This window comes from Glycine soja, chromosome 6 (assembly GCF_004193775.1).
Source record: "Glycine soja cultivar W05 chromosome 6, ASM419377v2, whole genome shotgun sequence".
Taxonomy (NCBI): Eukaryota; Viridiplantae; Streptophyta; class Magnoliopsida; order Fabales; family Fabaceae; genus Glycine; species Glycine soja.
Window position 1 is genome coordinate 35,441,759 of NC_041007.1, and position 72,089 is coordinate 35,513,847.

The window sequence follows — 72,089 nt, forward strand, 5'->3', positions numbered from 1 at the left end:
CAATTATGGATTCAAGCCCAAGTCCAATTCTAGATTCAAGCCCAATGCTTCATTAATTCCTGAAATTAGATTAAAAACATCAAATTAGTTGAATGGGCCCAAATAATAAAACTGCCTCATAAATTTGACAATTAAGACTAATCAGTATTTAAAATGGTGCAAAAAGGGTTAAAAAATAGGAGAAAATAATGGTACATCACTTACCCCAAACAATATCAAACCTTTGTTCTCCAACAACATCAAATTAAACCCCTCGATGGGAATGCTCTACCACTACTATCACTTGTTAGAGATAGGAGAGCAACATGAAGATTAAGCCTTTGAGTTTGAAGAAGTTTTGTCTTTTTACATACCCAACTCTTTGAGTGACATTTGTATTGATTGTTGCATCTTAGTCTCTATCTTTCCATATGAACATCATGCATCATCATGTAGAGGTAGGAAGATTGTTTCTAAAGTTAGAAACTTCTTCAGTGCATAAAACTATGTTTTAATCGATTACCAAGCTATTTTGATTCTTGAAAGTGTTCCAAGAAGTGATCAAGAACACTTTAATCAATTACATCAAGAATCTAATTGATTACATTGTTCTTGAAAGCTTTCCAAGTGTTAGGAAGAACACTTTAATGATTAAAATGATAATATAATCGATTACTTCTTCAAAATAATCGATTGTATTGACGATTTAATCGATTACAGACAATTATAACTGTTTTCTCTATAAATAACCACTTTGTGTTCTCACTTTTAATAGAGAATAAAAAGTGCTTAGAATAAGTTTGTGTGACTCACACCTTTTAGAGTTCATTTTCTAAAGTATTCATGGTAAAAGTGAGTTGTTAACACCTTGTGAGATCAAGAAGAAATCAATTCAATCAAGCAAAGGTTCTTGCATTTGAATGATCAGGTTCTGTCTCTCCTTGACTCAATTTTTCATGTGTTTTACATGTTAGCATATGCATGAATTTCTGAAGGCATGCTAGAATAGGGTTTTCTAGTTTGAATGAAGAGTAGGTGTCTCTTAGGCTCTTATTCACAAAGGATCCTAGAGTTGGGTACCTTAGTCTCTTTTCTAGGTAGGAAGTGAGATTGATTGTGATTGCTTGTAAGAATTCATAGTGCATAGTGAATATCTAATTCAGATTGAATTAGATAACTGGAATAGCTTCTCTAGAGATAGAGAGTGAACCGGTATAAAAATTGGTGTACTTCTTCTCTTGATCTTATCTCTCTCATTGTATTCTTGATCAATTTGCTGAGTTTAAAGAAAATTTCTTTGTGAAAAAGAAATTTAATAAAAGGATTTTGTGTAAGGATGATTGATTAGATATTGGTTTTAAAAAAAGTATGTGATACGATCCTTAGAAAAGAATTTTTTTTAAAACTCTATTTTTGAATTTTGATTTGATTTAAAAACCAATTCACCCCCCTCTTGGTTTGTGAGTTCCATCATCTTTTTCATCACCTTTGAAAGTTATTATCTAGAAGTGATGCATTATTAGACTTTATTATTTAAGTATTATGAAATTTATGATTTACTATTTTTATTTATTATGCTGTTGAATTTTTATTTGGTATGCTATTTATAGATATTTTATTATTATTTTTATATGATGTAGACTCTTATAAGTCAATGAGTCTAGTCCACAAGTTAAGTTTATTGAACTCCCACAAGTCTACATAGACTCTCAAGTTTGATAACCTTGGTCATATGTTTATTGTTAAGTCATTTCATAAATGAATAAAAAAAATTATCTTATTTTTTCCTTGTAATTGTAGAATTTATTTCCCTTTTAATTCAAAGAATTAATATTATGAGTTAATGTCATTTTTCTTTAATATTTGAATATTTTAGTAACATATGCAAATGGAAATATGCAAGAGTCTTAATAAGATACGTTAGGAACCTATCCAAAGATTAGCAATTTGAAAATATATAGTAACATGTGATAACAAGAATACATCAAAGTACCAAAGCATAAGAACGTGTAGCTCATCATTAATAATGTTTAACACTAATGGTAAAAAATAAGATTATAGTAGTAAATAACATATTGAATTCTACTTTATAATAACAAATGTAATGTATAAGATAATTTACTAGAAGTAACTTATAAAGTAAAGATAAATAAAATTTATTGGTTAAGTTGTATTGATTGTTGAAAGCATATTCATATGATTTAAAAATGTTGATACAAACTCTTAAATGTCAAAGAATACAAAAAATATTGGATAAGACATTTTGAAATTTAGTAATGCATAAAGAATTTCTATTTTAATAGTAACATAATTTTATTAAGTGGAGTGCTAGAAAACATGATTGATATCTAACAACCTGTTCCTTTTTAGAGTTTGGGATAACCTATTTTAGGATTTCTCTATATACAAACTTAAATGCATCAATTTTCTATTATTAATGAGGTCAAGAACAGGAAGAAAATAAATTTTTAAAAGAAAGTTAACACAAGAAATCAAGTAATATTACTACTGATCAAAACTTAGAATGATAACAAGTAATATATGTCAATGATATCAAGTAACTAAGACAAACAAGTCAGTAGTATAAAGTGATGCTATCACAATAAATATTGTAAAGTTTTGTTCTTGTAGAGTTTCCATTAAAGCAACATTCATATAACAGTTATAATCAATTAAATGATTCATCAAAGGATTATAAGTATTTTTAATGTTTACATCATTCACAATGACATCAACTATATTCTAAAGAATTTTATTGTCAATGATATTATTAGTAAGTTACTCATCATTGATGTCATGAAAGATTAGTGGCAACATTTGAACTTTCTTTGTTGTTTTGCGTGCTTCCATCTACATTATTTCTTGTTGGTTGTTTTACATGATATTTTTGGAGGATGTCATACCCTAATTTCGTCTGGGGACAATTGTTTGTCGACATGCGGATTTTTGCCGGTCACGTTGAGCTGCTTAAAGACAATTGTCGCACAATCCGTAAGATTTCACGACGTTTCAGAAGGAAATGAGCAAAAAAACTCAAAATTGGGGTGAAAAGATCAATTTAAGGGGTGTTTTTCAGCATCGGGCCCATCTAGGCCCATCAGGAAGCTTCAACATGAAGCAACCAACTCGCATGGGCGAGCATGTTGCTTCTGCACTAAGCCACTAACTCACCTGGGTGAGTTGGGCGGTAAGCTCCTCCTCTATTTTGGCTATAAAAGGGCATGGGAGGTTGAGGGGAAGGGGTTCAACACCCTTAGTAAGCATATTTCACTTAAAATTAATGAGAAAGAAGAAGAAAATCAAGGCCGAGGCGCTTCCGTAATGCTTCCATGATGTTTGTATGATCAATTCCGTGAACGTTCTTCGCCGTTCTTCATTCTTCATTCAGTTAGTGCTTGCTTTAAGGATTTGAATTTGATTTATGGACCCTTAGGGGTCCCCTATATTGTTTTGTGCATCTTCATCTCCTTCTTCAATCATCAGTGATCTTTTTCTTTATTTAAAGCGAGCTTCGACCGATCGTTCATGCCATAATCTCATAAACTCTTTTCATCAATGTAAAATAAGTTTTACCCGGTCATTAATGCCACAAGTTATCTTTAAAAAGGGATTGAAGACTAATGAGCCAAAACTAAATAAAACCAACTCATGAACTTCTTCATTTCATCAAAAAAAAAAAATCAAGAGATCGTTCAAAGGTCCAACGCCTTGACGTTTCTCTCCTTTCAAAATCAAGAGATCATTCAAAGGTCGAACGCCTTAACAATTCTCTCCTCTAAAAAATCAAGAGGTCGTCCCAAGGTCCAACGCCTTAACGATTCTTTGCCTTTCAAACTTGAGAAGGTCATTTCAAGGTCCAATGCCTTAATGACTCTTTCTCTTCTTTTCAAAAATCAAAAGATCGTTTCAAAGGTCCAACACCTTAAACGACTTTTGTTCGCAAGTAAAATCAATCTTTCAAAAAAGATAAAAACAACTTAACCAAACGTTCAGTTTTTAAAGAACTACGTAGGTCTGATTTTCTCATTGCAATTGAGGAATATGTAGGAGCGAGGGAAATACCCTTGTCGACCCCAAAAAACTAAAAAACATAAAAAGGAACAAAAAGTAAAAAACATAAAAAGGGAAAATACATAATCTTGAAGTCATGTCTTGCACACTCGATTAGAGGCTGTTGTCCCTTGTGACGGGCACGTGGGGTGCTAATACCTTTGTCGTGCGTAAACAACTCCCAAACCCTCATTTTCAAAACACGCAGACCTTCGACCTTTCCCATTTTGATTTTTTTGACGTTTTTCTTGAATAAACGTTGGTGGTGACTCCACGCGTTTTCCTTCAATGAAAGATGCACCCTTGGCCCATACGAGACGCCTTTTCGCGCCTCCCCCCCCCCCCCCTCGGATGGCAGGTTGCGACAGAGGATATGCATGAAAAGAAATTGTAAGTCATATGTGGGTTTTGTGGCATTAAAATTTGTTATCATGTCTTCAGAATTGCATGTTATTATCTTTAAAGTATACCAAATTCTATTCTAGAGACAACATATATAAATTTTGATTATCAACATTATGTTACTTGTCAATTTATGCATCTAACTACATACGCAAAAAATTAATGTTCAACAATATTTATATGATTTTTATTTAAAAAATTGCATAAAATATTTGTTCAATGATTTTTATTTAAAAAATTGCATAAAATATTTGTTTAATGATTTTTATTTGAGATTGAAATATTTATGCTAAAGAGTAACTAAAGGTAATTAGTTGATTAGTATTTATACAATTATAATTTTTGTAATTATTATATAATAAGACATATTATAAATTATTTATTAAATATATTTCAATCACTTAATATTTTTAAATTGATTCATTAAAAATATTATAGATTGTCCCAATCTCAAATCCGGTGACCTCGACTCCTAAGTGATGTGAGACTTTGTTTCTACCTAAGCAAATCTTAAATTCGTTTTTATTTTTTTAATGGTAGAGACCGTAAATTTCCTTCACAAGAATAAATTCCGTTTGAGTTAGATAGAGGTGACAAAACTCTATTTGTGAATATATATTTAAATATAATTAGTTAATACTTTTATTACAAAATAATATTTTATTCTATGACTAATGAAATCCTAAATGAAATTTGTGTTGATTAATGTATATATAATATTTTATATATTTGCTACATAAATATACAACAAATTATTTTATTAAATAAATTTTAGTTACAAAATAATTTGTAATTGTTTCTTCAATAATATTATATATTGAATTAGTTTTAATTTTTAATAATCATAAAACCATTATAATCATTGACGAGAGACATTCATGTTTGAGTTAGCAAAAGCCAATTTGGGTTACAATTTCTTTTCCGACTATTGGATATAAATGCATATAAAAAATTCAATAATAATTTTATTTTACTTTTAAATCTTATAAAATTATTTTTAATTTACTTAAAATTTCTATAAATATTTTTAGAAAAATAATTAATAAATATTTTGTAATAAAAATTTTATATAATGAGGTTCAAAATTTATATAAAATTTAATTTAACTTAATTCTAATTAGTTAGCATATTCATTACAAAATAATCTTTTGACTCCATGTTAATAACATCACAAATGAAATATTTATTGATTAATAATTAAATATAAATGTTAAGTATTTTTACTAAATATTCAATAAATTGATTTATTAAATATACCTTAGTTATAAAATTATTTAATAAATAATTATAAATTGAGTTAGTTTTAAATTTTTAGTGATTGCAGAGACCACAATAATCATTTATAGAGACAATCATATTTGAGCTAAGTAGGACTGATTTGGGTTACAAAACTCTTTTTTTGAGTATTTAATATATTTGCATACCAAAGACTCAACAATGTTTGTTTTACTTTTAAAGTCTATAAAAAAAAATATTTGCTTAGAAATTGTAATGTTGTGTTTATTAATTGATTACTAAGTTATTTAATTAAATTACAAGAGAAATTAAATTTAATTTAAGTGCTTGAATGAATTAATTAATTGGTAAGTTAGTGTCATGAATATGCGTTTTATGTGTATTATTCAGTTTTTGGTCTGTTTAGACAGAGAGGGATGAACTTTTGAATTATGAGAGAGGATTCGAGTATTTAGTAGAAGCAAGGTGTAAAAAAAAGAGAAGCTAGAGAGTAAAAAAAAAACTCTCAAAAGCCGTCACATTTAGAAATTTCTCTCAAAAGAAACATTTTATTTCCACTCGCTTCCTCTTCTCCAAGAAAAAATCCACCATTGGAGGAACTTTGAGTTTCAGTGTTGAGCAAAAAACGAACTCCTTTGTCCTGCTTTTAATGGTTGTTGATTTTCCCTAGGTGAGGTAATCTCTCCATCTTCCTCTCTATGAGTTCATTTTCATTTTTCTTAGAGCACCCATGAACTTTCACAAAAAAGCTTGGTTTAAAAGGGTTTTGCTTCCTTTTTATGTTGGCTTTGGGGTTGGGTTTATGCTTGTATTGTGTGGTTGTTGGGGAATTGGAAGAAAGTTCCTCTCTTGGACCCAAAGCTCACTCTTTTTTCCTTCCTTCCTCAAAGAGTCATCCATCTTGGGTTTGTGTAGGTAAGGAAAGCATAAATTATTATTTTATGATGTATTTGATGTTGAAAATGTTGACCTTTGGCTTAGGATGTTATAAACTATGTGTTATCAAAACTATTGAAGCATTGGGTGCCATTTTAGAGAGCGGTGGAGTGATTTTCAAAAATTTCAAAAAGTTGCAAACATTAAGCTTAAGCATGAGACTTAAGCACAAGTATTTTGGGCCTTAAGCGCAGAGCTTAAGCATGAGTATCTTGGGGCTTAATCATGAAACCTAAGTGAGCTTAGTTTTAATACATATTTAAATATGATTCTCCAAATGGAGCACAAATGCGATTAACTTGTTTTGTGAACTAATATAAGATGATTATGTTATTTTGGGTAAATGTATAAACATGAAGATTGATAAATGCTAATTGTCGAGGTGATGATATGTGTGTGTCTTAATTGTTGTAGTCTAAAATACTCTTAATCATAAAATGTATTGAGGTGACTTCTTGTTAGTTTCTCATACAATTCACACTCATATATTGAGATTTGGAGATTGACACTACTAGAAAATAGGCTTTTAACATTGGTTATTAAGGACTTTCAACATCGATTAATAATCGATGTTGAAACTATCGACACTAAAAGTATCAATGTTAACATCTATTTTTTAAAACAGATGTTAAACTAAACTACACAACACCGGTTTTCTAAAAAATCGATGTTATTTTCTGCTCACCAACATTGGTTTTTAAAATAACTGATGTTGTTTTTTGGTAAACAACATTGGTTTTTCTACAAATTGATGTTCTTTTGCGCAACAACATTGGTTTTTCTAAAAATCGATGTTGCATTTTGGATTTTTGTTAATATCCTGTATGTTTTTTTAATTACCAACTATAATCATACATAACACATCTTATCATTCAAAGTTGTGAAAACTCTAAAAGTAAACATAAACCGTCCTTGAAAAGAAGTAAATGAAAACTAAATGTAATAAAATTAGAATATTCAATATATTTTATATAATAAATTGTCTATCCAAAAAACGATAAGCTGACAAAAGGATTTCTAATAGAAACATTCCAAGCATCGTTTCCCACAAAATATACCACCAAGAGTTATAAACAAAAATTTATAGATATTAGTATAGTATAATGTACTTCAATTACAAACAAATCCAAAATAAAACAAAGTTAGATGTTACATCTGGGAAGCTTCCAAATTTTGTGATTATGCAAAAGTCCTCCATCAATAGCCAAATTTTGCAAACTTCCTCCTATGATTATAAACAATCCTACATTTCGTAATCCCTTCCAAATTCAGATGGGTGAATCTCGCACCTTTCATAAATGAGTACATGGTACTCGGTACATCCTAAAATTAACATTAAGTTCATCTTAGATATGTATATGATTTTAAAATTTGATGGACAGAGGTATTTTTATACTGATTATATACAATGCTAGGTTACTCACCAAACTGCTACAAGTCACTTTGTACTCATTCAGCAGGACTTTAAAAATAATTGAGTTATGAATTTGGTGATACAAGGAGTGACATTTAGGATAAGCTTATGGTTGAGGACTGCTTTTGGAGATGACTAGGAAGAAAACACTCTATCCAAAGTGGGTCCTAGTCACTTGATGATTTCCTGTGAGTCCATAGAAATCTTTGAGTTTTGTCCATCCAGCAATATAGTTAGGTTCACCAGATCTTAATTGTATGTAACAAAGTGCATGTTGCCATTACTGTCTAGTAGATGCCAAGTATGCTCTAGTTTATCCTTCCATCTTATAGCAAAGGACCTACTCACATCATCATAAGGTTACATTTAAAGTAAACTAGTATATGCAATATTGATGTGGTATATTATGTCAAGTTTATTTGAGAATAGTCTTGAAATTCCTAACATGATCCTTAATATGAACTGTGTTGAACATTTCCTTTGGTTTTCTGTTAATCTTCATCATTGTCTTAGCCTTTTCATTCCAATTCTTTTGATCTTCATTCATCGTTTCTAAACTCCATTTACAATATAAAATTTACTATTAACCACAACATCTATTTTGCCTTAAATTTGTTCAGTTAACAACTATTAATCCAACATTTTATAGTCTCTAATCTAAAATTACCATTTGGCTTAAAAGCTAGAACTGCTTAAAAATAAATATGCATGCCTATCTACTAATTGTAAACCAAGAGATATGAGATTGGTTTAGTACATGCCACAGAGTTGAAAGACACAGTGCATATACCCATTTTTGAAAACCAAGAATGACATTCCAATTTTCAAAGTATCAATTTTTTGCTTCAAGTTAAAAATCCTAACATCATCTTGGGTCTGTGACAGAGGATCAAAATTTTTAACCAAGAGTGCATGAGGATTCTTACCAAGTGAAATAGGTCGACACATAACTATATTGTGATTGGTCGTTAGATGGACTGACCCTGCTTTGCCAGTTTAAACATGGATCTTTGCTTTCAAATAACTTGACTATATAGGAAAATTATACTCTTTAAGTATAGAGTAATCAATTAATGTTTTATCATTTGTTTCTCTATGGTGTTGCATCAAAATTGCAAGAGGTACTTCAAGTTTTCCTTCACTTACACATATTTTTATTCATTATTTTTATGTCTTTCTAATCGTATCAACTATTGGAAAAACATTGGAGGCCTAAGCCTATGGCAGAATTCTCACACCAGCACAAATTCCCATTATAAGAAAACAAACAGAACACATAATTTAAGATTAACTACAAATTTGATTGCTTTAGCATTTCTGAAAAAAAAAATAGAACATAGAATTCTCTCACCAGCATAAATCCCATATGAAATAGTATATTAAAAGTTTCAAACTGTCAGTATTTGTAGTCATTGAAGCATAACAGAGCCAAAAACTAAAACCTGAGGTCCGACAAGGATTGTCTCTAACGGCACCAGTGAGGTGCTGAGAGTCTGAGATTGAGTGAGGAATGATGAGGTCTAGAGGCAACGCAACGGTGCAGAGGTCTCACAGCACAACAGCGGTGAGGAAGTCTGGCGTCGCGTCGTGTCGCGAGTGAGGAAAGTTATAGTGTGTTGTGTAAGCATGAATGAAGTGGAGACCGAGAGGTGAGAATAGATAGATGATGAGAAAAAGAATGGATGCGCAAGAGGAAGCAACAACATGGGGACGAAGAGGCGGAGAGGCACCGCAAGAGGTTGCAGTGCTATCGATGAGGGAGTTTCAGTGCCGCAAATGTGAAAGTGAGGGATTTTGAGTGAGGGTGCAAGTCATAAAGGCAAAGTGAGGGAGCTCGAAGGTTTTTGGTGCCAGAAAATCATTATAAAATATCCCACAACGTCGATTTTTAAATAAAATTGATTAACTCAACATCGGTTTTTGGAAATCCCGATGTTGAGTTTTTCTGAAAACTAATGTTAATGTAGCGATGTTAAAAATCTCATAAGGTGTAACTGAACTATGTGAGAGTACATGTTTGTAGAGAATGATATGAATGGTGAATTGAACATGATGTGATTGATGAATTGATGATATGTTGAATGAGTTATGCATGATGGATTGAATTATTATATATATTGACTCATTGATGAAATGAATTATATTGATGATGATGGATGAATATAATGGTGATGGGATGTAATGATTAATCATAACCTAAATGCATTGATAAATGACATTGCATGTGAGTAGACACATAAGTTGGGAGTGCTTAGTGGACCTTCAACCTAATGATGAAGGTTGTCAGTGGTGGCTAACAGGAATGAACATACATAATGGATGAGTGTGTGAATCCCTAGATAGGTTAAGGTCTTTGCAAACCTTCTTGAGGTAAGCTATTACCCATGTTCATTCATTTTTCAAAATATTCACACTTCATTTATAAGGTTAATTTGAGTCTTCCCAAATGATCAAGGTGTGACTATGTTAAGGGGTGTGAACTTGGGTTAATCGCTCAAAAGGTGAAAATTTCTTTGGACTAAAGAGTCAGCATGACATAACTTAATAGTTAGACATGAGCATCAATAAATGTGACTTAAGAATGGTGTGTTACTTGATGAGTTGTATAATTATATTGTTATTAGAGATGTGAAAGATTTTCTATATCTCTTTTTAAATGGTGATCATATACTGTTTCCAATTATATGATGTTTATTTTAAAATGAGTTTACCCTTACATTTTCTGTTGAACTATGATGATTGTGTTATTTGACATGGAAGCAGATTTTGATGTAGCTTCTAAGGAGTATGTCACTCATGGTTGATATGGATTTGGTGGTGGACTTACGGCTGAGACTCGACCTTCGTCATTTATTAATGTTTTGTCTTAGTAGGGACCAGTTTAGAGTTTAAGTAGGATTATGGATCGGTGTTGTATTGACTCCCTTAACAGGACCCTTGAGATTTGTTTATAATATTTTGATGTAGTGCCTCAAGGCACAAGTACCTTAATGCTTTGATAGATGAGGAATAGCCTAAAAAGATTGCTTTATCGGCCTTAGAATGAAATGTGCCCAAGTCATCATTACCATTTTTCAAAACAAAGCACTTGCTTCCAAAGACTCTTCTAAGCTTCAAATGCTTGCATCGTTGAGTCATCTTTGCTAGCACACCAAGTCCATATCATTGGCATTTGATCCTATTTCAAACAACATACATTTTTCTCCCCCTTTAGGCATATAAAAAATAAACCAAGCATAGTATATGAAAAGAGTAGAATAAAACATAAGGATTGATAACATAGAACATAATCTCACTCATTGATAAAAGTCGTTATGATAGGAATGATACACATAAACTTGGCTAGCATAAACATTAATCATAAGAATCAAAACATCAACACCAAAAGATAAAGCATAGAGCTCTAATCCTTATGTATTAGCTCTAAGACACACAATGCTCAAAATAATTGATTAAATCCATGTGTGTTAACATCACAATCGATTATTTTGTGCAGAGGATGCCACACAAAACAAGTCTGCTACAAACAATCAATTATTTTGGGAAATAATCGATTGTCTGCGAGATAGTAATTCAAACATTTTTGTTCCCAAACCCATTTAGTTGATTGGGGCTCGAAATAGTCGAATATTCGAGACCCTGGAAAATTTCCAGATATGAGATAGTTGATTATATACTTACAATACTCGACTATTTGGATTGTATGAAAATTTCCAAGTTTGAGCAAGCACGAAATAATCAATTATTTTGGAGCATAATCGACCAAGTGCAAACAAAGAGCACTCATTCTCATACAAATTACATATACACTCATTTCGTACAAGACATGTAATGAACAAACAAACACTTACCATAACTAGCATACATAAACAACCTTTCAAATAGAAAAGGAACAAGACATAAGATTAAACTACATACACACAAATTAATATGCATGTTATGCTAGATAATCTTCATCTAGTATGCCTAGTTCATTTTAAGGGTGTAAGTCTATCCCTAGGCAGGGGCTTTGTGAGAAAATTTCAATTAGTTGGTTGTTTGTGTCTAGAAATTTATAAAATAATCACATTTTAGCACATGATCTCTAATAAAATGATGCTTTATCTCTATATGATTAGTTCTAGAATGTATAACAAGATTTTTGGTCAAGTTGATTGCACTCGTGTTATCACATCTCAAAGTAATGTGATAAAGGAGGATACCAAAGTCCTTTAGTTGTTGTTTCATCCAAAGGATTTGAGCACAACAACTATCGGCAATAATATAAATATGGCTAATGACATCTACTACTAGTACTCTTCCTATCAACTTTACAACCTGCATAATCTAAATATGGCTAATTAACCAAGTTAACTACTTTTTATTGATCCTAATGAATTAGATAATTGTTTCTTATACATAGAATCGAAAAATGACTAACAAAGATTGATCTATTTAGTAAAAAACAAACTTATATCTCACAAGACGTGAGTTGGATTTTTACTGGTAATGTGAGAATCTTATTGATTGATAATCTATAAGTACTCTTTGAACTTTAAGGTCTGTCTTGATTTGCTAAGCTATTGGAACCTAGCTATCCTAAACTTAAATTGTCTGTTATAAAAAAGAAAAACCTGGAAGAGGTAGTATTATATATAAATTAAAATTACTATAATGCCAATCGAATATATGTAATTAGCACAGTGATGTTCTACTTATCAATTTCATTTTCATTTATCACTTTTACCAAATCAAACTAGGTGGTTCTAGATCTTTCAACTCGAACCCTACTAATTTAATAGATAAATCGAAACAGGGCTAACAGATTCTGAAGCTCAACAGAAAACAAGTCAATTATCATTCTAGTAGATTTATGTGTCTGACACTTAAACAGAATCTGATACCTTTGTCTATTTCTTACCCATAAATCCTCTGATAAAGTGGTAGCAAAAACGACAAGTCATAAATCAGAGAAAAACAAAAGCATATGGGAAAAGAGCCAATGGTTAGTTTTCTGTGTGAAGAAGACCCAAAGGCAAATTCAACATATATGCCACAAAACTAAATATGTGTTAGGTATAATTAGCCGAAAATGTTATTTCTTAAATATGTGATAAAAAAAATTCAATTATTAGATATGTGTGTATAAAAATAAATATGTAAGATAAATTGAGTCCTTAAATGGATTAAAGTATTTTGAGAGATTAATAATTGGCTTCCAAAATCAAGAGATACCCGGGTTCAACAAAAAAACATATATGCCACAATTCACAAAAGTGTGCCGTGAAAACAAGTCTATGATTTAAGGCTTTATTCATGGGTGCCAAACCTTGGGGACCAACATCAATTTTCATGCTATTGAATCAGATGGTGATTTATATTCCTCTTATCTTATCAATCGTGCAGCTGTATGCACTATCATTCTTTAGCAACAAGAATTCTCTAGCACTACAAGGGTTGCCTCATGCTTTGTCTATTCTCATATCATATGGGAATTCTTCACAACTGTCCTACAAATTGTTTTAGAGAGAACACAACACATAATAATAATAATAAAGGACCTTTTGAAACAGTATAATATGTGTGCACTACGCTTGTGCAGGTGGAACTCATAACTGGTGCTAGCGAGGCTTTATTGGAATGATGGTGTGCATGAACTGCACTGCATAACAAATAAACAAGGAAGAATAAAAGGGAAGAAGCTAGCTAGGGGCAGTGGGGGACCAAAACACCAAGTCAATATATATGAGAGTGATGGGCATATGATTTTTTGGTGAAGTAAGTCAGAGGTGTGAAATTCTGATTCTCAAGGCCAGAAAGGAAAGTAGAAAGTAGAAAACGAAAGAAATATAAAAATTCAGATGGGTGTATAATAATACGGATGATTGTACATTTACGGCCAAGCATCATTTATGCCTCTGAAAATAAATTTGCATCATTCAAATTTTAAGCAAGGAGGACATGTTATTTCAAGCCTGTTTTTTCACTTTTCACCTTAAACAACATATCGTGTATCATGTATTATATACCAAATAATAACATGGACAATTACAAGCATAAATGCTCCCGCTTTCTAGCTATTATTAATTTTTATATTACGGATGCGAGTTTTCAATCTTAAAGGGTGAGAACATATTTTATTGTACTATTTTTCTTTCTTGTAATAGTGTACCTTTGCTATTAGCTTGTATTTATTTCTTTATAATTTCAAAATTATTCACTCTTTAATTTTAATTCCTTTAAATTATTTTTTCATTAAAAATATTAATAGCTTAATGTTATTTTTTCCCTCACTTATTTCTCAAATTGATTCAAAGTTTACTCTTTTTCCCCTACTTGTTTGTTTGATATATATATATATATAATCTAAATATTTCCTTTTAATTTATATTTTTGAAAAATTAGTTAAAATTAAAAATACTCATGATACACACCAACTATTAGTTGTTTTAGTTAAGAAATTTTGGTCTGAAGATTTGAGAACGAATATAGACATGCGCTAAGACAAATATTGAGGGATTTTTTATACATAATAATATTGAGGGTTTAAAATGAAAAAAGAAAAATTCTAATTAAGGTAAAGTATTAAAATTCTTGTCATGGTAAACTACCAACAAAAACACGTGCAGGTATATTCTTAGTTATAGTATTTTTTTACAATAGTCAACTAAAATGCTATCAAATCAGAAATAGTCTATTCTCACCCCATTATTCAAAATCCACTTCCAACATTGAACAAAGATACTCAAACAGGGTAAAGAAATTTTAAATTTTCTATAAAAACATGAAAAACGTTAAGGTGATATTTTCTAACACTTTTTTTAGCATAATTTGTTATTAACTTAAATTTATTGAAAATTACAAAATTAAATGGGTATTGTATCTTTTTTAATGATCTCTCCTAATTTTATAATTTTTAATATATTTTAACCAATAAAAGTATGAAGGTATATGTTAAAGAATGTATTAGTAACATTATCTAAATAAGACATGTAAGAATTTAAGAAGAGTAATCAAAGCCCCCAAAAGCTAATCCCCTACAATGGGCTGAATTTAAGGTTTAAATTCTCATTAAACTCATATTTAATGTTAGATCGTGCCTTCCAAAAGAAGATACTTGTGAAAAAAAAAACCAAAAAATCTGTTGGTTCAAGGGCAAAAGGAGTTGGTTTCTTGTTAAAATTTTGGGTTTTGGTTACGTGAATGAAAGAAAGAAAATTGCTTAATAGTACGGATTTCTTTTGCACAAAAAGAGATGAAAACTGTAACCCATTGTCCGTTGATACTGCATGATTTCTGTTAAGTCCTTTATTCTTTTGATTTAATTTTTAATCAATGGAAAGTGGACAACCTATTTGGTACTTGATTAGTTACAAATCTTTCGTAACATACAATATTCCACCTAAAAAAATTGTAGACACTACAAGAACTTTTACTTAAATGGGTCTACAGGGATTACTAGTATCACGTGCATGAAACAAGGTTAAACAGCTTATTAAGATGTACCAAGGTTCTAAACTTAGCTCTTTCAGGTTTTCTAAATTGCCATGGCATGATTGATCCTACCTGAGAAAGGCGCAAAGCATTTGTTTTCACTGTAAAAAAAAAATGTCAGCAACACATTCTTTCTCAAAATATATTATTTATTATTGACAAAAATTTGTTAAAAAATTATAAATTATGTGTGTGACTCTCTATATTAACTATCCTCAATTATAAGTTTTAATAAATTTTAATCAATAAAACAAATTGTGTTAAAAAGATTGTGTTAGAAGTATTAATATGTTGTTCGTGATCCTTAACATAGATGATTATATATATATATATGTTTGGTTTAACCTAATGGACACATATTTTTATGGGTGTTTTGTGAGAAATAAGATTTCGTAACTTTTAATTCAATGACCATTTGGGGGTCTCCTAATGGTAAATCAAACACGCTGTGAATTATGTTGGACTAAGATTGAAGTAAATACAAGTTGGGTGAAATGAAGCCAAACCACCCTCAATGATTGAACGTAGATAAGGTTGAACCGTTTGTTTTTGTCCGCTATATCTAGATACCGTCCATGGTGAAAACTCGCATCAAGTACTGAGTACGATGGCATCTTGTGAAACCACGGTACTAGCGTGCAAGGTCATGTCAGCACCACATGTTGTGGCCATTGTAGTACTATTGCAACTTGATATCATTTATACCACAAAGATTCTACCAGAATGATACCTATTTATTTTCTTAATTTTAAACCACTACACAATATTTTAACTGCTTAATCGCATAAAATGATCAATTACTTATACAACGTGCAACAAAAGTCATGCTAGCTAGAGGTAAATTGAAGATGAAGTTAGAGAAGATTAAAATAGAAAGATCACCAAGGACAAGGGAACAGTTTGCCACTGATTATCATTTATGTAGTAAAGGTGAATTTTCTTCTTCTATATGAAAAATTTAATGTCTCTACTCTCTAGAGTCTAGTAGCCTTGGCTAGTGCTATGAGTACTTTACACTACGGGCATATGATATAAATTGCAATGAAGCAATAGCTCTCACCCTATGCATTTAAATTAATGCTCAATATTACTATTGTAATGAATAAAGCTATGTACAACAGAGATAGAGACAAGAAACTACCTAATTCCACTCAAAAACTTTTACTTATGTAGTTATGTTACTCCCGTACCTCTGTGCATGTAATTGTCATTGTGGCAGTGAAAAATAATAGCTGATAATTTTCTTCTTTTGATATTTTAGTTGTGAAACAAACCAAAGGATTGCTCCATGAATTCTGATTTCTGATGGATAGTAGTGTGTTTGGTTCTGTGGTGTTGTGAAAGATAATCAATTGTTTTTCCACGTCAAAGGAACTGCAACTCTTTGTAGCTTTGAGATTTTCACGGTGAAAAATTGATTTTTGTGGTGTCACCACGGAACCAAACATACATACAGATTCTTTCTTTGCATATCAAGTCTGCTTTGCAAAAGTCCACACTAGCTTTGTTGATATTTTCTTCAATTTCTTATTGTTTTAACTTTTAAGAGTTTAAATTTTTAATTCACAAATAATGCAAGTTGTTAGGTTATTAATTTTTGTTAGTAAAAAAATTTAAACTTACAATTTCTCCTTCACCTATTTTTTTCTTTTAACTATCAAGTCAATCTTTAATTTTTTTTAAGAGTTTAATTTTTATGGATTATCAATATAAAAAAATTTACACTATCAATTATTGATAAAAAGTTTTTTGAATTTTTTAAAGTAGTTATTACATAAATTAATAAACTTAATGTACATATATGATACATAATATTATAAAAAAAAACCTGTAATCTATCCGTACAATTAAATTCTTATTTTAATTGTTATAAAGAGTCACTCTTTTATAATGATAAAATAATATTACTTCCGATCTTATTTTATAAAAAACAGTATATTTTATATTAGAACCTTGTTTCTTAAAAATAGGACTAGTAGTAATATACTATTGTGTAAGCAAGGGTTGGCTAGGCATGTGATATGGGTCCTTCATCTGCATCGTATCTGAAATCACAAAAACAAACAAGCAAAATCCTCTTCCTTCCAATTTGTAATTCCTTGAGTACCAATGGCTAAGCATTTATCATTGACGCGCCATCAGCACTATCACTTTCAACTCATGACACCCCATTCATTCAAAAATCAATACCCACTTCCCAGTTGCCACTTTAATGCAAGGAATTGGTATTTAACCTTTTCCTCTATTAGCTTATAATTAAAGACAAAAACATTTCCAACACTCTCCTCTATTTCACTATTGCCTTACCTTTATGATTACAAAAAAAAAAAAAAAAAGCACATAATTAACAAAATGGAGTCTGTGTGGTCCACACACACCCTTTGCACCTTCTTTTTCTGCCTTTCTGCTTCATATAAACACTCCCCCTTCTTTCACTTCATTGCTCCAAAAAGTCCTAGCTCAACAACAAGCATATCCTTCATCATTGTCACCACCCCTTTGCACAATGGAGAGGGAGAGAGCATTGTTTGAGAGGGTGAGAAAGAATAGCACAGTGGAAGAGGAAGTGGAAAATGAAGTGGAGGAGGAGGATGAAAGTGGCATTAGTACTACTGAAGAAGAGAAGAAGAAAGGGGTTGGTAGTAGTGGTGGGAGAAGAGGGTCAAGTGGAGGTAGTGGAGGGGTTTCTCCACCTTCATGTCAAGCAGAGAGGTGTGGTGCTGATTTAACTGATGCAAAGAGGTACCATCGCCGCCACAAGGTGTGTGAGTTTCATTCAAAGGCACCTGTTGTGGTGGTTGCAGGGCTAAGGCAGAGGTTTTGCCAGCAATGTAGCAGGTTTGTTCATTCAATACCCTCTTATCTTAAGCATTTTCTCTTTAAGAGTGAATTTTGTATTGTCTTTACTTTTTAGCATTTTACTATGCATGGTAGACTTGATCATGCTTTCCTATTATGTATTATCTTATTTTAGTTCATTTGCTCTTGAAACTAACAACTACATTTTATTTGTACCAAACAAATCACTAGAACTAGCACTAGCACTGCTATAAACCTTTTAATTAAGAACAAAGTCCAAGGTTTTAAAAAACGGTCCATGATCGCGATACAGCTACAAGGTCACAATTGTGACCGTATTGGTAACATTTGTCCAAAATTTTCCACAATATCAAAAATCATGACTATTGCAACTGTTCAATGGACTAGTTAAAAAAATAAGCCTTGATCAATGACTACAAAAATTTGGATGCTCCAAAACAAAATATGACAAGGAAATAAGGAAACATGATCTATGAATAGAACAGAAACACTCATATGTCATAAGTAATTGAATTTCATTGTTTATTCTTCTTGCACTTTTCTTTCCTTGTTAGTTTTTTTTTTTTTTTTTTACAAGAAGTGTCAAATAGTGTAAGCTTAAGAACTTCTTCCTATGATGAGTGTGTGCAGGTTCCATGACCTGGCAGAGTTTGATGAATCCAAGAGAAGCTGCCGCCGCCGGTTGGCCGGACACAACGAGCGGCGCCGGAAAAGCAACCCGGAAGCTTCCAATGAGGGCAGCACCAAAGGCCATCACCCTAAGGAAACAACACACTGCAGGCTTGCAAATGAGAGGGAGAGAATTCAGATGAACCTACCAGGGAGTTCCGGCTACAAGTCTTTCAACATCAGATGAAGCCAAAGTGTTCACAAAGCTCTCTCTCTTCTGTCACCCTTTGGTTTCTTACAACCCAAGGTATATAATAAAAACCACTTTGTATTGTATGTTCACATGAGCAAGAATCAAAAATCACAAAAACTTCCAACAGCCAAAGCCTGATGTCTTAATATGCAATGTAAGCTAGCTAGTTTCCTGAGCTCTGTTTTTCTTATTTGGATAGAGTGCCTTTTTTTTCTGTTTGCCTTATCACCATTGTTATCCTATAGAAGCACCCTTCTTGATTGGGGTGTGCTCTTATCTTCCATTGGGTTAGAATAAAAAGATATTGCTTCTTTTGGGTATTCATGTTTGTATTTCGATCATTACTTCTTACTTTCATTCCTTTCTCTTTCTATATATGCTAATAAGCTACACCATTAGGGGCTAGATTCTGTTTGAAACTTAAACTAAATTACTCAAAAAGGTACATCTTTACAATTCTATTTTTCCCTATTCTGGGCTTACTGTATAGATAAATTTTATTTCCATTTTATCTTAAGTATCTCCACAACATAATCGGAACCTTGGTTACTATTGAGAAGTCATAAAACCACTGTGACTGAAAAGGAGTCCAAACATGCAAATTGCAAAGTATATATATGATGATTTGGTCTTTAAAAATGTTACTTGCTACTTTTGTTTTTTCCGTTTTGAAAAAATGTTTATACAAATTAAACTTTCAAATTGTTACAGAGAATAACATACAAGAATCAATTTTATTTTATAAAATTATGATGATACTATAAAAAAATAGAAGTAATTATTTGTTATTTTGTCTTTACCATAAAAGTTTAATTGATTGTTTTTCACCATAATTTTAATTCAAACACACTATTAATTTATTAGTGCTAACAATAACTATTATAAAAGTCAATTAAAAGAAATTATAAGTCATTATATTTTAATATAATCTTTTAATCTAGGTGATATGATAAAATAATCTTTTAAAATTTTAATTCAATAGGTGCTAAATGTATAGATGAAATTTTCAAAGAATATATAACAAGGCAAGTAACATCTGCTATTAGATCATTCCAGACTAGTAAATTGTAATTACCTTCCTCTGCTATGTCATGATTAAATGCCTTTCTTCATGCAAAGCCATACCCTCCGTCCTTCTTGCCAAGGTGTGTTGGCAACAGTCATCCACAGTTAATTTCAAAAGGGGTTTCACAGGTACAACAAAATGTAGTCTTGCTCAATTTCCCACTCATAAGTCATTACCAACGTGGGGCAGGCTAGTGGGGAAATTAATAAAGAATGAAAAAACAACTATGTGATATATTGAAATCAATTATCACACTTTTCCACTTATATTATTTAATAATTTTATGTAGAATACAAAATCAATACTCTAATTATGAATTACAACTTTTTGCAAAAAAATTAAGTTTATAAAATTTTATACAAATAAGAAACTAATTAAAATCTCACAACTTTATTTTAACACATAATATGTTATTCAAAATATAAATAAATCTCTATTGAGGAATGGTATTAACAAATGTTTAAATTATATAAAATTTGATATGCCCGACTAAAAAGATAATATCAATATTTTAATAATTATATTGGTTAATTTCATATTTTATTTTTTTTTTACTGAAATTTCATATTTTATATAAAGCTGTTAAATCATGTAAATGAAAAATAAAATTGACGGTTAATAACAACTAAATATTGTTATATATACATCAAGAAATTTGGCTAAACATGTTGTATTTGATACGGATAGGACAAAAACCTGACTCATTTTTTTCTAAAAAAATAGAAAAGTAAAAAATAAGTCAATTAAAAAATAGACTTGATCATCAAATTTTTTATTATAAATTCCTAAACCTAACCCATTTCCAGTTTTGGAGGAATAAATCCATTAATTCTTTGATTTCAATTAATAAAGTAAGATTGAACTAAGAAATAAATTTTAGAAACTAAAAAAAGGTATTTTGAACAATTTAAACAATATGGTTCATTTGTACACTTTATACGTAATAAGTATATAACTATAATCTCTTAAAAAAAACAGATAACTGTAATGCTGCAAATACAAATTTAAATTAAACACGTACTTCTTAAAACATAAATAAAAATAAAATATGAATTATAAATGATTTCTTACTACATAAATAATAAGATTAATTAGTCCTTAATTTTTTTTAATTTTTTTTAGTCCCTGAATTTTTTATTGTAATTTTTAGTCCCTGAATTATTTTTTTTGTTCACACTTTTAGTTTAGGATCAAAAAAGTGTTAAAAGGACCAAATCAGATTAAAAAAAACATTTAAGAACTAAAAAATAGAAATTCTAAAAAAAATAAATAAAGAGATAATCTACCCTAAATATAATATCATCAATCGAATATCTTTTTTATAGAAGACAACTTGTCTAATATGTCAAGAAACTTTGTTGCTTTATTTGTTTTTGTTTTCTGAGTTTAAAACTTTATTTCAGTACCTTAAAATGTCTGTGTCAATTTATAGTATGCTTGAATAACACCAAGAATCAATTTTACTCTTCAAAATCATATTAATATCATAAAAAATAGAAATAATTATTCGATACTTAGAAATTCATCATAAAAAAAAATTGATTATTTCTCAGTGTAAATTAATCTAATCCAGACACATTAGTCCTTTATGTCAGACAAAATTAACAGTGTAAACAAAATTGCAGAATAGTTTAACAAAAACACTTTAAAGAACTAATTAATGTAAAATCTTTAAAATTTAGGAGAACAAACTACAAAAGATTAAGATAGAATACTAAAATCAATCGCAGTTCTTTTTAAATATGACAGCTTGTATAACTCGTCAACAAATTATGCTAACTTCTTTATCTCACGCCTGTAGCGAAGAAAGAAAAAGGATATATAAATCATTTTAAAATTAAGTAGTTGGTGTTGTCTAAGACAGAATTAATGTTTCACATATACGTGAGAAATACCAAAATAAAGTCGATGAAGTATCAAAACACAAGCATAGGTGTTTTCATAGGCACAAATGGATGGTCTACAAAAAATTAAATGGCTAAGAAGGAATTAGTAAAAGGCTTTTCAAGATGATAAAGATTGACCAAACTTTCTTGCATTCGTACGAATTATTTTGGTCTACACAATCTAAAACTAAATCCTTTTTTACACTGTTACATCAAACAACACGTTCTCAGACAGTTGATTTGTATGAAAGCAGATAAAATATCACAAACAGAATGCCACAACATAATAACACCTAAAGGGAATCAACATTAATCCATATACACTAAAGTATATGTTACATTTTCAAGTTCGAAGATAAAAATCTACTATGTGAGTTCAGTGATCACTGAAATTTCACAACAACGCAAGAGATATCATCAGAACTTTTCCTGATCTTTGCTTCTTCGGTAAGCACCTTAGCTGCGGACCTGGCATCCTTAACATCTTTGATAGCACTAACTGCTTCTTGATTTGACATTACCTTCAATAGTTTCAATAAAAAAGATGTTATTAGTGCAGAATATGCATGTATCTGAGTGTTTAAAGAAAAAAAAAAGGACACATATTCATTAGGTGTGTGCATTGTGATTTCTTCATTTATCAAATGTTACCTTCCATAACCCATCACTGGCTAGTATAAGAAACTCTGCATCATCTTCTATCATCTCCAAAGTTACATATGGTTCTGAGCTCAAATGTATCTTCAGGCTTTTGTCACCAAATGCCCTTGACACCGCCAACTGACCATCGACACGTGGAACATCCCCTAAATTGATCACAAAAGCAGTATCATTAGCACTGAATTAAAGTTTGCCATGAGCAATTCTTTTAATCATAATATGAAGGATTAAATATGTTTTTAATCCGTATAGAAATGGTAATATGGTAATATACACTTCTAGTTCTTGAAAGGAAATTATCTGCCTTGGTGACTGATTGGTCATGGGCTCGAATCCAAAAACAACCTCTTTGGATATGCAAGGATAAAACACCATACAATGACCCTCTGGGCACTGGGGTACGTTAGTTTTTTTTTTTTTTAACACTCTTTGAATTATGAAATGTATCATATGTGATCCTTAGAAAAGGAAGGGAGCAAAGAAGAGATGTCAATTGACACATTTCCATAAATGAAGGACCTAAAGAAGACCATTGTTTTTCTAGAGACTAAAAGCTATTTAAAGAAACTAAACATATTTAAACCCTAATATCAAGAAGATAAGAAAAAGCAAAGAACCAACCATATGCTAGCAGAACTAAACTTAAACATCCATATAACAGGATGATTTTGTGCAAAACTTGGTTAAAATCAATGCAAAATTATCTTACATTTTAGAATGTCAACATACCTGGGAAGTTTGACACAAAACCACCTCTGTTTCTTATATCTTCACTTTCTATGCTTGGTTCATGATCCACTGATAGTTGTTTGGCCACGCCATTCTTGCATAAGACAGCCCGGGAATCCCCAATATTGGCCACTAGCAGCTCCTGACAGTTGATCAATATTGCAGTAACCGCAGTTGAACCCCCTCTACCCAATTCACCTGATTTGTCTAAAATAGTAGAATCAGTTATACCATATGCTCTCTTAACAGCCTCAGCAGGTTCTGTCCAGAAGTTAGGCTACATGAAGAAATGGGGGGAAACAGAGTCATGGACATGCATTAGATTTGAAAAGTTTAATTTTCATACACTTTCAATATAATTTTTTTAATTTTCATATTATTAACCAATTAAAAATCATATTAAATATGACTTTTAAAGTAATTATTAAAAAAGTCAATAACATTACCATATGATAATGTATGATTGAATGACAAAGTAAAGAGTCAGCGTATCTTTATCTCCACCTCAAACTAAATCTTTGAATAAAAATCCAAAGCCAAAACAAAAACTAGAACGATCAAGAAAAATATACCAATAAGTGAATAAAAGGAAAAAGAAAGGGAAAAAACAGAAATTTCTCATAAAGACAATAATGACAAAATCTTATCCCACTAGGTGATGTTGGCTACATGGATTACACAACATTCAATACGGTTAAAAACCACTAGGTGATATTGGCTACATTGATTACAATACGGTTAAATACCAATGCTTCAGAGACTTCTCATATCAAGAGAAAATATTCCATTTCTAATCTATTTAAATTCTTATTACATACTAATCAAATTCATTCAACTTGCACTGACATTGTTACTTTTTCAATTAGACTTTGAGGTCCAGTATAGTTTTTAGGCTTCACATCAACTCAGCTCACATATAGATTAAGTAACCATACAAGATTAGGAACCCTCATTACCTCTTTCAAGATATTATCAAACAAATGAGACTTCAAGTAATCAGGTACACTGTGACCTGAGTGGCCATCAAATATTGCAAATAAACCCAATTCATTGTCGTCAACTTGCTTGAATTGAGCAACAAGATAGTCTTCCATGGCATGACCTGATCTCCCCTTTACCAAGTGAAAGCCATGAGTTATGTTCTTCTTCATCTTGCTCTTTCCTTTACCAGAATCAGGATCAGATGAGCCCAAAACTTTTTCCTGCAAGCAACACAATCATATCAAAAGACAGTCAGAATAGAAAACCCAGAAAATTGAGAGTTATGAAACAATGAGAATCAGGTCTCTGAGAAATATCTGACTGAAAACTTTTGAACACGAGTACTCCACAAAGCAGAAACATAGACAATTTATCTAACAAAGTTCAATTTCTTGAAGCTTTGTGTCATTGATTGTAAAGCGTAATCAATCATTATAATTATTTTCTCATTTCATACTTCCTTAGAGGGCGAGCCCTGGTGCAGCGGTAAAGTTGTGCCTTGGTGACTTGTTGGTCATGGGTTCGAATCCGGAAACAGCCTCTTTGCATATGCAAGGGTAAGGCTGCGTACATTATCCCTCCCCCATACCTTCACATAGCGAAGAGCCTCTGGGCAAACAATTCGAGGCAGAGGAGAGAAAGACCCAAAAAGACTATAAGAGAAGTTATCAAGAAGGATCTCGAACTTAATGATTTGGATAGAAGTATGGTACTTGATAGAACATTATGACGGAAGTTGATCCATGTAGCCGACCCCACCTAGTGGGATAAGGCGTTGTTATTGTTGTTGTTGTTATACTTCCTTAGCCTCCATTTACCTTAGTATTTCATTTCAATATCTTAATTTCTACACACCCTTTAATGTAGTTGTCTAAAAATCAACACCTAACTAGATAGCAGTTATTACTACTAATTATTAGGACCATCTGCATATATAGCATAAATCAGGTTGATTGATATTGCAGCTAGCTGGAATTAACAACTGGCTAAGATGATACTAAAGGCAACCCACTCTTCATAAGGGGTATAATTGACTTTTTCCATTCATTCTGAGTCCTTAATGGTCAAAAACACAGTTGTGGAACTGGGTATATATTGAACCCGTGATTCACTCTCCACCAGTGATGCAGGAGCATTTGATTCTAAAAGTTGCTGATGACCACATAAAAATTGATTTTCTAACCACTTTGACCAGCAGTAACCTTCCAACCATCTCCATTAATCAGCCAATTGAATACCAAAAATTTGATCATTCATACACCATAGCACAATAGATTTTGCAAATTTGCTGGAGCAAAATACTCTAATATCTTGGATTTTTATATCATATAAACATACATATAGTGGTATATTACATTTAAGCAAAGAACGTAAACCTTTATGATATGAGTTAATTAATTATAAAAATGGAGCTACCAAGAGATACTATAGGCTATTCAGTTAATTATTTCTGATTCCGCAGTAAATTTTCAAACATAGACATAGCATAACCTGACATGAATATGATCACCTATTACGCAAGTTACATCACCAGTTTAATTAGTGACATAGTCTTCCCCTGTATATAGATCCGAATTTAGAATCCAGAAAGGTAAACAAACAGTGACAACAAAGACACAGTAAAATTACATATACAACCATAAAAAGCACGAAATATAACGACAGGGTTTATCAAAGAACTGATTGACAAAGATCTATCAACACCGAGAAATGAATAGAAACAAAGCCAAAGAATTAAGTGCACAAAATTAAACATATGATATAGCAATTTTTAATTTAATTAAATAGTTGTAACTAGTAAGCTATATAATGAGGTCCGTGTATATATGTACATACCTTCATCTTATGAAAAATTTCCCTGCCCGTCATAGTGGAGAGACCCTGAAGGGGTTTTATATAGAGATTTAATTAAGAGGGTGTGTTGTGTTGTGAGCGAGTGTGGCCACGTAGAGGGGGGGGGGGGGGGGGTTGTTTTTTTTATGTATATATGTATATGTATATTTTTTTTGGGGTGGTGCACGCAATGAGAGAGGCTAATTAAGAAGAAGACAGGGGAGAGAAGAGGTGAAGAGGTGGAGAAAGAGAAGAGAATAGAACTATAGAAGTGAGAAGGGATCTTAGGAAGAAGAGAAAGACGAGTGTGTTTTGTGAGATGATGAGGATCATTGTCGCGTTGACACGACTTTTTTTCTACTTCCCAATACCATGCCGCGTACGTCGCAATGACGAAGACGCGTTCGCACCCACACTTGGCGGTGTTCCATTGGGTGCCTGTCCCCTCCTTGTCCACTTTTGAGTTCATCATTAAATTAAAGTGTACCGCTTTATTAACCATTGTCAATTTAGTATTAAATATCATTAAAAATAAAATAGTTAATGTAATTAATATATTTGTAAATATTCATTTTTATATATCAAAATGTATATTCATCCCAGAAACATTAAAATTTTCAATTTTAATCCTTCAAAATGAAAAAAATATGATAAATATATTTATTTTCTATATATTACTTGTCAGAGTTTAAGTGATATATTAAAGGATAAATTTATCAGTGTTCTACAAATAATTGTTTACTTAAAAAGTAAGTCAATTTTCATATTTTTTTTCTTTTTTTTTTAATAATTACAAACATAATATTACAAGTATTTAAAAAATAAGAAAATAAAAATAAGTTAGAACAAATATAATAATAAATATAATATATTTATTGGTCTGAAATTTCTATCGTGATAATATTAGATAGTGAAAAAATCAAGTTGAGTCTCATTTTTTTTTGTAAGGATTAACTTAATAGCTATGTATTTTTTAGTTTCAACTTGATTTTGTCATTATCTAATATTATCACATTCGAAATTTTAGAGCAACAAACAATTATATTTATTTATCAATATTATGTTTGTTTTAACTTATGGTTGTTTTTTTTTTTTAGTGTTTATAGTAATGATATCCTTACAACGATTAAAAAAGGGAGAAAAGATGAAGATTTATTTTTGTCCCTAAGTGTATAGAACGTTGACATCCTTGAATGTATCACACAGGCTCTTTCATTAATGCTAATGGATGAAAATTAACGGATGAATGAATTTGTCGTACTTTTTTTTCCACTTTTAAAGACTAAAATTTGAATTTTTATCTTTTGAAGATAAATTTATCTGTGTCTTACACATTTAAGGACGAAAATGATTATTTATTGTTAATATATTTTTTGCTTTAAATTTTAATCAAGGATCTTATTTGATGATAGGTTAATTATATTTTTATGTTCATTTTGAACATTTCTAGAATTCAACCTTTAGTCTTTAAATAAAAATTTGATCAGCCTTTGTTCTTGAATTTTTTTTCCGTTCATATTTTTTATTTCTTTCGTCAAATATTGCCATTAAGTGAGATGCAGCGTTAATTTTTAATTTGGTATTATATTTGTGGCGGTTAATTTTTATTAGAATGTGTATTCTTACGTGAATATGATACAAATATTTGCCGCGATGATACATTTTTAAAAAAATTGTTTTTAAATTATATACAAATTAAACTTTCTTTGTCTTTGCTTTACCCAATGTCAATTTTTACCCTGAACATTATATACATGAGACTCAAAATACTCAATTAGTCAATATGTTTTCCCTTTTAGTATGATTATTTTATTTCCTTTATTTATTTTTTCATAACAGGATGATTTGGTATTTTTTATTGATAATAAGTGGATTAGTATGTTTGAACTGTGCAGTTTTTTAGTATTTTCATATTGATTGTATTTTGATAATGAGTTAAAATATAAAAATCTACTTGCTAAGAGTTTGCTTATTATGTTATCACAGGAGATAAAGTACCAACATTTTGTTATTTAGAGTGAATTATACAACAAGTGCATAAGAAAAAGATGGACAATATGTCTCTAGCAAAGTTAAGGACTTCATTGTAAGTATTTTTTATTAATATTGTTTATGTTAATCTATTTGCTATTATCATCTAACTAAAATTCTATTAATTTGTTGTACAAATCATATGAGAGTGTTGTAACAGAGAAATATGAAGAAGATAAAAACAAAAACATTCCACAGTCAACTCTGACAGTTTGATTAAAAGTGACTGCTGAAAACAAAAAAAGATAAACTCCACAACATGAATCAGCTTGGAGCTTATCAGTGGTTCTCCACAGGGTCATCTTCAATAGTTGCAAGTCCATCTTTCACAAATTCTACACATTCCACAGAAGACATTAATGCAATAATTATATAGATGTCTCAAATGCAGATGCAAACACAATTGCAAATACAAAGACATTCACTACATCAATCATTGCAAACACAAATGACAAACATGTAGTTACAAATGTTAACACAAATGCAAATGCAAACACAAATGGAGTTTTTTCGAAAAGAGATATTGAAACACCTTGATATTTGTTTTTCTATATTAAATAAATATATGTAACATTAAAAAAATGTTTTTAATAATTAAATAAATAAATAAATATTATTTTTGGTTATTATTGAGGGAAAATAAAATGAGTTTATGTTAAAAAAAAATGAGTTTTCTTAAGCATGTTTAAGTGAGCTTTGGCCTTGTGTGTTAGTGGATTTTTTCTCTCTTAAAGACTCGTTAACATAAGCTTAACTCTTAACAAATGGTATAAGAGTCTCATTTTCTCCCTAAGCAAAAATCTAGCCTTTTTCTTGTTCTTCTCTATTCTCGGAATCCTTGCTACCATGAAACTGTCGGAGGAATCGTTGCACAGAGCCCCATCAAAACCTTGAGTTACAGTTGATAGGAGTGTCTCTTTGTTTTGTCTTCCCAATTTGAAGGTAAGGGGTGGGGGGGGGGGGGGGGACTGATAATTTCTCTTCTTTGCATAAACCTAAGTAGAGTTTGTATTTTTCCCCTTAGATATTGTGTCCCTTTAGATTTTAATGGATTATTCACATATTTTCTTGCCATGATAAGTCGATTTTCTACACTTTATAAAGTGAATGCGTGAAAATTGTGTGACGGTGGATTTTCCATACTTGATAAATTTGTCTTTCAATCTTGTTGATTTTTTTGTTACTTTCTAAAATTTCCGATGCGCATTGTGTACATGTACATATTGGCACTTTTACTTCACAAGCTTTTGTTTTTCTTCCACACCCACGATTTCTCTTGAAATGCATAGATGTAGTGGTTATTAGAAATTTGAATTGACCAAAGCTTTAATCACATTATGTATTTAGGCATATAGTAGATTGGAATTGATCTAAATAGTTTAATTGGAATTGACCGAAGATTCCTAGTAGATTGTGTTGTGTATTCTTAGATAATAATATATATAAATTCATGTATACTTATTTTATATCTATATACACATATTGTTTTAAGAATGAGTTTAATGTCTATGCATTGATGGTGTAAAATAGTTTTACGCTGTCATCCAATCACAAATTATCGTTTGAATTACTTTAAGATAATTATTTTAAAAATCAACAAACTTATCATATATTGTAACACTACAAGAAGTACTACATATGATAGCATTTTCTTAGCAACATCAATAGAAATGTTGCAAATGTTAATAAAATGACTTAGTTAAGTTTTTCATACCTGGAAAATGGCAGAGGGTGTCAGGAACGGGGTTGACAACATTTCCCTTCTCCATAGTGAGGCATTCACCTTCCTGCAATAATAAAAAAACATTTTTAGTCAATAGTGTGTTTTGAGGGGTTAAGAGAAGGAGTACTATAGTTTATAATGTGGGTTGTTACCGTTGGAGATCGTGGACGACGGATTCGAGGTGAGGGTATTGGTGGGGTAAAGTGAGGTTAAGAAGAGCGTTGATTGTGGGTGAGAAGGAACTTAGAAGGCACATTAAAAGAATGTAGGTGGCGGGGAACATTGTTCTTTTGAGCAACAAACAATTATGATGATGATGAGTTTGGGTGTGGCACGATGTGATCGACAGTGGTGGCACGACGTGGTCGACGGTGGTGGCACGGTGGTGGTGGTTTCCATTGAAGAAGGGGATAAAGGGAAGAAGGTGATGATATGACTCTGAGGTGTCAATGATAAGGCTTAATGACGTGACACTTTGTCTGTCACGTCATCACTTAACAAAAAGAGACTAACGACAGGCACTATGTTGAAACATAAAAAAATTTCAGGTACTTAGTTGCAAAAAAATGAATATTAGGTAATAATATAAAAATGATCTATTTTTCCAGGTATAAAAAACTTAATTAAGCCTTAATAAAATAGTATGAATTGGTAACATTTATATGAATAAATATTGCAATTAGTCACTCTAAAATAAATGTTGCAATTAGTCGGTTACAATCTTTTTTTTTTGTGAATTATTAGTTGGTTACCCTCTAATATTGTTGTGTTGGTGTTTTATATTTTCATTATATTTTTACTTTTTGATTCCTTTCTCACAATACCTCTCTCGCATTCTCACACTCTCACTCCAGCGATTCCTTTGTCGATGCACCACTTTCACTCTCGCGTTCCTCCATCCCTCTCTATCAACTCCTCTTCATGTCATTCTCCTTTAGCTTCTCGCTCATCGATGTTTTTTATTTCTCTTTTTAATCCCACTTCAACCTTTTGCAAGAATATATTTCAATTTCATCAATTTGTTTAACACTTTGCAATGCCTTAACCATCCGCAATGAGGTGCTTTAATTTCTCTCTTGTTGTTAGGCTCACAAAAATAAACCCATAGAAGTTAAGGCTAAGGGTGTAATGCCCTGAAATTTCATTAACTGAAAATTGATGTTTAATGTATTTGTTGTGTTATTTGATCATTTGATTGATTTCGATGAGTTGGGGTGTTGTATGAATTAGCTATGTGTAATTGCTTGATGTGGATGTTAGGTTATGTGGAGTTTAATTGACCTATGTTGAAATTGTGAGATTTCAAGTTTTACCCAAACCTGTTACGGTAAAATTATGATCCCAGACTCGTTAACCATTGGATCACTTTCAAATTTGGACTGTAAGTTTGTAACTCATGTTTTCAAGCTTTAATCGTTGGAATTTTCAAAATAACACTTCTGTAAATTATAAATACGTTCTTCAGCATGAAAAACAAGATTTTTCACTCTTCTTCTCTCCAAACATCCACCCAAACCCTAATACCTTCTTTTCCACCACCCACAACCACCAGTGGCCACCATAATCCACCGTTGCTTGTCGTCGGACCACTGCATGGAGAAGATCATTTTAATCGGAGTGGAATCCTCAAAATCCACCTCAAGGATTTGGTAGAAAAACAAGCTCTCAATCCTTTCTTTCGTAGTTTCTATGAGGTAACTTTGACTTCTATGCCTTTCTCCTAGTTAGTTTGAGCTTCTCTGAGTATCTCTTGTGTTTTGAATACCATAATAGGATGTTTTTACACATCCTTTGAAAACTCCTTGAAAATGAGACATTGTAAAAGTTACATTTTTTATAAAATTGATGTTGTTTTCATGACCTTCGTTGAACCCTAGTCACATTAGCGTGATCGGAATTTCAAAATGACGTCTCTTTGTAATAGAACCTGAAATACCCCTTAGCCCCTTTTATTTTGATAAGGGTATTTGACTTCGAATGTTGATATTAACCTTGTTTTTGAAATCTATACTAAATTTCCTTCAATTTGGTATATAAAACTCTATGTTTGGAACAACGAACATGAACGTGAGAGGCCTCTGAGTGACACAGAGAGGTGACAAAGAACTCACAATAGGTGAGGGGACTTTATTATAATTTATGGCTTTGATACCATAATTGAGGTAAGGGAACCCAATTATGAGAATCTATGTTTGACCCAATGCATGTTGGTTTTAAAGAAAGACAATGTTTTCGACTAATGGGATGCGATATATTTGTTATTGATAAATGACCTTATGTTTTTATTAGACTTATATTGTCTAAAGAACTGGGGAGTATGAATCTTAGGCATGAAATTTATATGTACGTATGTGAGGAATGTGATTGCTGATGATGTTTTTATTGATGATGATAATTTATATGAGACAATGTTGGTGTTTATGATAACATTGATATAAGATGATGTTGTTATTGATGATAATATTGATATGAGATAATGTTGTTATTGTTGATAATGTCATTGAGATCAGATGATGTCTATGTTGATAATGTCATTGAGATGAGATGTTGTTGATGTTGATAATCTCATTGTGATGATGTATGTTGTGTATATACATCGGGGGTGCAGTGACCAAGTTGGATATCCCTAGTGGGGGAAATAAAGTGGTTAAAGAGTTTTAAGCATCTCTAGAGTGAAGGGGTGACTTAGAATCTTTAATTATCCACGGTAAATACATTGATGGTGCACATGTGCCATACTTCATACTACACGGAAATAGTATAAACTTTTTCAGTAAGTACTTGTAGTTTTTCATGAGGGAAAATACTTGAACTTGGGGGCATGTCACTCGGTTCGGAACTCTCTTGTGACTTAGGCTGATCACCATGGGGAAGGGGGAGTTACCTGTGCACGACGGGGTGACCTCGACACTTGTTGCCTAGTTTTCCTGAGTGTGAGTGTCGCGTGGACACGCTCAGACTATTTCCTGACGAATGGTACCACATTGCATTTGAGAGTTGAGGTCAAGTGCATGCATCATATTGAGCATGATTGATTAGAATTATGGAAAAGTTGAAAAATAGTTGTTAAGTGTATGTTGAATTGATGGATAATTGTGTATGATCTTAGTAGTTGTTATTGTTTCTCTTGCTAATTATAGTCATTTGATAATTGTTGGTTTCTTTTATAATAAATTCACCTTGCAATTTTGTACTGTGTGGTTGGTACCTGTGATAATCACAAGCCTTCATTCTTAGGAGCAGATGAGCAGCAATAGATGACATGGAGGGAGATTTTTTTTGGGAGCCACCAACCCGACTTGATGACGTTGAGATTATTTTGGGAGAGAGTTGTCTTTTGTTATCAACTCCTTTGTAGTGGTTCCATGATTCTTTTTTATTTGGGCATGTAAATCTCAGATTTAGATACATGTAAAAATTAAATTATTTTCTGCATGTGAATGGTGTATAATTTTTTAAGATATACATATGTGTGTGTGTGTGTGTTTATTTAAGTGTTTGTGCGTTGTTTGGTGAATGTATATCGTGAAAAATTTACTCTCGTTTTCATACTCAAATTAATGGAGAATTCATTTAAAAATTGAAATTACGCGTTTTAGAGTTAGTGATATCATAGCGACGAGGCAGGTCATTACAAAGGGAACCTCCAGAAGCAAGGTGAGAACGAGAAATGGTTTTCTTCATTGCCTTTCTTAATTCATATATATATATATATATATATATATATATATATATATATATATATATATATATATATATATATATATATATATATATATATATATATATATATAAAAGATGCAGAATACTAAATGACAAAAATCACATAATGAAACAACAAACTAGCAAACAAGCATATTCCCTAATTTGTACTAACTAATCTTGTGGGGACAACATTATCATTATTCTTTACACATAATCCACTAAGTGCTTGGGTGGTATAGTCTTCCTTTTGGGCCTTGCTAATGTAGTGCCCTGTAGAGCTATAATCCTTTTCCTATCATTCCCTATGTCATCCAAAAACATTTTGTCCTCAAGGTTATAAGCAGACCTTAAACTAGCCCAATCCTCCCACGATGTGTCATCAGGAGATAAGCCTGTCCATTGCACTAAAACCATCAATTGAGGTTCAGAATCAATATGGACCCAACGAGTATCTAGAATAGCAAGTGGAGATGACTGGGCTATTGTCAATTGTTGTTGGTGGTAAGGCAATGGGAGAGCTCGTATCAGTTGGTGACTTGTGAAATTGTTTTAGAATGAAGCAATGTAAGACAAGATGAATGCAAGATCCCTCTAGCAGCTCTAGCTTATAGGCTAGATTTTCTATATGTTCCACGACCTTAAAGGGACCATAGAAATGCTTAGCAAGTTTGGAATAAGATGATCCTGCAATAGAGAGTTGGCACTAAGGGTGTAGCTTAACCATAACCCAATCTCCAGTCTTAAAACTCACTTCTTGTCGATGAATATCAACATTGAGCTTCATCACTTCATGTGCCATAAGGAGTTTCCTTCGCAAGCTTGTGATTAAAGCTTCCTTATTGGTTAATCTATCACCCACTGCATCAATCTTCGATGTTCCTGCTAAATATTATGAAATTGTTGGGGGTTTCTTGCTAAAAGTAACTTCAAAAGGTGAAACACTTGTACTTGAGTGTTGAGATGTATTATAAGACCATTCAACCAACATCAAGAATTTACCCCAAGAGGATGGCATGTTGTACACGAATGCCGGCAAATATTGTTCAATTACTCAATTCAAAACCTTAATCTGGCAATTGAACTGGGGATGAAAAGCTGAACTCATATGTAACTTGGTGCCACTCAACTTGAACTGTTCTTGCTAGAAATGAATAATTAACAAAGAATCACGGTTGGAGACTAGACTATGAGGCATACAGTGTAATTTACCCACAATATCCATGAAAAGGAGTGCCACTGTATAGGCAGTGTAATGAGGGTGTAACATGCCCAGGTGTATGCCTTTGCAGAAGCGACCGACCACGACCAAAATTGTGGTCTGTCCTTGATATGTAGGGAGCCCCATAATAAAGTCCAAGGATAAGTCCTCCCAAGGAGCAGAAGGAACCGACAATGGGCATAATAAACCTGCAGGTTTGTGAGCTTCATATTTAGTGTACTGACAATCAATGCATGTTGTTATAAAACATTGAACATCATAACAGATGGTCTTCCAAGTTTTCCTTTATCCGAGCCAAGGTCTTCTTATTTCCCATATGACCACCTGTGGGTGTCGTATGGAATTCTTCCAGCAAGGTCCTGATGAAGTGAAGCCCATTAGGCAACCAAACACGACCTTTCTATAAAATTAGATCCTGAGCAATGGAACAATCCAGATGAGTAGAAGGGTCAGTCTGAATGGCTTGCTGAAATGCAAAAACTTCAAGGTTGTAGATAAATCCCTTTTAAGTTCCTGTTAAAAAGTGAAATAAGGCATGGATAACATGAAACAGGAGCCATGGGTAGCTTCAGGGATTCTCGACAATGCGTCTACAGCCCGGTTTGATTTACCCGAACGATATTGGATTGAGTAGTCATACCCAATCAATCGTGCCAAGTACATCTACTGCTTTGGAGTCTGCACAACCTGAGACATAAGTTCTTTGAGGCTACGGTGGTCTGTGAGTATCACAAAGTGATGAACCAGAAGATATCGTCGCCATTTTTCAACCGTCGTTATAATGGCACATAATTCTCAGACACAGGTTGAAGCATAAAGGAGTTTGGGACAAAATGACTTGTTGAAGAATGCGATTGGGTGGCCTTGTTAGGATAATATTGCACTCATTCCTACCCTTGAAGCGTTTATCTCTAATACCAAGGGTAGAGAAAATTTGGTAGCAGTAATACGGGTGCCTTGCTGACTGCATCCTCAATTAATCAAAATCTTCCTACGCTTCCAAAGACCATTCTAATTTCTCCTTTGTAAAAAGATGAGTCAAAGGTGAGGCAATTGTGGTGCGAGGCATAGGGGGACAATGGCTTAGAAAAGGGGTTAAAATGCGACTTGCCGCAGAATGGTCAACGAGTTTCACTGAACTTCTCCTCCTACAGGCGAGCCAGAGGCGCCACCTGGATCAGCGTCAAAGGCTGTAACGCCTAGACCTCTGGACGGATCTCTAGAGCTAACCCGGAAATGAAACAACTCAACAAGAAGGGTGCAAGTAAGCTGATGATACGGCTAGCCAATGATTCAAAGTCCAAAGGGTAATCGTTAATAGACCCACGTTGTGTCAATTTGAACAGAGTCTTGGTAGGATCCTCGTATGTTGTCAGAGCAAAACGAGCCTCCAAAGTTTGAAGGAGACCGGTCCAAGAAGTGAGTTGGCCATTGCGTGTCATTCATTGAAACCAAGCCAACGTCGGACCTTAAATATAGAAAGAGGCGATGGTGAGACGTTCATGGTTAGGGGTTGCATGATATTAAAAAAAATTGAGTGATCTTGAAGATCCAACCCATAGTGTCCGAGCCATCAAAGCGCAGGACCTCGAGCTTCATCCGATGAGGGTTGGAGGAGAAAAAATAGGTAGGGCATTTGCAGTGGAAGAAGTAGGAGAAGGCTGATATGTGTCCAGATTGGCCATTTTCAGAAGGAGGTCGTCCAGTTTAGCGGACATAGTGTTCTGAGTAGCGGTGAGGGTGAGTTGGTTGGAACTTGGAAGTGAGTTTGGCGATTGCGTCTTCCAGACGATCCATGTTGGATTTGATTTGAAACGTGTGGAATAGGCCATTGGAACTCGATGAAAGCACCAAGATATTAGGCTCACAAAAATAAATCCTTAGAATTCGAGGCCAAGGAAACCTCCAAACCAAGGTGAGAATGAGAGATGATATATATATATATATATTAGATGCAGAATACTAAATGACAAAAATAACATAATGAAATAACACACTAGCAGACAAGCATATTCCCTAATCTGTACTAACTAATCCTGTGGGTACAGCATTATCATTAATCTTCCTTTTGGGCCTTGCTGATGCAGTGCCCTGTTGAGCTGTAATCCCTTTCCTATCACTTGTTGTATCTATTTTTCTTTGCAGGAACCAATTCTAATCTCATCATTGTCTAATATGATTGTAGAGTTCAAATTTGTATCAGCTTTGCTCATTTGGATATCTTATGATTTTCGTTTCTTCTTTTACGTATGAAGTAAATCGAATTGGCGAAGAAAGGTTGAAGCAAACTGTGTTTCTTTAACTCCACTTTTTGTTTTCTGAGTACCAAATGTTTGACGAAATTCCTCAATGTTTTTGCTTGTTGATTTTTGCGCCTCTATAATAATTAATTGATTCTAATTGAAATTTTCGTCTCAATCGAATTAGGCCATCCTGCAAAGTCATTATCAAATTCCTTTTGGTGATGAAGACGCACGATATATCTCTCAGTAATCATTTTTTTTTTCTGTTTAATTGTTTAGTTTAAGTATTGAATTGTTGTTGTGTTCCAGTGATTTATTGTGTAAGATACATTGGAGAGTTTGAGTATGTTGACCACAGGGTTGGTAAAATCGTGGTTGAATCGAACGACTGACTGAACAAGTGTGGGGTTATTAGACCCCACGTTTTGCTTCAAGATCATATTGGTGGACATGGACTACAAGTTTTGGTCCAGAATTAATGTATTGACGTGCCCCCTATTCCTGGAGCACTAGTAGTAAACATTGGAGATCTACTGCAGGTAAGTTAGACACACATAATTTCATCTAAGTTTGTGTCTTGATTAGCATAAAACCTCAATGTCAATATGTTGCATTACATAAGATGAGTAACAGAATCACATCAAGTAAAAGTGTATATCCATGTTGCCTTAGAGCATAAAACAAACTACTTCACTATGATGTTGTCAATGGATCCCTTGCATCATCATTTTAATGTGGTTGTCATGCAATTTGATGTTATGATTTATTATTATCTGTTAATTGCAGGGTAGTTTCCCCTGCTCCAATGCAATTTGTTGTAGAACCACTGGAGGTCTCTATGATAACATATGTAAATTGTGCACATTTTTTTCAGGAAATTATACGTATGTCTTGTGTGAAACGTTTTAATGATCTTGACTTGTATATCAGTTCATGTAGGTAATATGCTCTGCATTTTGTTGTCTAGCTTTGGTATAGCTCTATGGTTTATGGACATGAATATGTTCATAGAGAATATAATATCTTATGATCCATTCAAGTATATCATCTTTAAGTTTTATTCTTAATTGGCTAGTAGCAAGCTTCCTCTTATTTTTCTCTTTAATTCAGTTTCAATTCAATTCCAATATCAATACAATCCCCCTTTATAGATAGGAATTGTTCCTATCAGTAACTGATGTATATTAAATCAATATGTATGACTGAGACCTAGCTCTTAAATTAAGTAACATCCAATAAAATTAGAGCAGCATAAATTTCAAGCAAAAATTACTTCTCGTATTAATCTTCTATTACCCTTCTTTCAGGCATTTTATCGGTGGAGGGAAAAAGCATTGGATTATCCATTAGCCACTAGGAAAATGCTGGTGCATATTATTAATTGACTTACTGATATTTCCTAATATATTTTGATGATTGCCAGGTCAAATTAGACTCAAACTTTGTGAGAAGCTTCAATCTCACTCAAACTCTAAAGTAAGCAAGAAAACAACACAGTTCATGTACAACTTCCAGGTAATTACTTGTGAGCAATATGTTTAATTATAATTTGATTATACATTCACTAGGGATATAAAATATTTGTGTTTAATTTAAAAACAGAGCATTTTTTTTCTATTGTAATAATTGTTTTTCCTATTAGGACAAAACATTAGCTACCATTTTTAGTTAGTCTAATAGTGTAATGCTGTGTACAATTTCATTTTTTCAGAAATAATATATTCTATTGATGAGATGAAAAAGCTGCACTTCACTCCTTGGTTTGCTCCTGTTCAATAGAATGATTTTATGTCTTCCTGTTCCCTTAAATGTTGACATCTGGACGTTCTGGATAATAGATGTGTAGACGTAGATAGCACTTGCATCTTAATAAAACAAATTGTAATTTATTAATATGATACAAGATGAATCTCATTAACATGTTAGTCACTAGTCAGGTCATGTTATTTGTTAGAGAAGTTGATTGAAAAACTATCAAGTGAATATCTTATAAATTTGCACTTTTGCACCATTCACTTGATAAAATCTCAGTATTAGTGTTGGTTATGCTACTTATGCATATGATGTCCAATTGTTTTGTGCTTTGTTTTACTGGGCTTCTTCGAAGCTTTCGGGTTTAGCTGTGAAGCAAAGAAATAGGATGCATGATGATTTCAATATTGGAAAGCCTCTTGGAATATTCCTCACTCTCTTGCTCGCAAAAGAGGCTCTGTATCCCTAATTTCTCTCTGTCTCCCTTAGGCATATATCAAATGTCGTTGTTGTTGAAGAGCATTTTCCTAGTGACCTGTTGAAGCGGCTTCTGATTTGCTTGTGACCTGTTTTTTATTTTTAAAATGTGTTGATAGGTAATCTTTGTCTACTCACTAATTAACATTTTCATTGCCTCTGTTCTTGTTGTGATTTAGGGTGAGTTTTGTTAAAATTGTTGGCTAAATTGGTGAAAACAGATCATATCTATGGAGTCATGAGTGGTTCCCGATCATGCAAGAACATTGTAGACTCTTTTCTTGATGCATTCCTTTTTAATTTGGTTGTACCGTGATTGCAGGTCAATTTAGTTGAGCAAGTGTCCAAGCCCAAGGTGTGGAGAGTCTATCTGAAGAGAAATAAGAGAGAAAAGGAGGCATAGGGAAATTGGGCATATAGGGAATAAGTAGAGAGAGAAAAAGGGGATAAGAATGTTTTAGTTTGTTATGGGAAGAGACTATTAGCTATCTGAAAGAGCATCACTATGTTGTGGCAGTGGGAATGAATGTTTCCCTACTGTATTTTCCTTAATCACCAATAATACAAATCTATATATCAGTTTTCCTATTCTAATCCATTATCAGAATTTGGGTTTCTATCACGTCAAATCTTGCATACAAACCAGTGCATTTTAGCATTTTTTTTTTTTTACTATTTCTGTAGATTTACTCTTGCTCGTTAGAACCATAATTTGTATAAGTTATCGATTTTGCACAAAATAGTTATAGGAAGTTATAAATGGAAACATTGTAATGCATGAGGAGCTAAAAAAGATATTTATCTTATAAGGTAACAAAATTTAATAATAGATTTATTTTTCTCATTATATAATTCATCTTATAGTGTGAAAAAATACCTAATATTTAAAATCTTAAAATATTATAAAAAAATGGCTTTTTAAAAATAACGAATTATTAACATTTGTTGAATGCTACAAGATATATATATTTACTAACTTAATTTATAAATGTTGTTATTAGTAGTATGAAAAAATGTTGATAAAAGTCTTTAGCAACATTTTTATAAATGTTGATATTAGTATAAAAATTGTTGTTAAAAGACTTTAACAACATGGGATATACACAACATTTGAAAAAATATTACAAAAATATATTAGTAACATTTATTTATGTTTTGGTGACATTTTTTTTAATGTTTCAAAAGACATATTTTGTTATAGTATGAGTTGTGATTTTATGGTTGTATAAAACTTTTTAAATTATGAGTATATTGTTAGGAATTTTATAATTCCTAATTAATTAATTAGTGAGGGCTACATATCATATTTATCATTGATATTAGTTATTTATATTTATGAGCTCAATAAAAGTAATTTAATTTAGTGAGCCTATTGAACTATCATACATAAATATGGGTTTGATAAGCGGAAATCAGTTTGGTCCGTTAGGGAATAATGAGAACTCTAACAGGTTAAAACCTAAAGCAAGGTTGTGGTCCCTTATACACTAAATCAGAAATTGTATTCTTTTCTCCCCATCTGACGAGAAACCTAAGGTCCCAAAAGGAAAACGGTGATTTGATTGAGGAAGAACACAAAACCAACAATTCCTCAGACTCATCAATTCCGCTGTTTATCATGGATCCAAGTATTTTTCACAACCCCTCTTGATAATATAACGTAATGTGTTTCCGGTGATTATTAGTATTTTATTAAGATCCCTAAAATATCAAACAAGTGGTATCAGAGTCACCATTATTGTTAGATTATTGGGAATTAAAGTTATTTGGTTTGTGCTATACCCGTGTTATTTTGTTACATGAACCCTAATTTTATTTTGGGATTTTATCTTTGCAATTATAATTATGATTGTAAGTTTGGAATTTTTTTTTTCAATCATGATATAATAATCATCATATGCGCGTTCATGTTTTGCATTCGGATTCCATGAAGAAAAAAAAAACCTTTTCTTTCTTGCTCCAGAATAGTCATTCATTTTTGTTTCTCATTCACGTGTTTGTTTTTTTTATGGCTGTTGGTTTTGTTTCCTTATGCATGCCATGAATCCATGCCATGACATGTTATACATGTGATACATAATTTTTGACTTTATTATATCATTATAAGAAAACTCATGTTGCGTATCGTTAAATGCAATTTGGCTTTTGCATTTTATTTTTGTTTTTCTTGTTTTTATTTGTGAATTTTGTGTATTAATTGGTGATTCTCATTATGTTTTGGTGTAAATTCAGAAATTACAAACCCTCAAAATTATTACTTTTTTATGTGTGGTAATTTTGATTGAGTTGATTGAAATAATATATTGTCAAAGCAATCTCTATTGCGTAAATTAATTTATTTAAAATTGTATAGATATTAGTATAAAATTATTTATGCGAATTGTGCTCAGTCCAAAGGAAGACACAATTTGGCCAAATAATTTTTTATCTGTGATGATAAATGTGTGACAATTATAAGGTATTCTCAAGTGAATTATAGTCGGTCCAAAAAAAGACTATGATTTGATAGAATTTATTGTCAATATTTGATCATTGCGTTGAGAGCACCAATTACAAATTAATTTCTCTGTCCAAAGACTATGAATTAATGTTGTGTTGGATATCTTGTGATGGGTTTATTATGTAAACTATTTTGCGCATGTCTTGTTATATATATATTTTATATAACTTATTGGCTTATTTGTGAGCATGTAATTATTTTTATTTTTATGATTATTCAGTTTCTATTGATAGTGCTGCAAATGTATCTGCTCAAGTGAGCAATATCCCTATGCTGAATGTGACAAATTTTAAGATCCGGAAGGAAGCCGTAGAAATTGTTCTCGATTGTATGGATTTGGATTTGGCACTGAGAACGAAACGACCCACTTCCACTCTGGAAGCCTCCAATGAGGTAAAAATTGAGAAATGGGATCATTCCAATCAAATGTGCCTTATGATCATGAAGCGTTCTATTCTAGGCGTTTCGGGGATCTATTTCTGAGGGTGAAAATGCAAAGAAATTTATTGATGAAATTGAACAGTACTTTGCCAAAAATGAGAAGGCGGAGACGAGTAACCTTTTGGCTAAACTCATCTCCATGAAGTATAAGGGCAAAAGTAATATAAGGGAGTACATAATAGAAATGTCTAACTTGGCATCTAAACTGAAAGCACTTAAGTTAGAGCTTAGTAAAGACCTGCTCGTGCATTTAGTTTTGATCTCACTTCCTGCACACTTTGGGCAATTCAAAGTGAGTTATAACACTCAGAAGGAAAAATGGTCCCTTAATGAGCTTATATCTCACTGTGTGCAAGAGGAAGAGAGGCTGCAGAGAGATAGATATAAAAGTGCTCATTTAAGTTCCACCTCTCATAATAAGAAAAGAAAGAAAACTAAAGGTGTTGTTGAAGGGTCTTCTCAGCAAAAGAAACCAAAGAAGGATGATGAATTTACCTGCTACTTTTGCAAGAAGTTTGGACACATGAAGAAAGAGTGTCCCAAGTATGCCACATGGCGTGTAAAGAAAGGTAAATCTCTTGCTCTTGTTTGTTCTGAAGTTAATTTAGCTTTTATACCTAAAGATACTTGGTGGGTAGATTCTGGTGCTACTACTCACATAAGTGTAACCATGCAAGGTTGTCTGTGGAGCCGACTGCCAAGTGATTATCAAAGATTCATATTTGTTGGCGATGGCAAAAAGGTTGCGGTGGAGGCTATAGGAACTTTTAGATTGCAGTTAAAGACTGGATTTGATTTGGATTTGTTTGAGACTTTTTTTGTACTATCTTTTAGACGGAATTTAATTTCTATTCCTAATTTGAACAAATTTGGTTTTTCTTGTTCATTTGGAAATAATAAAGTTAGTCTCTACCAGAATTCGAATTTGATTGGTTCTGGTACCTTAATTGATAATCTATATATGTTAGATGTTAATTGTTCCTATAATAAAATACTGCACACAAATTCATGTGGTACAAAAAGGAAATCAAAATAGAATTCAGCCACTTTATGGCACAAACACTTAGGTCATATCTCTAAACAGAGAATTCAAAGACTTATGTTGGATGAAATTCTTAAACCTTTAGATTTATTAGACTTTGAAGTCTGTGTTGAATGCATAAAGGGAAAACAAACAAACATAAGGAAATTAGGTGTCAAAAGAGCTAAAAACATCTTAGAACTAGTACATATGGACATTTGTGGTCCTTTTCCAACACCTTCTTGGAATGGGCAATAGTACTTTATCTCGTTCATAGATAAATACTCTAGATACGGTTACCTTTATTTGATACATGAGAAGTCTCAATCCCTAGACGTTTTTAAGAGTTTCAAGGCTAAAGTTGAACTTCAACTTGGAAAGAAAATTAAGGCTGTCAAATCTGACCGTGGTGGTGAGTACTATGGTAGACATGATGGATCAGGAGAACAACATTCAAGACCTTTTGCACTTTTTCTCAAAGAGTGTGGAATTGTTTCGCAATACACTATGCCAGGCAAACCTAACATGAATGGTGTTGCAGAACGACGAAACCAAACTCTTAAGGATATGGTGAGAAGTATGGTTAGTCATTCTTCTTTGCCAGAGTCACTTTAGGAAGAAGCCTTAAAGACCGCAACTTACATCCTTAATAAGGTGCCAAGTAAAGCAGTTAATAAAACCCATTATGAACTTTGGACTGGCAAAAAACCAAGCATTAAGCATTTGCATATTTGGGGTTGTCCGGTTGAGGCGCAACCTTATAGGCCACATGAAAGAAAGCTGGATTCAAGAACAATTAGTTGTTATTTTGTTGGCTATGTTGAACGCTTTTGGGGTTATAAGTTTTATGATCCCACTTTAAGATCAATATTTGAAACGGGAAATGCAAGATTTCTTGAGGAAGTTGAGTTTGGGAAGGAAGAGAACATAAGGAAAGTTGTCTTTGAGGAAGAACCTATTATTGAAAGTGCTCAAGTCCTCATACCTATTGTTGTTCAAGAAACAACTCCAGTAATAGAAAACAATGTTCAAACTATTGTTGATGACATTGTTCAAGAACAAGACAACAATGAGGTTCTTCCTTAAATACCTATACAACAACCTCAACAACCTCAAGAAGTGTCATTAAGGAGATATGATAGAGAGAGGAGAAGTGCAATCCCTAATGATTATATTATCTTTCTCCAAGAACATGAGGATGGCATTGGTGTAACAGAGGATGATCCGATTAACTTCTGTCAAACCATGCGTAGTTCTAACTCTCAAAACTAGATCAATGCCATGAAGGATGAGATGAAATCTATGCAAGACAATGATGTTCGGGATCTTGTCGAATTGCCTGAAAGTGTGAAACCTATTGATTGTAAATGGATATTTAAAACCAAAAGGGATTCAAAGGGCAATGTCAAGAGATATAAGGCTTGTCTAGTCACTAAGGATTTACCCAAAAGGAAGGCATTGACTATAAAGAAACATTTTCTCTAGTATCTTCAAAGGATTCTTTTAGAACAATAATGACACTGATAGCTCATTATGATTTAGAGCTACATTAGATGGATGTTAAGACTGTATTTCTAAATGGTGACATTGAAGAAACAATTTATATGATGCAACCATAAAACTTTGTATTAGGTGACTCAAAGTCTATGGTTTGAAAACTAAATAAATCCATCTATGGTTTGAAACAAGCTTCCTGTCAATGGTATTACAAGTTCCATCAAGTCATTACCTCATATGGTTTTGAGGCAAATGCAATTGATAATTGTGTATACCACAAGTTTAGTGGGAGTAAATACTCATTCTTAGTGTTATATGTCAATGATATATTGCTTGCTAGCAATGATATAAACTTCTTACAAGAGACTAAGAAATTTTTTACGAAATTTTTTGAGATGAAAGATCTTGGGGAAGCCTCTTTCATATTAGGAATCAAGATATTAAGAGATCTCTTTCAAGGTATTTTAAGGTTGTCACAAGAGAGTTATATCGATAAGGTCCTAGATAGATTCGGCATGAAAGATAGTAAACCAGGAGATACCCAGATAGCTAAAAGAGACAAATTTAGTCTCAAACAATGCCCCAATAATGACCTTGAAAGAATAGAGATGCAAAAGATTCCTTATGCATCAGTTGTAGGACGTCTAATGTACGCTTAAGTTTGCACTCGTCCCAATATAGCATTTGTAGTAGGAGTTCTGGACTGATATTTGAGTAATCCTGGAATGCAACATTGGAAAGCAGCAAAACATGTGATGCGTTACCTAAAGAGAACAAAAGGATACATGCTCACTTATCAGAAGTCTGAGAATTTGGAGATTCTTGGGTACTCAGACTCTGATTTTGTTGGATGTCAGATAGCAAACGCTCCACATCTGGATACATATTTATGCTGGCTGGAGGAGCTATCTCTTAGAAGTATGCTAAACAGACTCTCATAGCTTCTTCAACCATGGCCACAGAGTTCATTGCTTGTTTTGAGGCATCCAACCATGGGATATGGCTGAGAAATCTTGTCACTGGTTTGCGTGTGGTTGACGGCATTGAAAGACCATTAAAGATTTATTGTGACAATAACTCAACAGTTTTTTACTCCAACAACAATAGAAGTGCAACCAAATCAAAGTTTATTGACATCAAGTTTTTGGTTGTTAAAGAAAGAGTTCAGAATAGACAGATTTCCATAGAACATTTAAGGATTAATGATATGCTAGTTGACCCACTTACGAATGGTTTGGTACCTAAATTTTTTCATGAGCACACTGCTCATATGGGAGTGACTCTTTATAGTAACTTAGTTTAGTGGGAGTCCCATTTATGTCCTATATATGCCTTATGTTTTTCAGATATTTGTATAGATTGATTTTTTATAAAATAAAGTTAAAGGTTATCATTGCATTCTGAGCTTGTTTTGTTTGCAATATTTATATTGTGTTTGGATTGATTTCTATAAAGAATAAAGTTTGGACTAGTTGGAAATGAACATGAATGAGATCACATTCCATGTTATTTTCATGCCGCTTATCCATATTTGATATATGTCATCAAGTATATGTGACATTGGTGATCATTGTGGCTCAATCACGTTGGATTGTGAGGAAAATTGCAATGATTTTGTGTTACTATATAAGATGGACCAGATTGTTTAAGGAAAGTCTAAAAGTAAATAACATACAGTTGCACGCCTAAAGACTTTTGCAATATAAATGATTAAGGTTAGTATGAAGCTCAAGTGAGAGATCGTTAGGAATTTTATAATTCTTAATTAATTAATTAGTGTGGGCTACATGTTATATTTATCATTTATATTAATTATCTACATTTATGGGCTCAATAAAAGTGATCTAATTTGGTGAGCTTATTGGAGTATCATCAGACATAAATATGGGCTTGATAAGCGGGAACCAGTTTGGCCCGTTAGGGAATAATGGAAACTCTAACAGGTTAAAACCTAAAGCAAGGTTGTGGTCCCTAATACACCAAATCAGAAATTGTATTCTCTTCTCCCCATCTGGTGAGAAACCTAAGGTCCCAAAAGGAAGACGATGATTTTATTGAGGAAGAACACAAAACCAACAGTTCCTCAAACTCATCAATTCCGCTGCTTATCATGGATCCAGGTATTTTTCACAATCCCTCTTGATAATCTAACATAATGCGTTTTCGGTGATTATTGGTATTTTATTAAGATCCCTAAAATATCAAACATATATAACTATTTTCTCTTTAAAAATATTTGAAATTTTAATATACATAATACATAAGCTTTATATTCAAATGTGATTCTAATTGTAATATATATGTTAAAAGAGTGCATCAAATTTCAATAAAAAGGGAGAGAGTGCATCAGATCCATGATTTCAATTCTAACTCATGTTAATAATATTATATTATACATTTTATTTTGAAAAAGGTGTTTTCAACAATGGAAACTTTACTATAAATATTTATTTATGATAATTTGTTTTATATAAATTATTGTAGGATAGGCACTTCAGAAACATCCCATGATTCTTACCAAGAAAATATTTTAGAAAGCATAAAAATAGAAACCGAGCTACAATATGAATTATCCGTAGCAGAATCTGATTGTAATTCTGTCAAAATCAACAAAATTACAACTTTTGATAATATACAACAGATTATAGATGGATTAAATAAAACAGGCATAATAGGAGAAGACCCTGTTGGATCAAGTGGCCTCAGAATAATTAAGAAGGGGGGTTGAATTAATTATTAACAAACCTTTACTAATTAAAGTGCACAACGGAAAATAAAGAGTGTAGGGAAGAAGAAAACAAACACAAGAGTTTTATACTAGTTCGGCAATAACCCGTGCCTACATCCAGTCCCCAAGCGACCTGCGGTCCTTGAGATTTCTTTTCAACCTTGTAAAAATCCTTTTACAAGCAAAGATCCACAAGAGATGTACCCTCCCTTGTTCTCTTTGAACAACCTAGTGGATGTACCCTCCACTAGAACTGATTCACAAGAGATGTACCCTCTCTTGTTCTCAGTCAACAACCCAAGTAGATGTACCCTCTACTTGTACGACAAAGGATGTACCCTCCAATGTGTTAAGACAAAGTTCTCAGGTAGTTAGTCCTTTGAAACTTTGTGAAGGAGGAAACAAAAGAATTCTCAGGTGGTTAGTCCTTTGAAATCTTTTGTTTATGGGAAAGAAAAGAATCAAAAGAATTTTCAGACTGTGTCGTTTTGAATTCTTTGACAAGGGAGAAGGGAGACACAAAAGAATTCAGACGGTTAGTCCTTTGTTCTTTTGGAAAAGGGAGAAGAGAGACACAAAAAGAATTCAGACGGTTAGTCCTTGGTGAATTCTTTTTGGCAAAGGGAGAAGGGAATGAAAAGGATGAATAGCACAAGTTTTCAAGGTTTGGAAAACCAGAAAACTTTGGAAAGATTTTGGCACAAGGAAGAAGAAGAAGTTCAAAGAGATTCAAAAGTTGTAAAGGTTGTTCAAGATAAAAAAAAAATTCAAATCAAAGTCTTGCTTTTATAGACTCTTCATGTCTGGTCAAGAGAACCATTAGAAGAGTTATGACTTTTAGAAAAACTTAAAACCAATTTGAAAAAGTCAAAAACTATTTGAAGAGTTACATCTTTTGATTTGTTCAGAAATTATCACTGGTAATCGATTACCAAATCAGTGTAATCGATTACATAAAGCTTTTTTGTGAAAGGGTGTGACTCTTCACATTTGAATTTGAATTTCAACGTTCAAGCACACTGGTAATCGATTACCAAAACATTGTAATCGATTACAACTTTTTGAAATCAATTGGAACATTGTAAATTCAATTGAAAGCTTTTTGAAAACCATTTTGCTATTGGTAATCGATTACAATAATCTGGTAATCGATTACCAGAGAGTAAAAACTCTTTGGTAAACAAGTTTTGAGAAAAATCCATGTGCTACTCAGTTTTTGAAAAAACTTTTTCATACTTATCTTAATAAAGTCTTCTCTTGATTCTTGAATCTTGAGTCTTGAATCTTGAGTCTTGATTCTTGGAAGCTTGTACCTTGAATCTTGATTCTTGAAATCAACTTTCCTCTTGAACCTTGAAATGTTCTTGATTCAATCTTAAACATCTTGAACTCATTCTTTGATTCTTGAGATCATCATCTTTGTTATCATGAAGTGTTCTTGACCTTTGAGTTTTTTGTCATCACCTTTGTTATCATCAAAACTTCTTTGAATCAATCTTGATTCATCATGAAGCTTGCTTCTACAGACCCTACAAAATATTTGGAAAAAGATCCTACTATATGCAAATTAGAAATTATAAATCCAGACCTGATAATAAAAACTAAGGATATTCAGTATGGGAATTTCGAACAAGAGGAATGTAAAAACCACATAAAATCCCTCTTGGATCTAAAAGTTATAGTATCTAGCACTAGTCCTCATAGAAGTCCTGCTTTTATTGTTAATAAACATTCAGAACAAAAAAGAGGAAAAACTAAAATGGTTTACAATTATAAAAGGCTTAATGATAACACTCACATAGATGGATACACTATTCCTTCTAAAGATGTGTTGATAAACAGGATACAGAAAGCTAAATGGTTTTCGAAATTTGATTTAAAATTAGGATTTCATCAAGTTAAGATGCATCCCGATTCAATAAACTGGATTGCCTTTTCTTGTTTAGAAGAATTATTCGAATGGAAAGTAATGCCTTTCGGATTAATGCACCACAAATTTTTCAAAGAAAAATGGATAATATTTTTGGAAATTACAAAGAATTTACTTGTACATATATAGATGATGTACTTGTTTTTTCGAAAACTAAAGAAGAACACTATCTACATCTTAAACAAGTTCTTCATTTATTTGAGAAATTTGGCTTAATTATCTCAAAATCAAAAATGGAAATTTGTAAGACTCATATTTTTTTCTTAGGAACAGAAATAGGAAACGGGAAAATAAGGCTTTAGCCTCATATCTCCCAAAAAATTCTTGGTTTCCCAGATAAAATGGAAGACATAAAAACCCTGAGAGCCTTTCTAGGCCTGCTTAACAATGCAAGAAACTTTATCAAGGACTTAGGGGAATACACAACTCCTCTTTACAATAAAACTTCTTTAATTGGACAAAGAAAATTTAATACCGAGGATATAAAATTAGTTCAGAAAATTAAAGAAATGGTTAATAATTTGTCATATCTATCTCTACCATTAGATTCTGACTATTTAGTCATAGAGTGTGATGGTTGTGAACAAGGATGGGGAGCCGTTCTAAAGAAAAAGAAAAATAAATATGAAAAAATTCACGAGGAGAAATTTGTAGGTATGAATCAGGAAAATATCACACAAAACTACAAGTATACTCAACTTCTATAGATTACGAAGTAAATGCCGTAATAAGTGCCTTAGAAGGATTTAAACTCTTCTTGGTTAATAAAAGCAAAATTACCATAAGAATTGATTGCAAAGTGATAGTGGCTTATGGTAGCCAACAAATAAATACTGATAAAAAGCCTCACAAAAGATGGCTTTTATTCCAAGAGTATGTTTATCATAACGGAATAAAAATAAATTTTGAACACATAAAAGGGGTTAAGAATGTTGCTACTGATATTCTTTCTTGTTTTGCAGGGATACAACAAGATAGAGCCTTCTAAGGTCTCTTATCAAAATATAAAACAAAAAATGAAATTTGGCAATCAAGAATTGTCTGTACTTACAAAAGAGTTTCACTACCCTGGTAAAGAAGCCATCAACGACAAATTCAATTGCCTTATTGACAATATTTGGAATATTCCAAAACACACAAACAATAATGAGCAATTTGTCTGTTCAGCAAAAAAGGGCATAATTTGTGTCTTATACAATTTCTGCATAGCAGATAACCAATGAGTCCCCCTCTTTACAAAAGCCTCTCTTTCTGGGAAAGGTTATACAACTTTTATCCTATTATCATGACCCCATAAAGGTGTTTATACCAATTTTAAAGACCTTTGCTTGGCAAAGGAGGGTATTCAAAGCCCAATTTACAAAGGTTCTATTCAAGGGAAGAAGCAGAAAAAACCCTTGAATTAAATATCACAGACAACAACAAAATCAAGAAGGCCCTTGAGCCAAAAACCATAACTATAGTCATAAATGCTGACCAAACAAAAACCTATCAAAAAACATACAAGGACTCAGTCACCCCAAATGTCCCCGGACCAATAAATAGCTTGAGCCTAAGCAACTTCAAGAAAATACAAAAATTATTGTTTAGGGTACAAACCAACCAAACCCAGATTCAAGGTCTCTACATAGGCGTGCATGCTTATTTCAACCAAAAATTTGGATGCACCAACAAAACCTCATTCTGCAAAGACAAAACTAATTGTCCTTGCAAAATAAAATTCCTTTTTAGAAAAGCTAGATTGTGTAACATCCCATTTTTTTCATAAATAAATTTAAAAAGTTTTTTAGTAAAAGTAATAAAAATAAATAAATAGAGTAAATAATAGGTTGTAAATTCCCCTAGCTATAAATAGCAACATGCTAAGTTTTTCAGACTGACTCCTCTGCCTCTCATTTTCGTTTTTCCCCTTCTCCTCTCAAAATCCTTTCTTTTTCCCGCAGCTCACTAAATCTATCTCAGAAAAATGACGATCTCGGACTCATTCATCGTTGGATCGTCGTAAAATTTAAACAACAGATTCGAAACCCAATTACTAGCATTCTAACCGTTGGGAATTTCAAAATCATGTCTGAGCTTATAGGAAAACCATTCCCATTGTAGTCTGTTAATTTCCCGTAGAAACTCAAAACTGTCTCGATAAAACTATGATCCCGGTTTCGTTAACCGTTGGATTTTCATGAAATTTGGATATGTTGTTGAAAATTCAATTTTTCACACGTTCACCGTTGGGATTCGGGAAATGATATTCATAGAGGGAGAAAAGAGAATCGCATGAAGACAGTACAAGTGGAGGTTTCAATCTCTTCTCTGTCTCTCTGACGTTTGGGAATTCTATCGGAGCAGTCGGAGGAATAACTGAAGGAATCTCAGGGAACCGCTAGAGATGCTGCTATCGCTGGCTGAAGACACGTGAGTCCGCTTAGAGGTAAGGGATGCGTTATTCACAATTGGGGATTAGTGAGAACATATGTAGGGATCCTTAGAGATATCAATTGGAATGAGTTTTGGGGTATTTTTGCAATTTTCATTTTATCCTTATAATTATTATAGTGAATTATATATGTTTGACAGACCAATTGTTGTGAAATTGATATGTTATTGTGTTGAGCGTGAACCCTATAAATCGAGCATTTTTTATAAGTAATATGAATTGATGAAATAAAGTAAGGAAAAATTTAGAGAGAGATATTGATTTTGTATTTTCTCTCTTTCTTGTTTTTTTTTAGGTTTTTATATATAATTTAAAAAATTAATGCCATAATTGAAATTGACCAAAGTGTTCATATAATTATTTATAATTTGTGCATTGAAAGCTTACTTTGATATTTGTGATTCAATATAATGTACGCTAGCTTATATATATAGAGGTAGTTATTTATATTAATAATTTATGTAAATAATATTGTAGAGTGTTATAGTATGATTCCAAAAATTATTAAGTGTTGGAGTTTGAGAATATTATGGTTAAATTTGATGAACATGTGTGTGTTGTACCTTACGAATATCATTAGAAATGTTATGAGATGGTTGATGTGATGTTATGAGATGTTAAAGTGTGGACATGATATTCGATTGTGAATAAGTGGATGTGTTTAACACTTGATGTTACATTAATTATATTGTGAGCTATGAATTATACAATAACCCGACCAGTCTTTATGCGCAGTGTTAAAGATAAAGTGTAGGTTCCTAGTTAGGAACCAGTGTTAAATTGTAGCGCAATTGTGTTAAACATGTTTGAAATATGAGTGTGAGGTCGTGGTATTGTATAATTCATGAGCAGTGTTTATAAATGAAATATGTGATGAATTATGGAATAATATGTTGCCTTGAGATTATAATATTGTTATTGAGATTGAGTAAAAGTGTAAAGTAGAACATGTGTTGAATTGTGAGATACGTGAAAACATGTGATGGTGGATTGTGACATTATGAGATGTGAAATTTTGAATGAGTTTTGGTTGTGAATAAGTGTGTTATTAACTCTTGATGTGACATTATTTGTGTTGTAAGCTGTGAATTGTACAATAACCCGACCAGTGTTATCTTGAGAAAAGTGTAAATGCACAGTGTTAAAGAGAAAGTGTAGGTTTCCTATTTAGGAACCAGTGTTAAATTGTAGCGCAATATGTTGTACGTGTTTAACACACGAGTGTGAGGTCATGGGTATTGTATAATTCACGAGCAGTGTCTGTGTGCTAAAATGATTTTAGGGGTTGGACCTGAATCAGGAGGGAGAGGCCCTGACGGACTCTTCGGAGTGTAGGCCTTGGGGGTCACCGGGTTTGAGTGCTCCTTTAAGCATGTGCTGATCCCATATGGTTGGAGCATTCTCGCAAAATATCGTGACCCTGACTGGTCTCCCTATGATCTTACTTAATGAGAGTGACCTGACAAACCCATTGTTTGGTGTGTCTTGTTATGTACTCCTAAGCGCCCTAGGGTGGTTTTTCACTGACATGCTACCACATTGCATATAGGCTTGAGTCTTAGCATAACTGTCTCATGCGCTTGCTAATTGTTTATTATGAAATTGATGTGTTATTATGTCTTGGTCAGAGCGTGTGATTCTTGTGTAATGTGATTGATGATTGAAAAGTGAACTTTGAATGACAAAGTGGTGGAATTATGTGAATTACGTGTAACTAAGTTTTATTTGGTTTATATGATATGTATATCTAGTTGTCTTGTTTCTCTATTAGTTAGGAATGTGATAACTCACTCCCCGTGTGTTGTTTGTGTTTGGATCCTATGATGATCTTGAACTTTGTGTTCGGGGGAGCAGATGACTAGGTGAATTACTTTAAGGAACCATGTGCTGAAGGACGTCGGGACACAACGCTCTGATAGGATGTGGCATTGGGGTATAGGGTTTTATAGACAACCTTGTTTGAGCCGAAGTGAATTTATTATTTATTTAGAAAAATTTTATGATGATGTTAGAAAGGTGAATGTGAGTTTGCTATCCTCTTGAAAGACTTGTATTTAAATATGTTTTAAAAACTTGAATTAAGTTTAATTTTTTTTAATTATTTCTTTTATTATTAGTACATATATGTGTGGGGTAAAGGGTGTCACACATTGGATTTGGACCAGTTCAAGTCCTTTGGATATGAAGACTTAGCAATCTCCACAAAAAGTCTATTGGACAATGGATGTTTGGAATCAATCTTGATTCCTTCATTAGATAGATTTGAAGGATTTAACCCCTCAATTAATGAGGCCATAAACCTAATACAGACAGAAATGATGGATTACATTGCCATCAAAAGAATAATTTGCTTGAGCAATTTCTTTGCTCAAAATTATCCCTACCATGTTATGAAACTCCTACTAGAGGATCATAGAGACTTTCCCTGCTTGTTCAATGATGAATACAAGACTTGGGATGTACAAGGTAACACACAGTACCAATACAACCTCATGAGGCCACAAATACAAGGGAACCAATGGTTCTTCTCAGAATCAGACAAACGAGAGTTTGACCTGATAAGAGAAACCTATGATACAAAGTTGTTCCAACCATCATACAATGGGAAGTTCTTCTTTCCTTTCCCGATTGACCACAACAACAAATTGGTTCATTTCTTCCAAAAAGAGAAGAAAGATAAAAAGATTTACGAAGCCAGTGGATGTCATGGACAACAAACTCCTCCTTTTCCATCCACTGATCTCTTAATGGAGGACTCATCAGACATTTTCTGCTCTGGAAATATCCAAGACGAAGAAGAAAGCGTTACTATAACAAAATCCACAAAGAGTTGATCAAAAGACAAAAGCATCCAGCCAAAATACAGATGTAAATTTAAGACGGGAATCTTTACTATTGCAAAGACTCTGACACTGAGTCTATCTATAAAATTTTATTGTAAAATGGGCCATGTGACAAAGTAAATGAATAGTAATTTTACCGTTATTGACTGCAATGGTTCTGTGCTACTATATAAGATGGACCAGATTGTTTAAGAAAAGTCTAAAAGTAAATAATATACGATTGCGCGCCTAAAGAGTTTTGCAATATAAATTATTAAGGTTAATATGAAGCTCAAGTGGGAGATTCTTAGGAATTTTATAATTCCTACTTAATTAATTAGTGTGGGCTACAAATTATATTTATCATTTATATTAGTTATTTACATTTATGGGCTCAATAAAAGTGATCTAATTTGGTGAGCCTATTGGACTATTATCAGACATAAATATGGGCTTGATAAGCGGAAACCAGTTTGGCCCGTTAGGGAATAATGAGAACTTTAACAGGTTAAAACCTAAAGCAAGGTTGTGGTCCTTAATACACCAAATCAGAAATTGTAATCTCTTCTCCCCATCTGACGAGAAACCTAAGGTCCCAAAAGGAAGACGATGATTTTATTGAGGAAGAACACAAAACCAACAGTTTCTCATACTCATCAATTCCGTTGCTTATCATGGATCCAGGTATTTTTCACAATCCCTCTTGATAATCTAACATAATGTGTTTCCAGTGATTATTGATATTTTATTAAGATCCCTAAAATATCAAACATATATAACTATTTTCTCTTTAAAAATATTTGAAATTTTAATATACATAATACATATGCTTTATATTAAAATGTGATTCTAATTTTAATATACATGTTAAAAGAGTGCATCAAATTTCAATAAAGTAAAAAAGAAAAGAGTGCATCAGATCCATGATTTCAATTCTAACTCATGTTAATAATATCATATTATACATGTTATTTTGAAAAAGGTGTTTTCAACAATGGAAACTTTACTATAAATATTTATTTATGATAATTTATTTTATATAATTGAGTACAATACATTTGTTTTTTTTTTTTTTTTACTTTTTTTGTATATCTGAATTGTTTACTCCTATGTCTTGTTTTTCATGTTAGTTACATGTATATTGGAATTTATCTCTACTGAATGCAAGATTGATAAGTGTTGATGATTTGGTAGGCTTCATATCTTTTCTTATGCAACATTTGTTTGTATAAATTAAGATTTCATCCCTTGATCTTATGCACTTAGCCTAGTACTTGGTATGTGCTCTCAAGTTGGTGGTTATTATATATCTATATTAATTGATACTTTGGTTAGGTAGCTGTGATCTGTTTATATGTATCACAGTTTAAAATTATGTATGTTGAACACATCTTGTACATATGTTGAATGAACTTTATTGCATACAAAAAAAAAGTATGATTTCAAAAAGTATTCTTTTGTTGAAATTTGAGAATATTATGGATAGATTTGATGCACATGTGTATGTTGTATCTATGAACATTGTTATGAATGTTATGAGGATGTAAAATGAACATGAGGTGAATCAAATAATATCATGGTAATGTGTATGTGGCCCAAGTCTGTGTGGGGCAAAGATCACCTTGTTAAGTTAATGTGAAAATGCCATGATATCATGTGGACATATCATGTTGTGTTTTTCGTGGGACACTGTTGATCTAACCAAGGAGGATATAAATGAATTGAAGTATAACTCTATCCTTGGTTTGAAATCTCTGTGTAGCTCATGTTGATCCCATGAGTCAGAGTATCCTTGCGAGACTGAGTAACCTTGACATGTCACTGACAATCTCATCTTAGTGAGAGTATGTTGTCAAGTTTCTCATGGTTTGAAAATCTGACAATTTCATGTCCTCGAGGTTCTTGGGCTTCTTTCAAAATGTTTTTAATTGGTACTACATGTATATAGAATCATAAGTTAAAATTGTGTCGTAATGCATGAGTGTATATTAGAATGTGTATGGTTATGTGAATATGGGTCAAATGTTTACCATGAGTGATAATACATTATTTTTTAATTGTTTTTAATTCTTATACTGTTATATACGATGTATATATCCCATGTTGGTTTGTCTTGTTTTTTTTGGGCTGATTATTTTGCAGGTGAGATTCGGTACCATGTTAAGGATGATTCTTGAGGAAAGACTTAAACCTCAATTAGTACTTGTTGCTTTATGTTTTTTATGGGTTATAATGCTCAGGTAGGTTCTCACACCTCTAGGCTTGTGTTTATTTTCTTTTTGGAGTTATGTTTTTAATTTTAATGGTTTATTTATGGATTTTAAATGGCCTTTTTTAATTATTATTATTATTATTTATCTATACGAGGACTATGAGGATATTGAAGTTATGTGATACCTTTTATCTTATGAGAAAGTTTTTTTTTAAAAAATATTTATATATTCTTTTTCTCTTGCCTTATTTCTATAAATAGTTATGTGAAGTAAAGGGTGTTACAGATCTTGATGTAAGCTCCATTGGAGCTTGTAGGCCTAGGATCTTCTTCATCAATGGATTCATTTGCTTCTTGGAAGATGAATGGCAGCGGAATGGAGAAGGAAGAGAGAGAGGAGACGCCACTTCAAGGAAAATATGAGTCTAGAAGAAGCTTACCACCATAGGAGACCTTGGATAAGAGCTTGGAGGAAGAAGGAGATGAATGAAGGGAGAGGAATAGAAGAGCACGAAATTTTATGCTCTAAAAGAGCTCTGAAATTTGAAGTTTAATATTCAAATTATCAAAGTTGGAAAAATACACACACATAGCCTCTATTTATAGCCTAAGTGTCACACAAAATTGGAGTGAAATTTGAATTTCTATTCAAATTTCACTTGAATATGAAATTGAATTTGTGGAGCCAAAATTTCACTAATTATGACTAGTGAATTTCAGATATGGTTCAACCCACTAATCCAAGATCAAGTACAAGATTCTCCACTAAGTGTGCTTAGGTGTCATGAGGCATGTAAAGCATCAAGGACATGCACAAAATGTGACTATATGATGTGGCAATGGGGTGTAGCAAGTAAATGCTCACCCCCCTCTAAAATTTAATTGGATTGGGCTTCTCCCAATTCAATTAAATTTATTTCTCAACACACACATCAAATATTCACTTAATGTGTGTGAAATTACAAAACTACCCCTAATACAAAAACTAGTCTAGGTGCCCTAAAATACAAGGGCTGGAAAATCCTACATTTCTAGGGTACCCTACCTACATTATGGAGCCCTAAATACAAGACCCAAAATTAATGAAACCTTAATCTAATATGTACAAAGATAAGTGGGCTCATACTTAGCCCATGGACCCAAAATCTACCCTAAGGCTCATGAGAACCCTAGGGTCTTCTCTTGCATCTTTGGCCCAATCTTCTTAGAGTCTTCTATCCAATGCCATTGCGGGGTAGGATTGCATCATTCCCTCCCCCTTGAAAAGGATTTGACCTCAAATCTAGAGGTTCTTGAAACTCATGGATTCTTTCCTCAACACCTGTAAAAAGAATAAAACCATATATATTAGTGATGTTGGGTATGTTAGAGTACGGTAAGGACTGAAAACCCCTTTCCTGGTCATCTTCCCATGAGAGAATATAGTTCTTCACCAACTCAATGAGTGGTGCTACAAGTATAGAAAAATATGGGACAAACCTTTTGTAAAAGTTTGTTAAGATATTGAAGCCCCAAATTTCCCTTATACTTGGTGGAGTAGACCACTCAGGAATGACCTTTATTCTCTTAGGGTCCATGGGAAGCCCTTAATCACTATTTAAAAAGTTAAGGAAAGTAATGGAATAAAACATACCTTTTTCTTTATTTTCATGTTGATTATTCCTAAGAAAAATTACAACAAACCTAAGGTGTTCCACATGAGCACCTAGGTTTGGATTGAAACAAAAAATAAGAACAAACCTACCTAATGAGTCCCTATGGACACAAATCATGAAGATGTTGGGTGCATGAGTGATTTTACAAAAGATTGTTTCACCACTCAACACATTCATCATACCACCTATCATAGGGATTTGGTGTATAATAATACCTATTTTGGGAACCAACAAAGCACAAGAATTTAAGTTCTTGCAAACTAAACCCTCATCCAACAACTCCTTTACTTGAGGAATAAACTCAAGCCTAAGAGGTGTGGCAATGCTAACAAGTGTCTTTTTACAAAGGAGAAAATGTGGAGGTTGTCTAAGAGGGGAGATTTCTTTAATATTTGTCTTTATTTCAAAATGGATTTCCTTCTTAGCTAACCTCTTAGAGGAGACACTTACCTCTTTACACTCCTCATTAACCATTAAAGGTTATCCTTCTTCTTGGGGGTAAATCTCTTCACTAGATTCTTCCCCATTTGCTTCTTCACTTTCACTAGAGGAAGGTGAAGTAGTAGCCTCATCTTGGCTACTATAAATGTCTTGGCCCCTCATAATCATTGTTTTCTTGGTGGGGCATTGAGAAGTAATGTGTTCTCTTCCAAGACATTTAAAGCATTTCATGGAGCTAGTCTTCTCTTGCATACTAGCCTTAAGGGGTTGCTTTTCTATTGTCTTCCCCTTATCATCTTTAGGCTTAGAAGGTGTCACCCCTAAGATGCCTTGACCTTGGTCTTTCTTTGGATAAGAGTGAGAGCCATAAGATTTTGAAGTAGATTTCCTTTTAAGTTGTTGCTCCACCCTTATTTCCCAATCTAAGTTAGCCTCTACATTGTCATTCCCATGAAAGTATGGGAGGTTAATGTTAGCCTCATGAGGCTTTCTTTCCTTTTCTCTTCTTTGGGAGTGATGTTCAGTATGTGAACTATGGCACCCTCTATAATAGTCGCTAAGTTCTTCACTTAAACTTTTGCAAGAGTCATGACTACTATAGGAGACATGTTTTTCTCTTTTCATTTCTTTCATTATTTTTCTTCTTTCTTCCTCTCTTATTTTCTCTCTTTCATCTTGATTTATTTTTTCCACTCTTTTTTTACCTTTTTCTTTTCTCTCTTATTTTTGTTTCCACAACTTAAGGGATCTCAACTCATCTAATATCTTATACAAGGGATCCTTAAGAGTAGAACCCTCACCATTAACACTAGATGAAGAATGAAGACTCATGTTGGTTCCTAAGTTATGGTTCTTTCTTGTTGGGGGTTTTGAAAACCAAAGGTAAAAGAAACTATGGTTGAAACTAGCCAAAATAAACACTAAAAGAGGTGTGAAAGATAAGGTAAAAACTAATTGGTAAAAGGCAAGTTACCTAGGCGGTTTGACAATGGAGAGTAAAGGAAATAAGCTATGAAAGTAAATAAGAAATTAAAGTGCAAGAAATGCAAACTAGGCGGATCCTAAGAGTGTTTGGATGACCTCATTTAAGGTTCCCAACAAAACACTCACTATCCTAAGGGAAAATTGCCTAAAATTATTACACACAAATGGAAGTAGGGTGACCTATTGGAGGCTCCCAACTTACTTCCAATGAAAGGCCTTTTTGTTACAAAATTTGAAAGAAAAGTAAATTGTCAATTACAAAATTACAAAAAAAAAAGTCCTTAATTGTGGTGGCTATTCTCTCTTTGGTGTTTCACTCAATTTGGAGTGCGTCTTAGTCCAATAGCTCTTAAGGTGGTTGGCCCCTTGCTTCTTGACTCAAATTCTTCAAGGTATGGCACCAATCATCCTTTCCAATTCCCTATATGGCCACTCACAAGCAAGGAAACAAAGAGACAAGCAATAACCAAAGACAAAAAAAAATGAAATGAAAGCTAAACCAATAGAGTTTTAACAATACAAATTTTCAAGGATTATTCAACAATTAAAGCAATGAAAAACACACAAAAGCAAGCTAAGACTCAAAGAGAAACCTATAATGGTTCTAGAGTATAGTAGAAAAAAAACTAAAAAAAAAGACTCAAGAAACCTCTAGTTTTGGCACTTGTTTTCACAATAATTTTCAATTGAAATTTCAGAACTAGGATTGGTATAAAATAGTCATCAATTATAGAACAAATTTTGAGCCAAAATCACAAGCACACTTCCCTTTCACTTCTTTTTTTCCTGGACACTGATTTTTCTACCAACTTGTGTGATTTTTCTTATTTTTTCCTTTAATCCAAATCGCTTGTTTCTTTTTTTTATAGTTTTGGTCCAGATGTCTAGAAAATTCAGTAAAAATTTCAGCTCAAAACATGTAGTGATCAATTCCCAGTAATTTATACAAGTTCGTATGTTCAAGCTGCCAGCACCAACGATTTCAACCTAGAAATCAAGAGTAGTGTTTATGTTGCTTAAGGCTTGGATAGTTACAATTTGTATTTGCTTATGCTCAATTATCTTTAATAACACAATTCAAGAGAACTTAAGACTTATTTGATTCACAAATCCAGCCACAACTCAGCATCACAACTCAACTTCATCATAGGCATCATGTAAGAAACTTAGAAAACAAAAAAAAAAGAGTTCAACAACAAGTCTACTTCTAGGAATTGATTTAGAACATGTTATGAACTAAATAACATGCATGAATTACCCTCAAAATTCAAAAGATAGGCTAAGAATGACAAGAATACATGAACAAATGTATCTAGAATTCAATCAACAAAATAAAAATTCAACACAAACTTAGAACCTAATGTGACAATTACTATGATTAAACATGACTCTAAGACAACATGGATTAAGTGATTTACACTTAGATTTTTGTGTTTTTTTTTCTAATCAATATTTTGGAAGAAAATTTAGATCTAAGGTTCAGCACCAGAATATTATGAATGAAAAATGATAGAACCTAAAATCAACACAAAAAACATGATTCAAGAGTAGATCTACAAAATTTGAATCATTGAAATGCAAGAACAAGTGTAGATCTAAGATTTAATCGGTTTATTTTTTTTTAATCTACTCTAAACAACACCAAACCACAAGACAATGGAGGATATACATGGAGAATAAGATGAAGAACAAGGAATTAAAGAGAATCCACCGAACAAAAAGATAGACGAAGCAAAAGAACATCACCTAGATGAATATGCTCTTGATACCACATGATGTAAGCTCATGATCTTGTCTACCTTCATGAATCCAACACCACCATCAAACAATAATAAATGATAATGTGTGCATGCACTAATCCTTTTGTGCTCTTAGCCCCTCTAGTGTTGTTATTAATATATTATTGTTGCTGATTAAAAAAATTGATAATTTTGTGCTTTAGTGTAATATTAATTTTTTTTTATGTTGTAAGACTCAATAATATATAAGACTTGTTGACAATGGTTAAGTATTTCTTGTTGCATTTTATTTGGTATTCACTTTGATGGAAATTTTTTATTATTTAGTTATCTTGAAAGAAGACTCAATTACTATGAGTTTGATTTTTTACAATATTTAAAGGGTTTTTTTTTCTAATTGTTACTTTAAATCATGCATGTTATTTTCTATCATTTTGAAATTCATAATTTAAGTTATCTTGAATCCTATTACCTTTTAAAATTCAATTTTTGTTACATTAATTAAACACACAGATCAATAAGTATTTTTAAAAGAAAAAATAAAATAAAAAATTGAATTTGCAAAGGAAAAGAAAGAGATTAGGGAGGAAATAGCAATTGAAAGGAAATAACAAGCTTGGGAAAAAAGTTGCAAGGGAATAAGGAGGGACTTGTGAGGGAATACTTGTAAGCAACAACGACAAAATCATGATGGTTTTGAATCAAGAGTGAGGGAATAGCGAGGGAATAACAACGGTTTAGACAGAATAATTGGGAGGGACTAGTGAGGGAAAAATGATAAGGATAGAAGGTTTTGCAATGAAATTATTGCAAGGGAAAAATCGCAACAGCATTTTGACGGGTTAGCGAGAAAGATTTGTAACAAATTAGTGAGGAATTATTCATTCTAAATCATCTATCTTATGAGGGATTTTTTTGAAGGAGTTGCAAGGGAAATCATGAGATCAGCGAGGGAATATTTTCCTCACTAGTTAACAGCCTAAATTTAGCAACACGGACTTCTCTCACAAATTCATGACAAACTTTTGCGAGAGATTAGTAAGGGAAAAGTCTCTTGTTAATCAACAAATTTCTTGTAGTAAGAGATCTTTTTCATTAGTGACAATATCAAGAGCAAATGCGGATAAAGGAGCAGCATTGCCACAATGTTGTCCTATGGATAGAGAAAACGATAAAGAGAGAGAAGAGAATGAGGAGAGAGAGGGGTGAGGGTCATTATGGTATTTCAAAAAACCATTAATGTTACTTATCCATTAATGTTAACCATTAATGTTACTTATCCACCATAAATCACCCATCCCACTTGACCACCTTATCCAGCTTAGTATATTATAGTGGAGTACTAACAACATATTTTCTATCACACTCCTTTAAATACATTATTTTTTATTGGTTAAAATTTATTAAAAATTACAAAATTAAATAAGATGTGAGACCCATACAATGTTATAATTTTCGATAAACTTCAACCAATAGAATAAAGTATGTTCAAAATAGTGTGTTAAAAAGTGTGTTTCTAACATTTCTTCATTTCTTTATATTATATACTCATAAATGATTAAACTTACTAATGAATGTTGTTGAAACAAAATAATTAAATGTTCAAATCTTGAAGAAGCTTTTTGTAATGGGAGTTTTTTTATACGTATGAATAAGTTAAGTACCAATAGATTTAGAACAACTTACAGACATGATCGATCAACCAATTAAATTAGATTCTTTTAGTACTTATAATTAGAGTTTAATCTTATGGATTCATGTTCGATTAAATGAATTTATCCTACACTTAACAAATATAGAAATACCCTGAAAAACCTAAGAAAATGTAATAAACCTTTTTGTGCATCCACAACAAAGTGGGTTCAAAAGTATTTAACCGAATATTAATTTATTAGAGTAATTGTGTGCAAGTTCTCTTAAATTTTACGCAAAGATATATAGCGTAATGTATACTTATGGTTCAATCGTTAAATTAATTAATGAAACTTTATATTCTTTTTTGAGACAAAAATCTTTATATTCTTTTTAAAAATTAACAGGTTATTTTAGATACCCGGCCTATATATATGCGTAGTTGTTATATTTGTGAATTATATAAGCGTTTTTAATGTTATTCAACGTGATAATGGTAGTCAAAACAGTTTATAATTATATGGAGTTACAATCAAACCTTCACCAGCTTTGTCTTCAAATCCATGGACCTGCCACTTTGCGTTAGCGTCATATTAAAGTATGCTTTCTAAGGAAGATTGACAAATAATTTGCATTGGTAGTGGAGAAAAATCATAAATATTGAAGACTGAATCTGGCTGACCAATGGTCCCCAAGGCATAATGAGCTCAAATGAGCCACTGGGTAACGCCACATAAACTTAAATAGGAGACCAAGAATTTTTATAAGAGTAACTTTGTCCCCTTGTTTGTGTAGGAGTAATCAAAAGTAGGTCTTTGATCATTAAAATCACACGCCTCCTAATGTTTCATACAATTTTCTTTTCTTTTAGACCATAGGGAGCCTTTGGCTTTGCTTCCTCCTACAAAAGAAAGGTAGCTACAATAGTGATCCCACCATTCCTTGGTGTTTTGGAAAGAAGACTGAAGTGAACCATAGACTAGTACTATTGCTTCCTTCTTGGCCCCTCTCCCCTTCTTTTCCTTTTGTTTTTCTGCTTTATCTATATAGGAAAGGGCATATTTGGGACTCTGCGTCCTTTAGAAAAACAAAAGGCAAGTTGACAAAGGTTAATATCTAATTCACTACCGTACTAATGGGGATGAGCAAATAATAACTGAAAAATCAATACTACCTTGAAGGTTATGGGATACAGAGATTTGCGATATCTTATCAAAAGGGGAATTCTTTTGAAAACATACATTTTTAACCATTTTTTTATAATTAATTTTTTTTGTCAATTTAATTGTTAAATTTCATGACATTACCTTAACAATATACATTAAATTTTAGCTCATTTAAATATTTTCATTAACATTACATTTTAAATGACACATAAGATGCTACCAAAAAAAAAATATAACACATGAGATATTAAAATAAAATAATATGAAAAAATTGATTTTGAATTATATAAACATTTATAGTTTAATATAGTTATAAGAATTTTTAATTCAATAATTGAATTGATAAAATCTATGATGCATGACAAATATTAAAAGTATAGTTTTTGTCAAACTTATAATGTGATGTCAATAGATCCTCTCTCCACGTGTACTGTAGCCAAGAGACATGATGATTAAGCATATTTGCACTTTTCAAATCCACTCACTTAATCCAAATCACTCATCATCCCCCAACATCTTTCAATAAACAATACACAACGAAAGACTATAATTTATATAGAAAATCCCCTCATCCTTCGACACATTTATTTATAGCATATTTGAACACACTCATTTTTCTTTCTTTCTTTAAATCAAACGACGGCTTCCAAACTTAATACTCAAATATATTCATCAATTAGGATCGAATTAATTAAGATGAGAGAAATTTGAGGATATCCTCCAAAATTTTAGGATTTTAATAGAAATTGAGAAATACTCTTTTCCTATCTCTCCCTCCCTCTCTTTTATGTATCTAAATTGCTCACTCAACTATTATCTCAGAAAATAATTATACCTATATCGTTAAATTTCTCTAAATACAGCAACAACTCCCCTGCGGTAATTTCCAGAAAATAATCCATATACATTTATTTTTATTTCATCCTACTTCCAACTCATTTTTGTTTCTATCTCTCTTTTTATCTTCTATAATTATATATATATATATATATATATATATATATATATATATATATATATTACGTCTATTATTTTCTCTATTTTTTTTTTACTGTCTCTTTCTTTTGTTTTTTTACCAATATACATGCAACCAAAAATTGCGTCTATACTTATCATTGCTCATAATTCGTTGGTAACATCTTTACAATCGCACATCACATGACACACAAAAACAATACACTCTTGTTTGTGACACATCTCACATAGGCTAGCTAGCTAACAACATCATTACAACACCACCATGCAATATTATTCCTCAAACTTTTTTAACTTATGTCTTAGTTGGCATCCCATGGTTTACATTATTTACACGTACACCACACCCAAAGACACTACTAAAGTGTAGCTCCCTCAATTCAAACCCAACAAAGACCTTGATTCACTCCCCATGTCCCACGTCCAAAGCCCCATAACCAATCTTCTAACATCACCATCACACACACACATATAAAAACCCTAATTTTCTTTCTTATCACAAAACCAACCCTCCCCAACTCTTCCATCATGAACAACACCACACACCACAAAAAGCCCTCCTCCGGGGACTCCTTCTCCTTCCCTAGCACCCCAACCCCGGACTCGGCCGACTTCGAGTTCGGCTCCCTCACGCCGGACTCGTCCTCGACCGAGCCCTTCGCAGGCTCTCCGGCCGACCACCTCTTCTTCAACGGCCGCCTCCAGCCCCACTACTTCCCCATTACCAGCCGCACCAGCAGCACCAGGGACTCGCTTTTCTCGTCAAGAAGCAACAGCACCAACAGCAGCTGCAGCAGCGCCAGGACAAGCTCCAGTGACAGCTCCGAGCGAAAAGCCTTCCACAACAAGCACAAGGGTGATGGTGGTGGCTCACTTAGGGCAAAGACTCAGTCTCATAATCAAGCATATTGTTCCCAGAGGTGGCAGTATATAACGCCGGTGCCCACCGCGTTGAGCCGCGACGGCTCCGTAAGAAAAAGGAGGGATACAAACCAAGGGAAGAAGAAGAAGAAGAAGGACAAAGGGTCCAAAAGCAACAACAACAAAAACAAAGATAACAATAATAAAAATAATAAGGGTGTTAGGTTGAGGTTTGGGAAGAGGATTTTGCGCTGGTTTCTGATGGCTTGTAGAGAATGCCATGCCATGGAACCTTCATCCAAGGGTCGTAATAAAGAGATTGTGATTTGATGAATGATGATGTTGAAAGGAAATGTGAATAGTTTAGCTTATGCAACTTTTGTTTAGCTTTTTTTTTTTTTTGAAGTATATGGGAGTTTGGGAAGATATATATAGTAGTATATATATAAATTATATATGCTAGGATTTGTGCAATTGTGCATGTGGTTGCCACATGAATTTGTTTATTTCGCTTGTCGATGCAAAAATCGACGGGCTTGGTTTTGGATCTCCGAGTATTTGTGACTAAAAGAGTGGTTTGAATTTGACCATTGAAGAAATTTTTGCCTTGGATATTGTGTGTTGTGCTGTGAAGTTGTTTGTGATGGTATATATTATTGGTACGATAACTATTAACTACGGAAGAAACTTATTTATGCTTATTTTTATCTCATTTTTAATTTTTTTATTGTTCTCCATTATATTACTTTTTTTTTATATATAAACCAACAACAACACCTACCATTTATTAAAGATAGTCGAATAAAAGCGATAATATTCTTCCTAACGACTCGAAAGACTATATTACTTGTTATACTACTACTTTTTTCCTTCTTTTCGTCTCTTGTTTACCACCCCCAATTCACTTTTTTTTTAAGTGGAGTTGTCATTACTCATTAACTACACTACTAAAGTGAGGATTGCATGTTAAGAATAATGAATGCAGTTGTTTGACATTTCCATATAAAAAGAGATTAGCACGGTTATTCCTATATTAAGTTAAAATTGAATCGTTATTATTTAAATTCAATATTTGATGAAAATAATTTTTAGTTAGATTTTATTTATTTATTTTATTAAATTTTGAATTAGTCAGAACTCTTTTCTTCTAATATATCAGAGGGTCAAGACAAAAAAACTATTTATTTCTATAATATTTTAAGAATATATTTTAACTATTTTTAATCAAACATAATCAAACTATTTTAGAAAATATTTTTCTTAATTTAGGATCTGAAGAGGAATTCTCCATGAAAAATAATTTTATTTTAATACAACTATATATCCAAGACTTAAAGTTAAAATTATTAAATAAACTAAATGTTTTTTAATTAAATAATTTCACGATCAGATGTTCAATGAAAAGAAAAAGAAATACATTTTAATTAAAATCTATTGTTTATTTACATGATCAAAATTTTGTTTAAAGAAAATAGTGTTGCCATTTGTATTTATCATCTATTTGCCAAAGTTATCTAATTGATCAACTCCCTTTTTTTCCTCTGCCTTTTCTTGCAAAAAAAATAATTAAGCATGCGGGAAATGTATAAGGTTTTGAGCATAAATGCACCATTGATGATTATATAAAGGCTGCTTTCTCTTATTTTTTCAGTTATAAGATATTGACTAATTTTGCTTATGATAATATTTGCTGAAAAATTAATGATTTTTTTCTCGTAACCACTCTCTAAAATTTGAATTCAAAAATCTTACTTTAAAAAAAAATCAAATTCAATTCTATGCCAACCAAGAAAATGTTGATTTTTGCTTTCTCTTATTATTAAGTTATTTTATTTTATCTTATATTTATATTTTTCTTTGATAAGTACTTCTAATTTATAACATTCACATATTATATTCAATCAATTAAATTAGATCATTTTATTCTTAATATGAATATTAAATATCTTTATTAGAGATATGAAGTTCAGGACCCTGCTGAAAATTAAATATGCATTATTGGGGGACAAGAATGTCAGTACACGATCGATCACTATCACGTGCACCCCTGCGTAAGAATGGAACATGTATTATGTATACCTGAACCATATGACATGAGATAAATTGATACGTACCTAACTGTCAACACAGTATTTGTTGATTTTAGAATATTTTTTATTCCAAATTATTTTTTATTTTAGAATGCTAAAAAAACATTTTTTTTATTTACAAAAAATTTGAGAAATGATATGCTAAGTTTATTATCTTTTAGTTCTTGAAATTGTGGAACATCGTTATAGTAATTCCTAAAACTTGAAAAATGTCAAATAAATTTTAATGTTAAAATTACTGTTATTTTAGTTTCTAATATATAAAACTTATTATTATTATAATTTCTAAATTTTATAACTTATTATCATTATCTATATCTATAATAAACGGAAAATACTCATTTTTTATCTCCATATGTTATTAGTATAATTAATTATTTTCTTGTTTGCATTTTTTAACTCGTGAATAAAACGAGACGGAAGAAGTATTAGCTGCATTAATGTATGTTGTCTTTTAATTAGGAAAATATTGAAAAGAACGTAATGGCATGCAATTTCATTCCTTTGTTTTTCTGAATTGGATGGGGTCAAAAGCCCAAACCAAGAGATAGATTTTTTTTTTTTTTATGGACAAACCGAGAGATAGATAAAACACCACTTATGGACAAATTAAACCGTTGATCTCCCATGAAAGGAACAAAACAAAATCAAGAATTGTGCTAAACATAGTGCACTCATTATCAAGGAAAACACCATGCTTAGCAAACTTATCTGTCATACTATTTGCTTCACGCATAACGTGAAAAGAAAAAAAATTCCTTAATATTGCATAAGAGTAGTTAGAAAGAAAAAAAATGTCTATTTGATAGGAGAGAAAGAAATAAGATAGATGAAAATAGGAAAGAAAAAAAATAAAATAATGGTAATAGGTGAAAAATAAAATAAATTTTAGGATAAGGAGAAATAGAAAAGAAATATGAAAGAGAAAAATAGGAAAAAGAATAACAAAATTACATGACAATCGTTTTTTTTTAAATGGTTATTTTTGTGGTTTAAGTTTTTTTTTTTTTGGTTTTAAAACGTTAAAAATGCATGATAATTTATTTTTCTTTATTGAAAATAGATTATATTTGATGATGATTTTTTTGTGTGGAGATATATTTGTAAATATATATTAACACTACTAAAAAAGCTTCATTTTACGACGTGGATTCTACGACAGTTTATTAAGAACCGATTTAGAATGTGGTGCGGTGGTATTTTTGTAATTAGGAGCAAAGTTTTTGGTTTTTACATCGCGATTTCTAGGACGGTCGTACATAACCATCTTAGAATGCTTAACGATGACATTTTTGCAATTATCGGAAACTTAAACAAAGATGTTTTTTTGAAGGACCGTCTTTATTTAAGTAACCTTGATTTATAACATGTTGTGTTGCTGTCGGGGTCATCTCGATTGAAAGATTTTATGCGCGTTGAGCTTGGTAAGTTCCGATTGTCCTCTCTAGCTGTCTTCTCCGGCCGTGGTTAACTTGGTAAGTTCTGATTGTCGTGCATTCCTTTGTGTCATTATTTTTTATTTCAACTCGTGCTCATTCAATGCGTGCTCTTAAACCCATATCTTTCGTATGGTTGGCTATGTTTAGGAAATTGCATTTCGAAGAAAGGAGATGTAACTGTTGTAGAGAACTGCCTTAGTCTTGCATTAGACAAGGTTAGCATAAAGAGTAAATTTCATACTAAAGTAGCCCTTTTAGAATACTTGAAGTTGTGTTTTAATGAGTGACAAGGTTTATTTTTTCGTTTTTGTTTTTGTCTCATTGTTATACCAAGCTTGGTCTACATACGATGTTGTCTGGGGGATTGAAAAATGTACAACAATGCTTTGGGCTGCGGAGCATCATTAGCATGTTCATGTTTAGCATTTTTTTAGGTTTATCATAATTATCTTTGACCAAAAATAATCAAATAGTATAAGATTGTTGTAAGTATTTAACTAAGGTGCATATGTAAGACTGAAAAACATGTTAATTTAGCTGGAACATCCTCAACATATATGATCCATTGCTTGGTGGTAGCATTTAAATTTAGCATATGTACAAACTTAATCATATATACAAGGTTTCTGTTAAAAAAGTTGTTATTATTTTGGGCTTAATGTGCCATTGTTAAAACTGTGAAGTCTACCCATTTCATTTGCATTTATCATTGTTAAATGTCATTTAGCCGCCAATAGCATGTTGGGCTCAAAGACTAACTCTGAGAATTGCTACAACTACTCTTATTAATCCCTTGTGTTTCTAGCTTCTTCTTTTTTTCGTTGAGACTGCAGATATCTTTGGATCAAGTAATTCTGCTCTCAAGTTGAATTAAACTACAGCTTGTAAAATTAATTCTGCCTTCAAATATTTATCACATGCACAATATTCAAGTCATCATGGCATAGCTAGGTTAATTTATATCATATCTTTCTATTATTATCTTATGAATATGACTTTTAGTTTGTATCTTTTAAATTTAAATCTCCTAATTTCTATCTTTAGTCGTTGATATCGTATGTGTCTATATATACACTTATTTATCTATTTATAAAACTTATGAAATCTCGAATAATTTAATGAAAAACATCAACCATTTAACTTCTCTACATGGTGTCACACATCATGCAACGTATCTCAATAATGTTTTTTCAATCCTGGACCTGGCTGTGTTGGCTGGATTCAGATTATATACGCTAGCCTACATCATAGGAACTTGGTTTCTCTAATGTGGCATTTGGTGTGTGGACAGTATGGAATGGAACAAATAAAATGTTTCATACCTTTCTATCTGTTGTACCCCCAACCAACAATTTTAGGTTAATGGTTACATGATTGATCTCATGTTAAATAATTGATTGTAAGTTCAAAACTGATTTTAACCTGAAGCAACTTTAAGTAACTTTTGTATTATATTAAAACTTACTTCACCTTCCTTCGCTACAAAACCAGCATCCTTCAAGCTAGATAAGTGAGCTTTCCAACAGTTCAGAGCATGAACCTAAAGTGTTGTCATTGTTGTCTTCACTTTTACAAACAAACTCTGCCTTCTCTCTAATATTTCTGAGACTCATGTCTGCTAAACCTGTTTCTGAGACTGATGTCTGGTAAAACAGTTAAGGAAAAAGGCAGGTTATACTATCTTTAGTATACTAAAGATATTTAGATATTGCATGTTGTTGGAGTTTGACTTGGAATTTGAGATGAAAAGTTGGTGCTTTACTTTAAGGGAAAATATATGAAGGAAATGTTAGGAGAATGTTGAGAACAAATTAATGCTTTCAAGTTCCTCCTCTAATCTGCTGATTTGGGTTTCAAGTTCCTTGATGGTAACCAGAGAATTTGAGAATTCTTCACACTGTTGCTTGAGCAGCAAAAGGAGATGAGCATTCATACTACATTTTTAACTGTTCTTGTAGTTCACTGTGTTCCAGCTTATATGCAATATCATGGTTTTCCTATTTCAATATCTCATAGTTTGGTGCAAGCTGCTCCATCTGCATCTC

At 32.3% G+C, this 72,089-nt stretch overlaps 3 protein-coding genes and 1 long non-coding RNA gene across 7 annotated transcripts; 3 read left to right on the forward strand and 1 right to left on the reverse strand.

Annotated features, from left to right (window-relative positions):
* Window positions 1–17,902: 17,902 nt before the first annotated feature.
* On the forward strand, window positions 17,903–19,494 carry LOC114416840 (squamosa promoter-binding protein 1-like). Its single transcript, XM_028381873.1, has 2 exons — window positions 17,903–18,328; window positions 18,941–19,494. The coding sequence occupies exons 1-2, from the start codon at window positions 17,997–17,999 to the stop codon at window positions 19,164–19,166; spliced, it is 558 nt and encodes a 185-aa protein (XP_028237674.1). The 5' UTR covers window positions 17,903–17,996; the 3' UTR covers window positions 19,167–19,494.
* Window positions 19,495–22,248: 2,754 nt separating this feature from the next.
* Window positions 22,249–26,688, reverse strand: LOC114416841 (probable protein phosphatase 2C 39). The gene is made up of 5 exons (XM_028381874.1): window positions 26,331–26,688; window positions 24,470–24,715; window positions 23,514–23,790; window positions 22,776–22,930; window positions 22,249–22,645 (listed from the first exon to the last, which is right to left on the reverse strand). Exons 1-5 carry the CDS (start codon window positions 26,361–26,363, stop codon window positions 22,508–22,510), a joined length of 849 nt encoding a protein of 282 aa, XP_028237675.1. The 5' UTR covers window positions 26,364–26,688; the 3' UTR covers window positions 22,249–22,507.
* Window positions 26,689–34,038: 7,350 nt separating this feature from the next.
* Window positions 34,039–40,092, forward strand: LOC114416842. Of its 4 annotated transcripts, none has more exons than XR_003667604.1 (4): window positions 34,039–37,787; window positions 38,556–38,763; window positions 38,960–39,008; window positions 39,800–40,092. It is a non-coding gene; the product is annotated as an uncharacterized LOC114416842 (long non-coding RNA). The 4 variants fall into 4 exon arrangements; XR_003667603.1 differs by lacking the exon at window positions 38,960–39,008 and adding an exon at window positions 39,490–39,596 and having other exon boundaries at window positions 34,040–37,787; XR_003667605.1 differs by lacking the exon at window positions 38,960–39,008 and having other exon boundaries at window positions 34,048–37,494; window positions 37,607–37,787.
* A 26,090-nt stretch (window positions 40,093–66,182) lies between these two features.
* On the forward strand, window positions 66,183–66,845 carry LOC114416151. The gene is made up of 2 exons (XM_028381022.1): window positions 66,183–66,679; window positions 66,788–66,845. Exons 1-2 carry the CDS (start codon window positions 66,183–66,185, stop codon window positions 66,843–66,845), a joined length of 555 nt encoding a protein of 184 aa, XP_028236823.1.
* Window positions 66,846–72,089: the final 5,244 nt, after the last annotated feature.

Bases quoted from the DNA above. Each gene is read 5' to 3' on its own strand.
- LOC114416840 (XM_028381873.1), top strand. From the start codon at position 17,997: ATGGAGAGGGAGAGAGCATTGTTTGAGAGGGTGAGAAAGAATAGCACA. The intron at 18,329-18,940 runs GTTTGTTCATTC...GAGTGTGTGCAG, and splicing joins TTTTGCCAGCAATGTAGCAG to GTTCCATGACCTGGCAGAGT.
- LOC114416841 (XM_028381874.1), bottom strand. From the start codon at position 26,363: ATGACGGGCAGGGAAATTTTTCATAAGATGAAG. The intron at 22,931-23,513 runs GTATGTTGACAT...TGATCAATTTAG, and splicing joins TTTTGTGTCAAACTTCCCAG to GGGATGTTCCACGTGTCGAT. The intron at 22,646-22,775 runs GTAACATTTGAT...AAACTATTGAAG, and splicing joins CCAGTGATGGGTTATGGAAG to GTAATGTCAAATCAAGAAGC.
- LOC114416151 (XM_028381022.1), top strand. From the start codon at position 66,183: ATGAACAACACCACACACCACAAAAAGCCCTCCTCCGGGGACTCCTTC. The intron at 66,680-66,787 runs GTCCAAAAGCAA...GATGGCTTGTAG, and splicing joins AAGAAGAAGAAGGACAAAGG to AGAATGCCATGCCATGGAAC.